This window comes from Glandiceps talaboti, chromosome 11, assembly GCF_964340395.1.
Source record: "Glandiceps talaboti chromosome 11, keGlaTala1.1, whole genome shotgun sequence".
Taxonomy (NCBI): domain Eukaryota; kingdom Metazoa; phylum Hemichordata; class Enteropneusta; family Spengelidae; genus Glandiceps; species Glandiceps talaboti.
In genome coordinates this window covers 11,043,281-11,101,258 of record NC_135559.1, presented here as the reverse complement: position 1 = coordinate 11,101,258, position 57,978 = coordinate 11,043,281, and the positions used below count along the sequence as shown (strand labels likewise).

Below are 57,978 nucleotides of genomic sequence, written 5' to 3'. Positions count from 1 at the left end.
GGCTTTCTCACACCATCTGCGAACATCTTCATCATCCTCTGCTTTGATTTCATGAATAAACGTGCGCAGTAAAAGATGGAGATTACTGCGCAAGTCTGTAGAATCGACCCCCTCATGCTCATCGTCAGACTCAATCAAATTCCTATTCTTCAAATTAGCTAGGTCATATTTGATGTCAATGAACTTATTACCCCTGTACCCAAGAACCTGTTTGGCTGCTTTCACGGTAAAAGTTCCTGGAATAACAGAAAGCATGGTAATGTTACGTTTATCGCCACGTGGAAGTTGATCAAAAGTATCCGTAAGACACATATCTATTCTCTCATCTCGAGCAAGGCCAAAATGACAAAGTGTTTTCATTGTTCTCCCGCGAGACCTTTTTGTCTTCTCGTTTAGTCCTTGGATCATTTCCTTGGGTGTGATATTTAGATGAGGGTCTTGTAATCGGCGTGCGACGACTTTCAGTGCAAGGGGACACTTGCCACAACTTAGGGCCAGTTCTCGTGCATCATCATCATTGACATCAATGTGTCCTGCATGGTGTCGAATGATTTGTATGGCCTCATCCAAGGTCATGTCATTTTCTTCAAGAAGAATCGTCTCGCAAGACTCTTGTGATGGAAATTCTTTATGCTTTAGGCTTGACCTTGAAGTTATCACGAACTTGATCTTTGGATTGTCAATTTTGATGAACGATTCCAACATGTCAAGGAAGGGTCTCAAAAAAACGTTTGGTTCACTCTCTGAATCCGGTGTCAGTGGTTTGTCTACACTGTCCAAGATAATGGCAGCATATCCTTTAAAACAAGACAGAGTTTTTTAAAAGAATGATCAGCATTTCTTTTTAGTGACAAAAGAAAAAGACTGTAAAATTATGTCATCACCATTAACATTGTTGTTGTTGTTGTTGCTGTTGTTATAAATGTTCTTGTTGTTGTTGTTGTTGTTGTTGTTGTTGTTGTTGTTGTTGTTGTTGTTACTTACCATACTGTATTCACTGCAGATACAGTTGTGTAATACAGTTATTATTACTATTAACACCTGACTTTTGTCAGTCCACTATAAGATTTGCATTCACAGAGACATATGCTTTCAAAGTCCAATCGAGTCAGTGTACTTTCAACTGAGATAGCATATTGTTTTGTTTTTTAAAACCCGAAATACTGAGCTTATGACCTTTCGATATTTAAACAAAACAAAAAATAACCGTCAAAAGTAATAACACAATTAATATTTAGATATAAATTAAAATCATACCTTTATCATATCGCTGTAAATAGTCATAAAGAATATTCGGTTCATAGCTTTTTGCAACCAGTCCATCCAACTTGTTCACTATTGCAAAGAATATGCTTTCAATGGATGTAAGCCCTCTGAGCTCCACAAAGTAAGTCTCGAATGGTTTCTGGGGTTGCAATCCTATTTCGAGACAGACTTCCTTAGCTAGTCGTGTCTTTCCCATTCCTGGAAACCCAGTAATGCACACAATTTTTGCACCAGTTTGCTCATTATTAATTGACCGTAGTATCTGTCTCTGTGCTCTGTCTCGTCCAACAAACGGACCCTCTCGGAGGGATGGTCTGGCTGACTTTCTCAGTTTGACGTCATCACGTTTAATGTATTCTTCAACGTCGTTCGCCAAGTCAACCCGATCGATGTCTACCATAAGAAGACGAAGGTATTCAACATCATCATCTCGTATCAGTTCTGCTTCTTCGAGTGTATGAAGCAATTCAAGGGGAGTTTTAATCTTCTGGTACTTATTGTCCCCTATTCGATGTTTGACAATGGTCTTAGCGTTTTGAAGGTCATCTACTATGTCTGACGTTATCAATGATTTAGATATATGCAGAAATAGGGCTCTGTATGGGTCAGCCATGGTGTATCTATGTCAAGCGAACTAAGAGTCGGTTCTATGCTAACACAACAGTCTTCATTCATACAGTCCGTGGTCATGTATTGTTGCAACATGTATACCTGGTTGTTCACATGTGTTTGTGAACGCCTCCATAGATATTTAACATAAGAAAGTTTGATACGTACAACCTCTGCAATTCAGCTTATCGAATCAACACTGCAACAAACAACGTCTTGAGTTGATTTGAGACCGTATTGCACGACGACTTTGTTAAATGTGGCCTATGAGACTGTTAATGTAGTTACTAGGTTGGCAATCGTATGGTATGAATGGGTTTGTAGATAACATAGTAACCTTTGACACTATGTTGGTTCTCTTCCGGGTCTCGAACAATTCCCGTGATTCATCGCTCACTCGAAACTGGTTGCAGAAATATGCATCTGTGTAATCTACCTGTACGTTTCGACAAATGCAAATGAAATTCAATGATCATGAATCACTTTGCCAGTTGCAAACTGTACAGCATTTCCGAATGACGACCATGGAAAGTTTTGATGATTTATAATGGTAAACAGACGTACCAACTCTTTGAATTTCAAAATAATGTATCCATTGGCAATTATATAATACACTCTCTTGATTGCTAGAAACTCTTTGCTGAAAGTTTCTTTCACGACAAGGGCTGGTAATTATTAGATTAAATGTTAACATTGCATTTCAAGTTGAAAGGCAGCACTACGATTGTGCTATTAAAAAGAATATTTGGCCATCAGAACAAAAATATTACGCGGCAGAATTTTCGATGAGAACGTATACATCATGCAATATTTGTTGTCCACGTGTTATCGTTAATATCAGAGGTTGTGCTCGGTTATATTTTGATAGGTGTGGCATCAAGGTTACAAACATATACTTACTTGTAATGATACCTTTTCAACTCTCGGCAGGCTCGATTTCTATGACTTTTAGAGCTCGCCTTTACCTTTAACTCGGGGACTGACCCTTTCTTAAAATATTGTGTGCTTCCAACTATTTGTGTTTCCCAGAATGCCTTGCACAATGCCATGCTACAGAAGACCTCTTCAATGCCACATTTGCCAATTTTAATAACGTTTTAGACAGCTCGCGCGATGTAGAAATCTTGAAAATAACTTTTCTGGTCCTAATTAGCTTTAAACATGCAGGTAAAATGGAATCAGCACCACCCATCACGTGTTAGACAACCTTCATAAATAACCGCTTTCATGATCTTCCAAACACAACATACTATTACTTACCACACTTTTGTTTTGTTGTCCGTTAACTTACCCACCTTTTACAATAGCCCTTCAGTGTTTGAACGATGATGGCTCGTTAGAAGGGGTATTATGATCAATAGTTGCTTATTTAAATGAAAATGTGCATGCAAATCCCAACTGACAAGTAAATTATGATTCGACAATTCGCCACAACAGGTAATTTAATATTTCAAAAGAAAAGTCGCAAGAACAGGACTTTACTTTATTTACACCTTTTTCAAACTGTCGTTTTGGAAAATGTTACCCCTATTTAATGTTTTGATGTATATAGTTTTCACGATTTGCTTCTGACATGTATCCGCCAGTAAATGTACACTTTGATTACACATAACAGGGGGTAATACTGTTTCTACAACTGTAGTTATCAATCGGAAATACACGAGCTGTAAATGTTTCATATCCCGGACCACCTATACGTACTAGGTAAACTTTCGGTGCCTCTTACAATTTGGGAAATGTTAATTAACAACCTTTTACTTTATTTACTCAGCCTTTATTTTTCACGTGCAGGCAGAGCCCGCTATCACGAAACTAGCTCAATACATTTGCGTCAACAAGGTGTCACAGATGTAATAAATCTGTCACAGCCTGCCATGAATTCTACCGGTAAACTAAACCAATTGTTATTTAAATACGTGTTCTTTCATAGATATACATCCTACAGGACACTGCATAATGTATTAGACTTTATCAGTTATAACCTGATCGTCTTTAACACACTATTTTACAATACTAAGGCGATATGAAAGTCCTAGAAATATTAAAGTTCAGTAAAGTCAGCAATATTTCCCATTAACAGTGGGGATGTCTCCCATTGTCTTGTGAACCTGTATCAAAACCAACCCCCATCGACAAATTGCTTCAACTTCAACTTGATATGAAATGTAAGACGAACAGAACTGCACTACATACATACATACACACATGCACGCACGCACGCGTGCACATACTAACAAACATGCATACATACATACATACATACATACATACATACATACATACATACATGCATGCATGCATGCATGCATACATACATACATACATACATACATACATACATACATACATAAAGAATCAACATATATATTACATATTTTATTTACAGCTTTCTAGACATCCAATAAACATTTTGTCATCCATACACGCTAAACAAGGTCAATGGAGTGGCTTCAATTGTGAACAATAATTCGTTACAGAATTAGCATGTGTTTTTTTAAATAATTAGTCCGGATACTATGAGTACTTACATCACACGATCAAGGACACTTTATTGAAAAGGGGAAAACGTTTCTAAACCTCTGATCAATCTATGATGTATGACTAAGTCTAATTCAATTGACTTATATAACATTTATACTCTATACTTTGCAATAGCATCAATTATAGGTACGTGTACATGTAGGTTCTTTTGAACAGACATTTGGGGAGAAAACAAAGCATGATGGGTAGACCTTTCAGTAAATTACTTCCGGTAAGATCCATCAATTTCAGGGATATCCTATAAGCATTTAATTTCGTTGACATTTTGTTTCGTTTGGGTTTCGCTTTGTTTGCATCAACATATCCGAGTATATATCTTCAGGCCTAAAGAAAAATGGTTTGGTTCCGGTTACCCGACCCACACCTAGTTTTTCACTGCCGAACCTAAACTTTGTTTTACGTATTCGAGAAAAAAAGTAAAATCGGGAAAATTGTTTGAAGTGTCGCAAGAAATAGTGGATGCGGAAACTGACATCAACTTAAAAAGACAATATAAATTGTTCTTCCAATCTGTAATTGCTGCACATCTGGAGAAGAAACCAATAGCACAGAGACCATATGGAAAACATAACTATCTGAACTAGACACTCACACATGAAAAAAAAATCAATAAAAAAAATCAATAGAAAATCTACCTAACCCACCTATCCTAAAATTGTCCGTAATCGGAACCACACAATTTTTTCAGGCCTAATTTCATTTTTGGGGGGCATGTGATTTCATTTTCATGGAGAAAATATTAACATTTCCCTACCCATTTGAATTTTTGCCTTAGCGTATCCTGCAAGGCTTTGTCATAAGGGGTGTAAAATTTACACAGCGCCTTTATAACTTTGGGATCGACCTCTGGGTGTGGTCTGCCCTTTGATGCATTCATACATGAAGGCTGGGGGTAGTTGGCACAGAAAAATCCTTTGCTTTCTTCAAAATAAAAATGATCCTTGCGGAAAAAATTCTTCATATTTAAGAAATTCTCAACCTTTCGTAGTTCTGCTGTAGGGTCAGCTTTGAAGTTGTCACCATCCAGAAAGAGCAGCTGTTTCATTGGAAAGTATTCATACCAGCGGTGTACATATTTAACGTACAAACCAACATCGACTATTTCGTTGTATACTTGGATTTCGTGCTTGTCGTTGAAAACGGATTGTTCAAACGTTGGCGCCAAATATTTTCTGGAATAAATGTTGTTGAGTTGTGTCTTTTTGTATTTGCCGACAAATTCTAGGTAGTCTGAGACTGCGCGATGGATTGGATCGCATAACATTACGATGATTTTGACTTCTTTCGATAATGTCTTCCGAATCAACTGAGGGGCATCATACGGACGGAAGAAATACGTTGGCGTTTTCTCAATGGGAATTTGCATACTAGAGGAATATTGCATCTGGTCTCGATACCAGTTAGGATCGTTGCGTTGGTCACGATAGTTATTATCAAAATAGTGAATCTCATAATTAGTGACGGCTGCATGCGGGTGTAAGTTCAAGAAACGCATCAGGGTGCCGGTGCCACATTTCCGAACCCCGGCGATGACGACTTGTGGGAGGCGTTTCAGGCATTCTTTCTTCTCCAACTGATCGCGCGAATCTATCTTTGAAAAGTAATAGACTGGATTCATGGGCAAATAACATGAAGTTTTCTTCCTTTCTTCATAGTACGCCGTTACATTGTAGCTTACGTCCCAGGATGGGTTCGCATCTGGTAGCGTTTCCTCTGTGGTCGACGGTGTTGAATACTCAACAGCACTTTCCATATTAGCAGTGGAAAAATCCCCCACGTCATCAGGCAAAATTTCCATTTCGGTAATATCTACCTCGCTTTCCTCAACATTCTCCGTGGCAGAAGGAGTCGAAGGTATATGCATCGGAAAAGGGGTTGCATCCATGGGAATGTCCACCGCTGCTGGTTGTACGCCACGCGGTGTAACATCTTCCTCAACTCCAGACCAGGTTGACATCAACAGAGCTCCTACCATGGCGCTTACTACAAAGAACACAACGAGGACTCGTCGCAAAGACAGAAAGTTGCGTAACTCAATAGGTAGACATCGCAACAAACCATCCACACTACCACCCGACATCGTCCTTTTTTGAAGGATGTCGTCAACCCAATGAAAACAATTTTTAAAAGTCACAAATTTCGTTTGTGTTTTTGCATGTACCCGTAATCTGCACACGTCACTACACAATATGTTACAAGTTGACAACTGCAGTAAAGCCGATCATTATACTTATTTATGACGTAACAAAATTTGAGAACTTGTCATCTGTCAGCGCCATATTATCAATACAATATACATATTAATTGTAACCGTTCAGATTAATAACTAAATCTGTGCACAATATGACTTGTGAGGCTATCTATTAAGCTTAGTGTTGCCATCTTGATGGTATTCGTGGCTCAGTTTGTAAAATACTATAATTTATTAGACGCATTTTACGAAGCTGGAAAATATTCTCAGATTAGTCTTAACATAAAATTATGTGGTTCCGATTACGCTCAATTTTAGAATGGTGGGTAGATTTTTTTATTTTATTTCATATGCGAGTCTCTAGTTCAGGTACATGTAGTTGTGTTTTTCGATGTTTTCCATATTGTCTTTGGGTTATTGATTTCTTTACATCAGATGTACAGCCATTACAGATTGGAAGAACAATTTTATAGTGTCTTTTTTACAACGAAATTCGATCGAATGTACCTCGAAGCCCATCTCAAGCTGTTCTAAAACCACCTACTAAGTAACAGTGAGTTTTCCTTATTAAACACGAATGTAATCTTTCACTCCCTGGTGTTTAATTGTAAACAAATTGTTGATAAGGACAAGGCTGGGTGGTGGACTACACAGATTACATGACACACTTGTAATTGTATTTAATGTATGCATCAGATGCTTCAAGTTTACTGCCTGGGTGTATGTGTGTGTGTCATATTTCATATGTGCAGTGGACATTGAAGCCAGCCTTGTCCCTGTCAACATTTCTTTACAATTAAACAGCAAGGAGTGAAAGATTACACTTGTGCTCAATAGAGAAACTGGCTGATAGTAGGTAGTTTTAGCACAGCGTGAGACAGGTTTAGAGCTACATTTCATAGAAGGACGTTGTAAGTTGATGTCAGTTTTCGCATTTACTATTTCTCGCGAGACATCACAATTTTCACGATTTTATGATTTTTGCTGGAATACGTACCAAATACTTAGGGTCGGCTGTGAAAAACCAGGTGGGGGTCGGGTAACCGGAACCAAACATTATTTTAAAGGCCTTACTGTGTTTGAAAAAAGGTGTAAATGTAGCGAGAGTCTTGTTATGGCTGGTCGATGTAAGCTCTATCGGTGCTACATCACATATTCAGTTAATTTATTTGTAGTGACATACCCACTCCGATGAATTGGACAAAATAAAAATTAGAAACCTAACACCACTCGTCATAATTGTACTATAACTTTTCAAAGACATTATGCAAATTTAGTAGAAAAAATGCCAATACTACGTTTAGTTTAAATAATGAAACTTATTCGTTTATTACTATACGCCGAAGCGAAAATACCAGGTACAAGTAAATGAAAAATTGAGCTGGCCCTTTTATTAATAACTAGTGTATACAATGTTAATGTCAACGTGTTTATGTTTGTCTTTTATGTATAATTATTGAACAATTTGGAAAGTAACACTACTCTGGTTACAGATGTACAGCAAATATTAAAAATTCAGGCAAAGTTAGTAGAAAAATGATGTGTAATTTGTTTATTTTTTTATTTATTTATTTATTTATTTACTTATTTATTTATTTATTTATTTATTTAATCTATTTCCTTCCAAGGATGACCCTCGGGACTAGAACCATTGACAAGGCTCCAACAATACAATTGTACAAAAAAACCAAAAAAACAATAACATGCGCAAAATAAAACTGTACTTGTATGGGAAAACGGGACAAAAATTAACACCTACAATAAAAACAACGGGGTATAACATTATAGTATTAACTCATGACTTGCCAAAAAGCCAAAACACATTCATCTAAACTCAGACCACTAGTGGTCTGAGATCTAAAACAACCTGGAGAAGTAAAATCTTAACAAAAAGACACACTGCTATAAATATCAATCAATGAATTACTCTGTACAGTTTCATTGAAACACCTCATGCTCCTAATTAAAGGCGAGTATTTACTAATATTTAAGCGACTTCGCCTCTCCCTAAAAACAGTTAGATTCCGTAAAATAGTTGGAGCACTGAAATTCAGCCTATTCATTTATACATACTGACCAATGCCTATATATCGAGGTGTGTTCTGTTTATTGACCATGCATACAAGATGAATGCAACACTGTCATTATCAAATTGAACCCAAGTTGTCAAATAATAGTGACGTCACGTTATTTCACAAGAGACCATCGATTCTTCGAAGATTCGTTGATACACTTAAGTATGGATGATTCACGACTTCATAACTCCGTGTCAGGGAGCGTTTTCAAATAGCCAAATAATTGTATGATTTCCTAAAATCTCGATTCAATTTTCCCAAAATTAGTATCTTACACTTCTCATAGCGATACAATTATATTTGTTGACACGTGTGTAATGGTCTATTTCATGAAGCATGCATTTTGACGAAACTCCAATGTAGATGGTGTAATTTCTCAGCGATAAACAACACAAAATGTCTCGAGGGTGTTTCGTCACGAAAAGGTAGGTAAATATGTTTCAAAGATGAACTCCGTTTAATAATTTATAAAACTTACCATTGGATAGGATCAGTGACATTGTAAAGCTGTCCTTGTTTAATGTGTCAATCCTTACGTAATATGGTGATATATACCGGCTGTTGTCTTAAATATGTCATTAATCGACCGCGCTGTGCATAATTTCACAACTTCACAAATATTTGATTTGTTGTGATACTACTGTATTCACGTGTAAGAAATGTTGAATAGATAAGGAGAGAGTTGATACAATTATTCAACGATACGTTATATACTGTATATTATACTGTATATACATGTATGTATGTATGTATGTATGTATGTATGTATGTGTGGTATGTATGTATGTATGTATGTATGTATGTAGGTATGTATGTATGTATGTATGTGTGTATGTGTGTATACGTATGCACGCATACATATGCTTGTATTAACTTCTACATCTATTTATCTACTAATAAATGTATTCGTCCATTTATTTTTGGATGCATGCATGCAAGCATGCATGTATGTATGTGTCTATCTATCTATCTATCTATCTATCTATCTATCTATCTATCTATCTATCTATCTATCTATCTATCTATCTATCTGGCCTCATGTCTGTCTGTCTGTCTGTCTGTCTGTCTGTATGTATGTATGTATGTATGTATGTATGTATGTATGTATGTATGTATGTATGTATCATCATCAGCAGCACAAATATTTGATCAACCATACGCATGATTTCTGTTCTTCTTTTCGTTTGTTTCTCTTAGTAATATTACACTTGAGCAGGAGCCACCGACAAAGCGACTTACACAGAAATAATGATTCTCTACAGTAATCAACGAACGATAAAATGTACAAATGACGTCACAACATCATTACCATGTCAAGGACATAATTTATTTGATGTAAATGTAACATACTCTTGGGAATTTCTCTTAATAACAGTACATGGTGCTTTGCCCAGGGGTGAACCCATTTGACATCAGGGTGTGGGACTTTAGAATGTTTAGCTACAGTCTTTACTTTGGGCAAATTAGATTGTAAATGAGATCATCAAGAAGTAGAGAGTGTGCTGCTAGTACTAGTAATACAATTAACTAGCCAAGAGAAGTGATCTATTTTATTGTAAATGACCTTATGGAATTTCAGTAAAGTTAAATTTACTAAATTATAAAATACTGGATCGTTCCTTTATGGAGTCTGTCAATTCAATGGGACTCGTCCCGTAGGTCATCCTTGCAAATAAATTTAAAAAAATATATTTCATTTTATATAACATTTTAATTAACAAGATAATACTTGACTTTATTTCGAGGCCTTGGTTATTTTTAAAGCTTGTAACCTGTAAATTTTCATCTTGAGAGGTGTCAGTGAGTGAGTGGCCGGAAATTTCCTGATATGATCATCCCATCAAAGTTACACAAACTGCAATTTCTAGAAACTGTTTTGTTAAACAAAATGACTTACTTGTAATTTCATGCACCCTGAACAGTACTGAATCACCTGTGGGTAAATGTGTTTGTGTAGCAGTATGTATACTTACCAAATAAAAATACCCCTAGAAGTAATGTTAAATTTTAAACGTAGAAACCCATCAATATGATTGCAAGGAAATATTTTCAGTTTGTGTTTAGGGTCAATCGAATATAAAATGAAATGATAAAATTGCTGCTTTTTTATGATCTCCTATAAATTAATTAGGTTAATAATCTATGTTTGACTGCGACCTTTACGAGTCCCATTATAGGTTCTTTTCTTATTATTAGTTAATGATAATAATACAAATGTGACTCATTGTTGGCATGGTTATGAGCATGATATATTGCCAAGAAAAAATACAAAATGAAAAGGCTGATAACATATATGAAATATAGATGAGCAGGTCATATTGCCAGGTTCTCTGATAAATACATAATAGACTTCACAGATAATAAACAGATATCAAAGACAGAGCAGAAACAACATGGCCCGGATGTTCAAAAGACATACGATAGTCGTAAACTTTGACGGTCTACACCAAGCATAGCATAACATAACATAACATAACATCACATCACATCACATCACATCACATCACATAACATAACATACCATACCATAATACAACATAAACACCACACAACACAACATAACATAACATAACATAACATAACATAACATATAACACAGCATAACAACACAACACAACATAACATGATGATAATTGAAACTGTCGTTCATAAGAATCTTAAAAACACGCACAGTTTACAGAATTTTCTAAAAGTTGGGATCTGTGTACCTCATAGACGGGTGTTACATTGGAGTAGTCATAGGTTTAGCCATACTGTAAACCGTAATATTTTCGCTAAAGATAAAATTTTGCGAATTTCGCGGAAGAGGGTAAACCGCGAAAAAAAGTCGTCGGCAATTATTGTTTCCCAAAGATCGACAAGACAAGTGGTACAGGCGCCTGTATAGTGAGTGACGTATCTGAAGTGAATGCTTGAGTGATAATTTGTCATAAATACGACAAATCCCCATCCACGGCGGCTAAATTACATGTAATTATCACACTTTCTATAGGCATCAAATAAGAATTGTTATCATTTCACTTTCGAACTTTTGAATGCTGCTGTTGTGTTGTCTTATTTTCCCCCTTCTCACCCATTCTTTGGTCTATTTGAAGCGTGCTCTTACCTTAAGACATTAAAAGTACGTCCCACTTGTAAACTGGCTTTGTCTGAGCCGACTTACCTGTACGTATGTAGTAACTAATGGTAGCTGTGGATGTCATCAGAGTTTGTTGAAATTACTGACTAGTTATAACTCAATTATGCGTTTGTCTGATAGACACGATTGGTGCAACTTGCATAATTAAATGATAATTTGTATCATAAACGATTTTTAACAATAGGGTATTATTATCCGGTTGCTGAAAATTTCATCTTTGAAATCAAACACTTAATACTTTTGGAATTGCATTGTGGTCACGCACATTAAGACATCACTCCACAGTTAGAACCATCCTTTACACAACAACGCTGGGGTTATACTGAAGTGAGTATTTAATCGTATGAAGGAAGGAAAAACGCTACTTGAAGTTACATCTCAACATATAAATATAAGGTGTGTACAAACTGTATGTGCAGTTACTAGGAGTTCAGTGTCTTTGTTTGCTGATACTGTTCAAATGTCCAAATATATATATATATATAATAGTCTATTCTGAGTTACAGTAATATATAACAAATATGAAATAATATAAAAGTGTCTAAATCAATCAATCGATCGCGATGAATTTGCTGTAATTTAGTAATTGAATATATAATCAGTTTGATTTGCATACTTTAGGAATTAACATAATTGGCTCATCGCGACATGCATATTGGACATGAATAGGTAACCGAAAATGTGATAGTTGTATATAAAGAAAGAAAGGTGAAGTGAAAGCAAAGTTTTTATATGTCACATGAAGTGACATATAAGTGACAAGAAACTGCCTCTTGTTTCCTCTCGAGCTCTGTGCTCTCTGTATGGTTCAACGATGAAAGTGCGTTCCAGAGGAAATGCATAAGAGTTTAATAACAGTAAATCCTAAATACTAGCGATCACTCACAGCATCTAATATAACATTTTCCTTAATTGATATATCATATTTGAATCAATATGTGAATATATAGAATTAGTAAGTTCCTTGCCAATACCGTATATGTTATCACCAATAACTGACTACAACGAATATCAAAGCTTGGGTTGAAAGTTTGATTTGGGATATCAGTCATCACTGCAATGCTAAGAAGACATTGATGTTGATAATAGATCTTCATTGGAACTTCAACATGACGCTACCGACAGGTTGATAGCAATTGCCATAGCAGATCGGATCTCTGGTCAATCAATAACCGGCAACTACACGGGGTAGAATGATCAACATTACCAGTGAGTAAGCCAAGACGTAGAAGACCAAACACATGCGGTCAAACACAGTAACAACCATCTGCCATTCATTCTGAGCCTGTTAAATTCATAAATAGAAGAAGAAAAAATTGTATTACAGTGCGCTCTGTCTGTGCGGTCGACCGTCCGTACACATCTATATCTCTGCCGTAACCATCCAATTTCATTCAACTCTGGAACAAAGGTGACATGTTCTATGGGGCGTGTGGACAAGTCAAAAGTTAATATTACAACATACAAATGACAATATGACCAAACGTGGCCAAGTTAGTGGTCCAATATCAATATTCACCACATAACTATATTACATAACACTTGAAGTGCGTGCCCACCTATTACTAAATGCAAGATTTTGCAAGACTTTGACCTTTGATCGATCTTCAGGGTCAATTATCAAAATTATGCATTTTTTTAAAAATATTACAGACACTTATTAACTCTAAAACCACAAAAAACTGAGACTCTATACGAGTACCTACTCCGATATTACCAAGTGCAGGCTTCATTTAATCCTTAAACTTAATTCATCAGGAATTTGTCCCTGGTCTGTATTATCAGATATGTTCTTACAACTACTATTGCTGTTGTTGTTGCTGCTATTTTCTTCGTTCTTATTTCTTTAAGTGAAAAGCATAAGTTGTGTTGTAACTTAATGAATTCTAGCTGCCACTTTGGGGCCGTGATGCAATTGTCTAACTTCAATTTAAAAAGCGTTAGTCACATGACAGTAAACATAGCACTAGTGTGTCCACTTGGATAGCGAATATTATTATTAAATTATACAAAAGTATGATATTATAGCGATGGATTATCAGACATGTATATTATATGGAAATCGTGGTTTAAAGTTATAACAGGTTAAATATTTTGGGGGTATAGCTGTTAACTTAAGTGAGTATCTCTTTCTCTTTAAAGAGAGGGACACAGTTGGTCGTTTGTAAATGGCAGCTTACCATTACTGGGTGTGCAGGCTGTGTATTGTTTTCCAAGAAGAGTTCTTGAGAGTGAATACCATTGATTTCAACCTGGTGCTCGCCATTTTTGACAGCTTGATCAGCAGGAGCGACCTTCACCGTATCAGGAATGTGTTGTTTTGGGTGAAATACTTTCAGACAATATGGATTTAGCATGATCTTCCGCACCACAAAAGGAACACGTTGTCCATCAGTACTCTTGGAATAAAGGTTGGACGCAATCGCAGACAGACATACGGCGAATCCTGACATCAGCATATTGAAGAAGAGGAATTGTAGAATCAGAGGAATTTCTTCTGAAGTCTTTGGCATGATGTCCGCCACAAGAAGATGGAATACATATGTAGCAAGGAGAAGGGAGACGCTGAGTGAACTTTTCTCTCCTGTGTTGGCCGGAAGTATGAAAACTACAGTTGTTAGGGTAGATATAACGATGCACGGTATGACAATATTGATGATGTAGTAAGTTGACTTTCTCTTCAGTTGAATATGAAATGTAAGAGTTGTGTATCTTCCCTTTACGTAATGATCTGTATTGGTCTCAGTCGGTGAACTCCTCACTTCCCATCCAGGATTGTGATAAGAGAGTGCAGTGTCAACGGAGAACAGTTTCAGAGTAACCTGATGTAACAAATTGATAAGAATTATGAGTATGGTATTTGATATAAACACTGTTGCAAAGTAAAGGACGCGAAGAACATTATGGTATAAGTACATGTACTGGGTGACAGTGCAACATTAGAAAAATGTGTGGTTCCGATTACGCTCAATTTTAGAATAGGTGGGGTAGGTAGATTTTTTATTTTGTTTTTATATAATTATCATATATATTTTTTTTCATTTAGTCTCTGTGTTATTGGTTTCTTCTCATCAGATGTACAGCCATTACAGATTGGAAGAACAGTTTTATACTGTCTTTTTACGTTGGTATCAGTTTCCGCACCCATTATTTCTTGCAAAACTTCACAGTTTTCGCGATTTTATTATGTTTTCCCGAATACGTAAAAACAAGATTAGGATCGGGTAAGCGGAACCAAACATTTTTTAGACCTTACCATAAGACTGTGGAACCCTAATTCATGACAATCCTACCTTTAGTCAATATGACATGTTTTAAGATCATTGGGTCATAATATGACATGAGAATATAAGTAGAAGTCAACCATTTCCATAAAAGGTATGGCAAATTTGAAAAAAATCTATTTGTATCTAATTTTCATATGGAATCGACTGTTTATGGTTATGTGTTTTATTAGAGATTGACCTACTCTCAATAACTTGGTAGTGTATTACATCATCTAGGTAATACATAACTGTAAGAAAACGTAATGAATTTGAAGTTTACGGTACAGACCCTAAAATCAGTCTCTCCAATGACAAGAATAGTTTGGATTATCAAATCATACATAGAAATTGGTATGACTGAAGTATATGAAGTGCATGGCCTCGATATTGAATATTAAATACGCGCGGTCATATAAAGGTAAGGAGACAAGTCAAACTAACATAATGATGGACTCATAACCAAACTTAAGCTTTCGCTTAAGATTTAAACCTGTCATTACACTACCTATGGCTAAAACTGACCACTAATAAACAAGTGGAATGTCATTTTACAAGTACTTGAATATTTCTAGCGAATACATCTTTGATTGCTAGATGAAACATAGGTTCGGTTGCAGTTAGTATAGGTTTAAAAGTAAACGTATGGACAGTCCTTCCCCCAAATTCTAAACAAGGTAACATTTACAGCCTTACCTGACTGTCGGGATATGACCTGGAAGTAAATTCTATTGGACAGTTTTGAATATCCATAGGAAAATAAGTGATATCCATTGTACAAACTGTCATCAGCACGTGATTGTATGCTACAGCTTGTACTCTTCCATCATGCATCAAGATATTTCTTTCGCCATTTTGATAAAGTCGTCCATTTGAATCTCGATCAGCACTGGAAAACAAAATGGTCCAGGAGTACATCAGTCGGTGAAGATCAATATTTATGTACTTCCATCAGATGGCCGCGGTTAAACCGAAACAAAAGGTGCTTGGATTATGTATAACAGTTCCTGAAATAATTTGTGTATTTTGAACAACAACAAAACTTGAGACAGTTTATAATATTCAAATGAGTGTCTGATATTAAAATTTGGAACAATGGGCTAGCGTTTGCTTTCTCTTCCCCTTATTGTATTGTTTTTTTCCATCATATACAAACAAATATATGCATGAATGTTACATATTTAACAAATCCTACTTGTTATCCAACACCGTATCAGGTCTCCAGACATCGTCCATCTCAATGACAAGAGAGGTCAAGTCGTCATACTCTTCCGGGTTCCACTGCAGGCGATTGTCATTCCAATCCTGAAAGTTTATTATTGTTTTATAAACATATGCCAAATAAAACCTTTTTGGGACTGAAGTTGTAATCTGCGCGGCATTATTACAATACACGCATCAATCCTCAGTAGGTCATCAGACCTATACGACCTGTATTATTCTGTACTATTCTGTACTATTTTCCGTGAATCAGAATATCTCGCCTTAGGTTGACAAGTACTAAACCTACTTCTAAATCAACTCTTGTCTATTTACTCCTTCAAATACATAGTAGTAATCTTTAAATGCTTTTCATAATTATGTAGTGAGCCTACTTTCGAATTCGTATCATGGCTTGGAGAAGATCCATAAAGTGTTTGTATCATGAACAGCCAATACGGCTGCCATCCTTCATAGGTTTATTATATGATCATGTTAGTCTCGGTTACCCATACTCCCACTGATTGGGGCTCTACTAAGAGACCTCTCAAACAAGAGTCTGGGGATTTCTAATTAAAGTCGTCTGCAGTCATGCAGAACTTTCTTCATGAAGAATGATGAATAATGAATGGGCTTACAAGGTCCGTTCTTCGCATAGTAATTATGATATTATGATATGAATTGTGGAGTCATGATGGGTGAATGGCTAGCATGGCCGGCTTGGAATCTACAGGTTGCAGGTTCGAGCCCCGTCGCTGCCTGCTGTTTGTTTCTGAGTGGCTAAAGTCCTTGGGCAAGATTTGAACCACAACTGGGGACCTGGTAGGATGTAGGTTGCAATGTGAAGGCTTTAATCCTATACGCTTAAATGGCTGCAATGGATTGTATGCTCCCCGGGGAGTTGAGGAAGACTAAAGGTCTGATCCGAGCCAGGGGTAATAATTGTAAAGCGCTTTGAGCACGGAGTGGGAAAGCGCTATATAAAAAACCAACATTATTATTATTATGATATATCGGTGGCTTTATACCTATCGCGACGGAATGAGGATCGTTCCTTGGGCAAGATTTGAACCACAACTGGGGACCTGGTAGGATGTAGGTTGCAATGTGAAGGCTTTAATCCTATACGCTTAAATGGCTGCAATGGATTGTATGCTCCCCGGGGAGTTGAGGAAGACTAAAGGTCTGATCCGAGCCAGGGGTAATAATTGTAAAGCGCTTTGAGCACGGAGTGGGAAAGCGCTATATAAAAAACCAACATTATTATTATTATGATATATCGGTGGCTTTATACCTATCGCGACGGAATGAGGATCGTTCAGCGTGTAATGTTGTACGTGAACAATTCCATTCCCAGAATGCACCGCTCTAGACAATTTTGAATCATTACGATTCCCCAGACTCTCGTCTAAAGGATCTCGTAGTAGAACCCCAAGCGATGAGAGTCTGGGTATTAACCGAAACTAATGATTGTGTACATTGTGTCGATGTAAAAACAGAAAATGGCCTAAGTATCAGACATCTACATAATCAGACGTTAATGCGTTGATTACCTGAAATACAGATGCTTGAACCTCAATCTTTTGTTCTCTAACGTCCTAAAAGGTAACAAAAAGACAATAACACTTATAAGAAACACTATTACGCTTAGCAAAATTGATAACAGTTGAACAATAAGGTCTATACACTGTACTGTCTACACTATGAAGCCTGGACAGATTTTGGAAAGCAGAACCTTTTAAAAACATATTTAAAAACGCATCAATGAATAGGTTAGTTAACAACTAGCAAACAACTATTACAACTGTTCTAATCAACAAGATCAAATATGGGCCAAGCATGCGCATTTCAGCTTCACTGATGCTATTTATTGTAAACAATAGTTCCTTTCACATTCTTGACATAAAGGAGCTATTAATTGCTTAGGACATGATCAAACTCAAGAGATATTTTATCACGATCAATGATTGCAACCAGTTATTTAAAACAATATCAAATATATATATCTCTTTGCAAAACATTTGTAATACATGTTTTATATCAATCAATCAATCAATAAATCAATCAATAAATCAATCAATAAATCAATCAATCAATCAATCAATCAATCAATCAATCAATCAATCAGTCAGTCAATCAATCAATCAACCGATCGATCGATCGATCAATCAATCAATCAATCAAAAATCAATCAAAAAATCAATGAACAAGCAAGCAGGCAATCAATCATGCAAAGGAGCAAGCAAGCAAGCAAGCAAGGAAACAAGCAAACAAATAAATAAATAAATAAATAAATAAAATAAATCATCAAAGGTACAAAAGAAAATGAAACAAACACAAAAACAAGCATTAAGTGATTATTTATTTAACTAATACACATACCACGTCTATTATTCGACGGATGAACAGCCAAAAGTCTATTTCTACTGGTTCTGATGCATTGATTCCTGGTCGAATATTCTTTGAATAGTTTGTAAAAAGAGCCTTGTACAGACGTTCTTCTGTTTCGCTGGTGAGAACATCTGAAAGAGTACACATACACAGTTCACAACGTTATAAATTCACATCAAACGTAACAAGACTTCTTCTTTCGAAGACATAGCTCCCACCACTAATGTACTACTTATCAATTTTTAACATAATGGTTATATCAACAAGCACAGCACGGGTGTCTTCATTTTAATAGTGTCTATATGCAAAACTCCAGGTGTACATTAGATGGACCTTATACATGTAGGTTGTGAGGCAGCTTATCTCGGATAATATTGATGTTGACACCTAAATGGTGACTCTATAAAAACACATCCAAAGTTATTGTGCAAACTGATCATTGACATTGAATATGAATGGTGTAGCACGTAAAGAACAATATATGTGAAGCAGAGTTTCAATTTAGAGTTGCTTGGCAACAATTTATATGATATAAATCATGAGATAAAACTCCAGGACCCAACGTTTTTGAAAATATCCTTCTTTTCTGGAGTCTTTGTCTAATTCATACACGACAATATTACCAGTAGTGAAATATGAATGAGACCATCATTTATCCATATTATACTTTATGTTTGGGAAAACGCAAAACTACAAATGGCGTGTGTGATAAAAGCTTTCAATGCTGCAATAATGAGATGCGATGATGCTTGTGAATTACATTGGGGAGACAACGTTGACGACATCAACGAAATCGATCATAACGAGAAGTCACATAGTCATCCTCAACTGCTAAGAACAGGAACCTTCAGTTCATTCTCCGTCTATCTCCTACAGCTGGCAACAAATGCACATTTAAGCCTTTTCAATTTCATGATACCTGCGCGTTCTGTTATCGTATGAGAAAAAAAGCAAATAACTACACTGAAAAGAACCGTAATCGAAAGCCTTTGGATCTACGTAGAGATAGCCCTCCTACTATTCACACAGACAATCATATCGAAAAGTAACATACAAATGAACGTAACAGATATCGATTCCCAGCACAAAGACTTGTACAAGAATAGATTATATAATGAATATGATTGTATTTTTAGTTGTGATAATATAGAGTTTGGATTGTGATTGGTTGAAGAGAGATGTTTGTTTACGTTCAATCATCTTATTGAACTGCCTTAATTGCGTCATGCTGTGTTCAGCAGTAAAAGTGTTGTTATCTATCAATGAAACTTTCCTCAATAACAATCATGCTGTGTTCAGCAGTAAAAGTGTTGTTATCTATCAAGTAAAATAACAACCTAAACTTGCAAATAGTGTACTGTATTACATGGAATTCGAAGCGTGCATTCGTAAGATATTCATATTGTCTAATCATTGAAAATGGATACTAATACCTAATCGCTTCTTGCCATTAGCATAAAAAGTGCAAAATCACACATTGTCATGTGCAGCAAATGTTATTAGAGTTTATACAGTAGATGTTGAGGTATCGTATACAGAAGGGAACATAGATATATTAAGTGCTTGATCCTTTGTGAACTTCACATTCTTTAAATGTTTTATTTGAAATTTCAATATACAGGTACAATAATTTCATCCAATCCCCGGAGATAGTGTTGCCTTTGGTTTGACCAGTTCATGATCAACGGTTAACTGTGTTAGTTTGTTAAATGATGTCATTGGACGAGCTGCACAGAGTATGCAAAGTACCTATGGCCGCAGAAATCACAACAGAGTAAATAAAGCATGGTGGGATATGGAGTGTGAAAATGTTCGAAAAGAAAAATTCAACAAGCTTAAAAAGCTTCGTTCTTCAAATAATGGCAATGCTCTAATGGAGTATAAATTGTCTAGGAATAACTTTACCCGACTTTGTCGTGATAAAGTTAAATGTTATAAGGATAAACAAAAGAATATTTTAATGCAAAGCTGCAACAACTCCTCCCACTTCTGGAATATAATTAAAAGTATCAGGGGGAATATAACGTAAACCAAAAATGCAATATACAGCCATCCGAGTGGTTTAATTATTTCAAAACATTATTGAATCCCACTGATGCTAATTCTCATGTTGACATGGTCACGATATTTCATGTGACGAATGTCGTAACAACATACCCACAGGTGTCAATGCAAATATAACTCTTGATGAAATTTATGAAGTCATTAACAGTTTTCCAAACAATAAAGCTCCAGGGCCTGATGGTTTTATCTGTGAACTCTTCAAAAAGGGTTTGCACACACTTTCTACTCGATTGCAGCTCTTATTTTATTATATTTTAAGTAATTATAAATTTCCGAGCGACTTGGGTAAGGGTATTATTTGTCCTTTGTTTAAAAAAAGGATGTAGAACAGATGTAAACAATTACTGAGGGATTTCTCTCCTATCAATCACTAGCAAAATCTTCACAAAGATTATAAATGGTCGTCTTGTTAATTGGGCAAAAGAACAGTCTATTATAGTTGAATCCCAGGCAAGTTTTAGGAAAGGGTATTCAACCATAGACAATTTATTTACTTTGCAATCTTTGACTTGTAAATATCTTTCACAGAGAGGAGGTCGCATGTATTGCATATTCATTGACTTCTCCAAAGCATTTGATCGAGTGAATCATGTTTACCTTTGGCATAGACTCATAACTTATGGATTACATAGTAGGGTTCGAGCTGTTTTACGTTCAATGTATAGTAATCTTCAGTCTTGTGTTCGTTGTAATGATGGAATTACAGAGTACTTTCATTGTAAGATTGGAAAGAGACAGGGATGCATGTTAAGTCCTCTTTTATTTTCTTTGTTTATTAATGAGTTGGGGAATTATATGAATGACAATGCAGCAGGTGATATTTTCGTAAGCGAAGATTCTCCTTCTGTCGGTGTCTTAATGTATGCTGATGACGTTGCAGACGCGGCAGATTTGCCAATCTGGTTACAACGTAAAGTGAATAAACTAGATAACTTTTGTAAACATTGGGCAATGGAAATATATTTGGACACGACAAAGATAATTGTCTTTCGTAATGGTGGTCCATTAAGACGGTCTGAGAAATGGTTTTATAGAGGACATGAGATAAATGCCGTGTCATATTACAACTATCTAGGCTTATTAATTTCTTCACGATTGTCTTGGTCACCGGCAAAAAGAACTTACTTGTGAGAAGGAACAAAGCACTATTTCAAATTCAAACTGTTATCAGGAAGTTAGGTATATCACTCAAACATTCTTTTAAACTATTCGATGCAATTGTTGTACCAATAGTTTGCTATGGTAGTGAAATTTGGGGATTTGAATATGCTGAACAGGTCGAAAGAATACAGTACAGGTTTTGCCGTTTTCTGCTTGGTGTAAACAGTAATGTTAATTCAGAGGCTCTACTTGGAGAATGTGGCAGATTTCCTCTTTGTTTTGTATATTTTAAACGCTGTATCAACTATTGGGTAAAGCTGATTGGTATGGAAAGTGATAGGTATCCCAAAGCGGGTTATTTAATTAATGCTGAAAAGACTTGATCAAGCAGGTAGAAAAACTTGGGCTACACATATTAAGCGTTTGTTGATGAGATATGGATTTGGCATTGTTTGGTTTGAGCAGCAGGTTGGTGACCAAGAAGTTTAAAAAAAAAATATTTTCTCAAAGATTAAGAGACTGCTGTTTACAGGAATGGTCTACCGCAATCAATGATTCAGCCAGACTTCGTGCATACAGTGAATTCAAATCAGAACTTGAACCTGAAAAGTATCTGACGTGTATTTCAGTTTTTGCCATTAAACAGGCTCTGGCTCGATTTCGATGCTCAAGTCACAAACTTAGAATTGAAACTGGAAGACATGAAAATGTGTTTCTAGACGATCGTAACTGTCCTTTCTGTACTCATCAAAATGTAACTATTGTAGAAGATGAATATCACTTTCTTTTGATATGTCCATTATATGCTCTTGATAGATGCGCATGCGTATATGTTGTCAACCTTGGGGTATACAATCCCCAGGGGTGGCATGGTCTATTGCTTAAATGTTTAACGTTTTAGAATGACAGTGAGTCTTTCTATAGGGAAATAATATCGGCATTTTATTACAACTTCAATAACAAATATGTGAGAAAGAATAAACGTCAAAGGGGCACAGCAATTAAAGGTATTTCACAATATTCAAGTTTTACATAATAATTTAGTATATGGCCGAGAGCATAAGGAGGTCTGAAATGTTCTAACATGAGAAAAAGCTTGTTACCAATAACCTTTCTATCTGATTTATGATAGTGAAAATAAAATAATATAACCTGTAGAATTACGCCATTAACTGTATAGTAGCAAAATCACCAAATAGTACGTTCAACAAAATAGGCATATGTTTTTTTGTATTATAGTGTGCAATTACGTTATGAGATAAGACTCCGTAAATATGTAGCCGTCAGTTTATAATTTCATATAATAGAATCTACGGTATATTTAATGAGTATTTTTCCTACCTCATTATATTCAGCTTTGATCTTTCAATTCTCGCATTTATTCAAACAGAGACCCTGCTTCTGTTATGACAAGTTGTTTTGATTGTATTGTCCGACATGTTAAAGTATGTGTGAGGAATTCAATTTATGTCCATTCAGGACAGGATAGAGCTGCCATAATTTGGTCATCGCTATTATGGAAAACTCTCAAAAAACTTCAATATAGAGGACATACGTATACTACTTTTTGTTATTGTTTAACTATGCTTGTGTTTGATATTAAAAGCGTGCTCACGTGCACGCACAACCCCCCCCCCCCCCCACACACACACACAAATTCGTGCACAATCATACACAATAATGCTATACACATCTTCACCCATTGAAAGTAGTCAACCTGATTATATTGCAAGACTGGAGTGAGTGTCTATTTCTTGCATGTATAATATAAATCATTCAGTTATATTACGTGATTTTTCACATTCAAAATATCCAGAATCATAAATTAGGATATTGCTATTATATTTTCACGATTCCTGATCTCTATTCTACCTTCTACGATAATATATTTTGAAGCTATACCATAGTTACTAGACATATATGCTACAGTCATTTTCAATTTACGTGATATTATAACGTGTTAAGTTCAAATATCACACAATCATTCATATTAGTCTTGCTCTAGAAAATGCCATACGAATTTCAAGAAGGTTGTCCACCTTGATCTTATTCCATATGATCCTTACATAAAAAATATGGATAAACTTTTAGCATAATGTAGTACTTGGGAAGATGAACAAACAGCTGGTGTTAACAGAACCGCAGGAAGTCTCACGACAGGAAAGAAACGGCAGTAACGTGCTGTAGCATTACTGACTGTCTGGAGAGCATCGTCATCCTTGACGATGTGAAGCTACATTCCCGCCAAAATGTATTACCAGAATTGCCGTTTACCCCGCTAATCCCACTGCTAGATTTTGACAATATTACAAATTCTAACAAAATGTTTAACTTCATGTACTTACCTCTTGTGCAGAACAACATTATCACCACTAAAAAAACTTGATTTGCCATAATGTCTATTCTCTTACCGTTGCCAATATTCCACGGAATTACTAACCAAAGAGGATGTACACAAATTATGCAGGCTCTGTACTGAAGGTACTGAAGGTAACGTTTTGTGCATCAGCGCAATGACGTCATTATTAATTACCATATCTGAGACATTTTATATTGAACATTATAAGGGATTAACATGTATTTCACTATTGACATACATGGTGATTTGTTATTATCGCTTTTTAGCATAATTCGACTGAGGTTCGGTATTACTATAGGCATGGCAAAGTCTCTCTCTCTCTCTCTCTCTCTCTCTCTCTCTCTCTCTCTCTCTCTCTCTCTTTCTCTCTCTCTCTTTGTCTGTGTGGATGCGTGTGTGAACGATTTAAAGTAAGAAAACACCAGACCGATTGACTTGGTATTTAGAGGGGATATCATTTAGGTCTCTAATTGGTAAATTGTTGAAATGGAAATGAATGCAGCACAGGTGAGTGCTTTGCCTCTGGGGCAAAATATCATTTTGGGTTTAAAAAAACCCAGACCAAAACAAAGACAAACAATAATAACTTTCACTCTTAAAATAACTGGGGAGGGTGACCTTAAATTCAGCAGGAAGTTCTAAGGGATCAGTAAATGAAGAATTGTCCATGACATGATGATTTCATCAGTGATATGGAAATTGGGTCTAAAATGTGTCCTTTTGGTCAAACATCTGTAATTCCAAGAATACTAAACATAATGGTTGGGAGGTTTCTATGGGAATGTAGATGAAACATTGTTTAGCACATGATGATCTAGTCAGTGATATGTAAATTAGGTCTAACAATTTTGGTTGAAACCTTAATTTTCGAAAACTACTAGGTGCATGGTACTGAAATTTGATAGGCAATGCTTGTTGTTGTTGTTGTTGTTGTTGTTGTTGTTGTTGTTGTTGTTGTTAATGTTGTTGTTGTTGTTGTTGTTGTTGTTGGCAAATCTTGTTCAAGACAAGCCATACATTTTGCGAAGATAACAAATAATTTGGTAGGCAAGTGAATAAACGTCAAAACAATTATGCAAATATGACTGACAACAAGATCATTCCCATAGCAACAGTCAAATGATGGTGTATATAGCAAAGATAGGTAGGCAAGTCGCTAAACATCCAACAACTCATAACATGATTGTCCAGCAACCACGGACATAGTAACTGCCAAATGATGGTGTACATTGCAAACATGACAACACAGATTGATAGACAAGCTGATAAACATGCAAAACGTGAATGCACATATGCCGAGTAACAACACCATGCCTATTAGAACACCCCAACAACAGTTTATGACAATGATAACAACAGGAATTGATAGGCACATGAATAAACATTAATAAAATAAACATATATATGCCTGACTGCAATTGACTATGCAAATAGCAACAGTGCAATGATTATTTATATTAGAAAGATAACAACAGGAATGGTTAGGTAAGGTGACAAACATTTTGAAGATAAAAACCGACACATAAACTATATAATCGTGCTACAACGCCATTGGCGCTATTCATATATATATATATATATATATATATATATATATATATATATATATATATATATATATATATATATATATATATATATATATGTGTGTGTGTGTGTGTGTTGAGGGTAGAAGAAAATCAAGTCGGGTTTTTCGTCTCTACAAGCCTGTTTCGTGAAACAGGCTTGTAGAGACGAAAAACCCGACTTGATTTTCTTCTACCCTCAACATATACTCCGCTCTGCGTGCAGACGTATCGAGCACTGTACTACGGACAAATCTTACCACTGACTTCCTATATATATATATATATATATATATATATATATATATATATATATATATATATATATATATATATATATATATATATATATATATAATATCATCATGATATTACAAAATGTGAGACTAAAGAGTTTAATTACTCTGAAAACGCTACCGATCGTTCTTGGACAGCATTTCCAATCTTCAAAAGATGTCCAAATTGTTCGATCGACGTTTATTATCTCCATTATTATTCCTGACATGAAATTAGATTACTTTATTTCAGTACATCAACACAGAATCTAGTACGAAATTTGTTCCCGTCGTTCATAGAAAAAAACATGCAGAAATTGCAGAAATGGTTAAGAATTAGGTAGAGATCAATGTAGGTAATTAGCGTCCATGACACTTCTGTAACGGGTACTATAATGATCTGACAACAGCAATGTTATCACCACTCTGTAAGGAATAGATGCAAATGTGATTTTAATGAATAATCAGTTGATAAGAACCCATTATGAAAACAACTGCACTGTTTGGCAAGTCGGCTCCATATGTGCTATCTCGTTACAAGAGGTCGTAATAGTCGAGATGTTCAATTATTTCTTAGGGTAGACTTTGTGCTTTTGTAGTTGATTACGCTGTTTTTGTAGGCAATACACGTCAACTTAATCTATGAATTAATGATAGAGATATGTAGGTCTAAAACTTAAACAACTCACTATAGCCATACAAACATTTAGTGTTACAGGTGAATTACAAAATATAGCACTAGTTTTTCTAGTGAGTTATCTACCTACCTACCTACCTACCTACCTACCTACCTATCTAATATTATTGTTTGTTAATTTGTTTTAATTATTTATTTACTTTTTTTTATTTACTGATTTATCTGTCTATTTAATGCCTAATATCCTCATTACAAAGCAAATTTCTTTTCTTTTTTTAAATTATTGCATAATAATAACAACATTAACAGTACTACAGTGTACTATAATAATGATACGAAAAATAATAATAGTATACCCACCTTCAGATCAGATAAACCCAAGCTTGTTAATTGAACCTAAATTAAATACGCCCTATGCATATAGTTATATTTGGTTTTCATCATTTTGTCCGTAGAGGGGGATCTCCATTAATGTTTTGATTCATCTTAATTTTCTCAAATTTTATGTTAAAAAGTTTAGCGTTAGAAGGGAAACATTGGTCCTATCAGTCTTAACTCATCACCTTTATTCCGTCCTAGCAGTTCTATTTATTCAAAGCTGTTATAAGGACAGCATAATTGATCTATTTATCCAAGCCAGATTGTCATACTGTACAGAGGGTGACCCAGATATTATTATAAGATAAATTGGCAATCTCTAAGAACGTCAATATTTGCAAATGTCATGGGTACAAAACTCTCGTATTGTGTGTCGTGAAACAAAAATCTAAACACATGACTGGTTTATCTGCATATAAATTACGGTATAGATATTCAAATTTAGTTAGTGATAACCGTCAATTTGGATGAAACTAAACACTGCCCTGTCATGACAAGATAGTCTTGTGTCAAATTTATTACCAGTCGTTTAAATAACATATAAAGACACAGGGACAGTGTCGTATCTAATATGTCATAAATATACAAATTGGTTAATACACATGCGTACATGTTTAAATTACTGCTCACGTCGTCTGTTTAAAATAATTCTGTTTTGCACATTAGTTACCAAATTAATAACTAACATAAAAATGCATTTTGAATTGATATTGATGTCAAAACATGACAATGATGATTACCCAACTGACATCTATCAATGAACATGTCGTGAGTCATGACCTGACGACATCAATTTCAACACAGTGTGATTTCTATATTATGGGTCATGGACATAAAAGCAGATATGTGCTATAGTTGTATCGAAGATAAAACATCTGTAGCTTAGTACAGCAAATTCACAATACCGTTCAGCTTTTCTGTTTGATACAACCATGCAGAACCCAATACGAATCTGGAGATGCTACACTTTAAGATAGCAATATTGAACGAGTACAGTTTCTTGCTACATTTTGTCTAAAATTATATTCCTATTGCCTCGGTTTAACCACCTAATTGAAATTTATCTTTACTAATTAATATACTGTGTTTTCCTCTTCAGTGCTGATCGAGATTCAACAGGACGACTTTATCAAAATGGTGAAAGAAATATCTTGATGCATGATGGTACAATACAATATCTAGCTTTGAAGATAATGATGACAGTTTGTGAAATGTGCATAATTAATTTCCCGATGGATATTCAAAACTGTCCAATAGCATTTATTTCCTGGTCATATCCCGACAGTCAGGTAAGGTGGTCAATATTATACCTTTAGGTTGAAAGAGTTCTTGTATATCAACACGTTTTGAAAAATACGAGCTATCATAATGGTGATAGCATTGTTGACAATTAGCTACTACGCAAGTACAAAACAGCCATTTATTAACAAATTTAAATCTACCGTAAATAAGGTTATTTTCGGAGAAGCTTGGCCATGCTGTTAAACGAATTGTCAAGATCAGTGAGCGTGATCACAAGGTTTCACGTTAAGATAGACACAAGACAGTTAACAGAAAAACATCACATATACAGTGTGGACTCTTTATTTAGTTACTGATATAAACAATAACTGAATTTAAAAAAAACAGTTCAGTTGGCTGCTGACCATGGATTTTGTTTGAACTTCAAGAAAGTATACCTCGTGCCTATTGTAATTGCAGTAGTATGCATGTCGTTACTGTTTATATCATTTAACTAAATAAAGAGTTTGTAAGTGATGTTTGTGTGTTCTCATTTTGGTCTCTATCTCAACATGAAACCTTGTGATCAGGCTCACTGATCTTGATAGTCCGTCTAATAGCTTGGGCAAGCTTCTTCGAAAAGAGCCGTGACATCACAATTCAAAGATTTCTTACAGCATGTTACAAACGGCTGATGGCGGTTTTGTCATGACAAGTTGGACTATTTTACAGTAATACCACGCAATCGATTAGTACATACATGATATTGCATCATATTTTGTCAGCGTCATTTACCTGTTCAAAAGAGGACATATAAATTAGAGAGCATGAGTTATAAAATCTAGTATGTCATTTATATAATATAGGTCGCTTTAAAACTACCAAGGGATTATGGTGACTCTGTGATCGATCCACAAGATTTCTCGGAAAATTCTGGATGGGATGTCCTGAGTGCACCAGCTGAGACCATTACAACCTACTACTTAGCCGGAAGTTACGTAAAACTTATATTTTATATTCAATTGAAGAGAAAGCCAACTTACTACATCATCAACATCGTCCTACCCTGCATTGTTCTGTCTATCCTGACAACTATAGTGTTCATACTTCCAGCAAGCACAGGAGAAAAAAGTGGACTCAGCGTCTCTCTCCTTTTAGCTACATATGTATTCAATCTTCTTGTGGCGGATATCATGCCAGTCACTTCAGAAGAAATTCCTCTGATTTCACAATTCCTCATCTTCAATATGCTGATGTCAGGTCTTGCTGTATTTCTGTCTGCTATTGCATCCAACTTTTATTCCAAGAGTATTGACGGACAACGTTGTCTTCTGTTTATGGATTTAACAGACACAGAATGAATGGCAGATGCTCGTTACAGTGTTTGACCGTTTGTGTTTGGTTTTCTACATACTGACGTATTAATAATATAATAATAATAACGACTTTTATTTCAAAAAAGAAAAAGGGTGACCCTGTTAGGTCCAGCCTAATCTTCCCAGGGGCCCTAAAGCAAATGTACACAATACAAACAACAAAAACAAAACAAGGTAACACACATAAAAATTGAAAAACATTCACTGGTAATGGCTGTGATTCTATTACATATAGCTGTCGGCTATTGATCGATCAATTCAGAGATGGCAGTCGCTATCAACCCTTAATCAGATTCATATTGAAGTTCCAATGAAGATGAAATATTAACATCAATATCCTGTTATTACTTGAATGAAATGTTTCATTCCTTGGAGTACCTATTTGGTAATTACATAAAATGTAGATAGTGGAGACTGGGCTTGTATAATTATAATATTAAACAGTGGTGTATAAACACAAATGAAATATTACATAGTTCCACATTATTCACACTTGACAAATTAACTAGTTATTTACAATAAAACCTATTAATCATTTTACTCAAGATATTACAAAGATTTGTTTGCCACGTGCATTGTCAACAAGTGTTCACTAACCCTTGTACCATTTCACTTCGAACTATCAAAATCTGTCGTCGGACTTAAAGATGATGAATGTATATGGAGTGATAAAACTAGATGTTTTTAACATATATATAATCATATATACATTTGTGTGTATAAACACACACACACAGACACACACACAGACACAGATATATATATATATATATATATATATATATATATATATATATATATATATATATATATATATATATATATATATATATATATATGTGTGTGTGTGTGTGTGTGTGGGGTGTGAACAATTTTAACTATATTTCGTCATATTATTTAGTTGTCTATTGCCATTGATTAATGGTTTTTGAAGGTATACAAAATACTAATTTACCTAATAATAGTAATGGACATTGTTGGCGTGTATTTCTTAGCAAAGTATAATAGTAAGCTTAAGACTATTAATATTATCATTAAGTTATGGGTTATGTAGGTATACTATATAGTTTATTATCATTACGTTAAGGGTTATATAGGTATACCAGATAGTTTATTATCATTAAGTTAAGCTAAGGGATGTAAATGTATTATACTGTTATGTGAAAACGATTAACTGACATTCTTACAATAGGTAATTGTCTATTGCTATAGACCAATCCATTCTCAGTATTAAGGTATACACAAAAGGTTGATAGACGTAATATAGAGCACGCCCTCTCGTCAATGAAATGGCAAATTGTTATCTTTGTATATTCAGTTTGAACCATTTCAATGAACAGACACACATGTTCACGGATACTCTGTTCTCTCTCTGTTTCTCTCTCTCTGTTTCTCTCTCTCTCTCTCTCTCTCTCTCTCAGTGACATAACGTCACAATAGTGCATGTTTGTGAACTATAGCTACAGATGAATTACATGCAGTAAGGTACACGTAGTATATACCGTCCATAGAGTCATACTGGCCGAGTGGTAGCGAGGCCTTATGACGTCTGAGGACGGTATCTATTTTGTACCCGAGGGATAGTCTGTGTATCGTTTCACATCATACACCTTTTCCATAGACTATAAACCGCAAAAATGTCATCTTTCAGTAAGAGTTTCCGCCCAAAGACGAAGCATTGACTGTCTCATATATTCTCCGCTTAACGTACAAGTGCCGTTGTCTAAATCTCGTAACCTCTGTGTTGTATAGCTCTATCAGTGTCGCCGTCAATTGAATTTGCTCGAAATCGAACGTGTATCACCTAAATGAAGTGTTCCATTAAAGTTGTTTGTTTTTCAACAATTTTCCCCGTTCCAAAGATCAGATTTCTCTTTTGAGAATTTGCAATATCGACACCATACTCTGTAAATACTGCCATCTATTAGGTACTTACGGCGGCCCAGAGATGACAAAGGAACAATATATTTGTGGAAGAAATAATTAAATTTTTGAGAGCAAAATATTCAGTACAAGGATAAAAAATTTATTTCATAGGATAAAACATTATTTTTTTGGTTCAAAATAGAAATATCAAAGCAAAAAGTTCAAATTTGTAAGACAAAACTTTTTTTTTCAAGAGCAGAAAATTTATTTGCATAACAGGATTTTTACCTTTTGGGGCTCAAACCTTTTTCCCCAAGAATAAACTTCAATACTTTGTACAAAAATGTTACACCCCAAGAACAGAATTACAAGTCAAAACTAAATTTGATGGTATGAGTTACATTTAATTTCAATATGGGCAACTCTATGCCTCTAAGGGCGCAATTTGGTTTGAACTGCCCAATATATTCTTTGGGGGTGTATAATATTAACTATTTTGCATACAAACTCTCTCTGGACATGACAAAATTCTTTTTCACACGGCAAACTTAACTTTTTTTATTGGCGGCGGATGTGAAGTTATCCCACAATTCCTTGGACATACCCACAGGCGCTCGTGAAGTTGCTAGACTAGATCACAGCGAACTACGGCAATGCAGAACTTACGACAGTGTCAGGCTGAACAGTGAGCAACGAAGTTGATTGATGGACCTTGCCTGTCACACCACCATTCGTGGACTGAGATAATATTAGTATGGCCGAGTTTGCTGACAGTACACTATAGGAAATGCAGCGAGGGGCGTCAGCGCCAAGCTGTATCCCTACATATCTACAGTCAGTATCGTAATGTAATAGACACCGGCTGGAAAGATAAACACGTCGCATGCACGATAAGAATGTCTCCTCAGTCAAACACAGTCAGTAACCAGTGATCTAGGAAACCCTGCATGGTACAATAATACCATAAGTCTACCATGGTGGAAAGTTATGTGTCCCTGATCAGGACCGGAGACTGTAGTGATGTTATTACAACCTGATTTCACCTGTCATCAAAATGTTGTCAAATTGATGAATGACAGCGATATAACCTGCTAGTGTCAGTAGTATGCATGTCTGTAAACTTCGGAAATATAATGAATTTGAGAACTTGTCATGTTGATTTTATCGTAGCAAGGGGTAGTCATAAAGCGTTCCTACTTATATCGCCTTCCCGTTTTAAGATGACTACACGGCTGCAGCAGGGTAACGATCACAAGTTCTTAAATTCATAATCTTTCCAAAAATTACACTGGCACAACGGGTGACGTCGACGCGTCGCTGTATCGTTCATCAATTTGATAGAGTTGTGATAACAGGTAATATCAGACAGGCCTCTAAGGACATCGGCAGAAGTTTAATACATTACTTACAGACAGCAATATACTAGTATATTCAGGGCACATTCTATGTGTTTATAAGTTGAATTAAAAAGGACAAAAGAACTATTACGGCAATAACATGAAAATACAAAGTTATTTTAATTTCAGAGGACAGATCAGACGGGATGACATACAGATTTCCTGGGCCAGTTTTTAAAGCACAGTTTCGACTTTGAGCCCAAAATGTTGTGGTTTTTTGGGGCTGGGGTCAGACTTTACGGCCAAGGGTGCCTGGGGAGACATGGGGGGGGGGGCATAAAACCCTGAGGGTTCCAAAGGGGCCATGAAAAAAATATGATGGTCTGAAAGGGAGGGGGCAAATATTTTGTGCATAATTTGAACCAAATTAAACTTCCTGAGTGGTATATCGAGTAAATTAAATAACATCTCTCTATCCCTCCCTCCCCTCTCTCTCCATCCTTCCATCTGTCTGTCTGTCTGTCTGTCTGTCTGTCTGTCTGTCTGTCTATCTGTCGACCCACCCTTCTCTCCATCCAGCCGTCCACCCATCCGTTCGTCCATCAATCAATCAATAAATCAATCAATCATATTGATGATGAAACAAACAAACTAATCAAATACTGAACTACTTAAGAACTGTCGCACTGGGGAATAAAATAAGTGATCAATCACAGAGACCAACATATATTTATGTACATAAGTTCGCATACACACACACACACACACATGCACAGGGGTGTGCAAGGTTCCCTGTTTAGACAAACCACCCGCAAACATTTTAATATACAAGATTAACTAACCGGATGAAAACATTTGTCACTCAAGGAGCATGTATGGGCATATACTTAGCTTGTCGAGTCACGGATAAAAAACTTTTGCTGCAAGATCAGTCAGATCATTGGTGGTTCATATAATATTGAAAGAAGTTACTGTGGCTAATAGATCTAGAGTATAGGCGCAGCTTGTGTAACGAATGTTTCGTTTCTAGAAATAGTAACACTATTTACACACAGAAACAACACCTATGCATTCATATTTTATTTTCATGATAGTTGAAGAAACAGTCATTTAGTTCAAATTTCCAATAGACTGATATAACGAGAGAAAAAATGAAAATAGATACCATTTCCCAATAAAGTACAGCTCAATCAAATATACCTTGTTGATCATTAAATGAGAGACAACCATTTATCGTTGCAAATCTGTAATGGAAGAAGACAAATATATTTTAGATGAGTTTTATGTACAAAAACACTACATGGGGACTGGCATTTACAACCCATCAACCACTTGTTGCTACTGTATTAAATTGCCATCTAAAAGAATATGATAAAATGTTGGACAAAAGTTCTGTCACTAATTTTTAGGTTTGTAGATATTCAGTACTTAATGCATGTTTCACATTTTCGGATTCTCATAATATATTTAAAAATTACATGAAAGAGTGTGTAGTTGGAAATAAACAAGACAAGAAGTGGAGATAAGAGAAGAGAGGAGAGGAGAGAATAGAAGAGAAGAGAGTAGAGGAGGGGAAGGAAGGGAACTGAAGGGAAGGGAAGAGAAGGGAATTGTGGAATGGGGAGAAGAAGGGAGGGAAGAAACGAGTCGACAAGACAATAGGGAGGAATGTAAGGAGAATAGAGTAGAGGAGAGACAAGACAATGTCAAACAAAAGAAAATAAATATTAAATACAAGAGGAGAGTGAAGCAGAGAAGGTGAGATAATGTGAGATGAATAGAGACGGGGAAAATAAAGAAGAATATTAGGGGAAAGGAAAATCGAGAGAGAGAGAGAGAGAGAGAGAGAGAGAGAGAGAGAGAGAGAGAGAGAGAGAGAGAGAGAGAGAGAGAGAGAGAGAGAGAGAGCGAGAGACACACACACACGCGCGCGCACACACACACACACACACACACAGAAAAGGATGGGAAAGAAAAATATTCATGCTCACCCATTATTATTAATATAACAATTAATGTATTAATGTAGTGTATTATACTTTACTTACTAGATTAATTTATAAACCTCGTTTCCCAATCCACCACCTTGACCGTCAGTTCTACAGGTGTCGTGGTGACCATACTTGGCATAGGTGTCTTCAGCATCAGCACTTGATGCACACCAGCCGCCATTTTGAAGAGCGAAATAGTCAAAGCCGAGGTCATTGGCCACTTGTGCACATTTCTCAATGGAGTTACCCCGTGTCTTGAATGGGCCATTTAATCTTGGGTCTGTACGTTCCAATGTCGCTATGGCTCTGTCTGATGTGTCTTTGAAGCAGCCGATGGACTTGTATTGACTGTGGGTGGACAATAATTAGTATGATCAATTAAGTAGTTTAATATCATTTGAAAATGTCAACAATTGAAGATGGGTGATGTAAAATATAAGTTACATCTCCTAATCAATATAATGAATACATTGTACAAATACAGTCATTCTTACCGTTTGCAATCTATTCTGTAAACATTATTCGCCCATGGACCACCCTCCCCATCATCTCTACATTCACTCGAAGGCCCATACTTGTCATAGGTTCTACATGCGATGGGACTAGATGCACACCATCCGTTACTTTGGACAGCAAAGCAATCGAATCCCATGTCAGCTGCTACGGCAGCACACTTCTCTAGAGCATTTTGACGGGTCTTGAAGGTTGATCCGTCGAGTCTTTTATCAGAACCTTCCAATGACGGGATAGCACGATTGGAAGTATCTTTAAAACAACCAATTGAGCTGTATTCTGAATAAGCAAATAGGTATAATTAGAGGCTAACAAAATTGAATGTAATAATGTGTAATCAAAAAGTTGTTTGGTTCTGGTTACCCGATCCCACTTAGTTTTTCACGCTGACCCTAAACTTTGTTTTACATATTCGAGAAAAAATAAAATAAAATCTCGAAATCTCGCAAGAAATAGTGGACGCGGAAACTGACATCAACTTAAAAAGACAATATAAAACTGTTTCTTCCAATCTGTAATGGTTGTACATCGTATGAGAAGAAACCAATAACATAGAGATCATATGGAAAAGAGCGGAAAACATAACTACCTGAACTAAACACTCACAAATCATGTGAAATGAAATAAAAAAATCAACCTACCCCACCTATTATAAAATTGAGTGAAATTGGAACGACACAATTTTTGTTATGCCTAAATAGTATGTATGCAGTGAAGGTATATAAGTATGATAGATACAATGTTGTTAAATATTTCCAAATAATTTGGGCAATTTCACCCCTTTTCCTACATTGTGATGTGGTCAAATTACAGATTGCTCGAAGGCTACATAATACATGAATAGTATGTCATCCATGTTATACATGAGTGTAAGATTTAATGACCATGTAACTAACATTTCTTTCCATTGTTTTCAGTAACACCTAATATTCACTTGGAATGAAACTATGAAAGTTACGAACAGACTTACTGACAACAGCTGATTGGACAAGACTTAGGGATACACCAAATACGACGAACAAGACAGCAATCTTCATTGTTTCTATTCAGGTGATTATTGGTTGAAATTATCTGGCTCTATCGAATAGAGAAAACAAATTATTTTAGTGACGAAAACCTACACATATGTTTAAATTAATCCATATTCTAACAGTATACATTGTGCCATTTGAGTCTACTTCTGTTTTAGACGAAAGAGAACAACCGCCATCCTCTGGCAATTTTTTTCACATTAGTTCTTCTGTGTAGACACACTGTTTGTATACCAAATTTTGCAAACAACTTTAGTAAGCGAGGTCTCATATACTCGATTGCCTTTGGTGAAATTGTATTCTTCTTGTATAAGGAGTTATCCGTAAATCGCTAGTGTTTTGTACGATTGAAGCAAAGACTATTAGGGGAATGGACGGGACAGTTCCAGTGTAACTTCGTATGAATGATGTGTTGAAAACACAGACTTACATTGAATATACACTTTTTTCAAGGTAAACCAAACTAATGTAACAATTCGAACGACTACAGGCAGTGCGACGAAATTTAAATGAAGTTAATATTATTCCAAAAAGTATTTACAGAAACTACAGTAACAACGCCTAATGCACACACTGGTCTTCTCCATCGTTTTATACAAAGCTGAAGCTTGGACACTGAAAGCGAAGTCACGAAAGCGCATTGAATCGTTCAAATTATGGGCCTGGCGACAGATGCTCAATATCCACTGGTCAGCTAGACGAATGAACGAAAGCGTCCTCGAGGATATAGATCAACCACCCAGCCTTTTAAATATGGTACATAAAGCGCAGCTGACATATTTCGGGCATATCGCCAGAAGAGATGTGGAGAATTTGGAAAAGATAGTGTTGTTTGGAAAGACGGAAGGTGCTCGCGGAAGAGAAAAGCCACCAACCAAACGGGTCGACAACATCAAAGGCCTGACCAATATGAGCCTTGACGATGTACCAAGCGGCGCAAATTCGTGCAACATGGAAGGAGGTACGAGAGTCACAAGCAGCCGAATCGGTTTAGTAAACGATGACAACGACATTTTTCTTTTTATGATTTGTGATTTGTCAAAACTATAATTCCAATATTTTACAGTAGTAACTTCATACATTAGACAGAGTGCATTTCCCTATCAATTCTAAATATAGCTTATTTCCTTTTTCCGGTACATTGGACATAAGTAACATATATGATAAACACAAATAAATTTCAACATTTCCGATGAAGTATTATGTTCACGTTATTTTAATTATATTTGTCACAGCAACGTTCGGAGAAATAACAATTCGGAATAAGTATTCACATATGTTATTGAAAATGATATCAAAACTATAAATGTTATCATCTTATCATACACTCAAGTCATGTAGACAGACAGACAGACAGACAGACAGACAGACAGACAGACAGACAGACAGACAGACAGACATTACGACCCTACACAGACAAGTCCCTATAGCTATTTAATGAATGACAACACAACACTGCTGTAGAGAAAGTTGCAGAATATACAAACATATGCTGCAAACTATGAACACATATCTATATATATATATATATATATATATATATATATATATATATATATATATATATATATATATATATATATATATATATATATATACAAAATAATCACCACTGCCGCCAGACAAACAAACTATTAGTTCATAATTAATCTAGTAATCTTGTCCTCCTTCTCTTTCCGTTTATACTTTAATTCATTGCATCTGTACATTTGTCACTGTTCTCTATAAAGATCCTGATATACAATAGCAAAAGTAAAATGAACATATGTAGAATATATACCAAAAGAGGGGAACATTTGAAATAAGATTTCAGACACACCGTAGGTGTTGGAGCCACAAAATTAAATTCTGATCGACAAAATAAATATGGTTGCTGAATTCTTTCAGGACATGCAGATCTTTCAATATTTCTTTCACTGATATGGATGTCATTGCACTGTTTATGGCATGTATAGTTTTTAGTCATGTACTTTTTGGTGTTTTTTTTAGATTCTGAATGTTATTTTTGATGCCATATGTTGTACAAATGATACAGGGTAAAGAAACCCCACGTCAAAACTAAAATATCCAAATAATTACTGTTGTTACTTTGACGGGTGTACTCCCTAGTATCCATATGTATGTATGTATGTATGTATGTATGTATGTATGTATGTATGTATAATCTGGAATGATATGTCTACCATCTTGAGATGTATATTGGTACATGCAAGTGTTTGCATTAAGTGGAAAGTACCAACCGTAAACAGATTTGGAACAAACACATAGCAGTTTGATATTATGAAGACAAAACGAAACAATGTTTTCACCCTAGTGTGACAAACTCTTAATGACCGTGAATGTCATCATGTAGGAAATGTATTTTTGCGAAATGAAAGGCAAATATTGTAACAGCTTCCAGTTAAGGTAAATCAGTAAAATGACGCATTGTCTGTTATGGCTGTCAATGTGTAAAAAAAGGTATAAATAAACAATACAGTATTTTAACTAGAATTCCATACTATAACCCAGGAGCAGTAAATTACCATGTCTTACATATTAACGCTGAAGTAAATAGTAAAGTCAAGTCACTAATCTTATTAGGTCAACTTGGATATAAAGGGAAGTGTGAACGACTTAGTCAATATTTTCATGTTTATTCTGGTATTTTTCTTTTTATGATTTGTGATTTGTCAAAACTATAATTCCAATATTTTACAGTAGTAACTTCATACATTAGACAGAGTGCATTTCCCTATCAATTCTAAATAGCTTATTTCCTATTTCCGGTACATTGGACATGAGTAACATATATGATAAACACAAATAAATTTCAACATTTCCGATGAAGTATTATGTTCACGTTATTTTAATTATATTTGTCACAGCAACGTTCGGAGAAATAACAATTCGGAATAAGTATTCACATACGTTATTGAAAATGATATCAAAACTATAAATGTTATCATCTTATTATACACTCAAGTCATGTAGACAGACAGACAGACAGACAGACAGACAGACAGACAGACATTACAACCCTACACAGACAAGTCCATATAGCTATTTAATGAATGACAACGCAACACAACACTGCTGTAGAGAAAGTTGCAGAATATACAAACATATGCTGCAAACTATGAACACTATATATATATATATATATACAAAATAATCACCCCTGCCGCCAGACAAACAAACTATTAGTTCATAATTAATCTAGTAATCTTGTCCTCCTTCTCTTTCCGTTTATACTTTAATTCATTGCATCTGTACATTTGTCACTGTTCTCTATAAAGATCCTGATATACAATAGCAAAAGTAAAATGAACATATGTAGAATATATACCAAAAGAGGGGAACATTTGAAATAAGATTTCAGACACACCGTAGGTGTTGGAGCCACAAAATTAAATTCTGATCGACAAAATAAATATGGTTGCTGAATTCTTTCAGGACATGCAGATCTTTCAATATTTCTTTCACTGATATGGATGTCATTGCACTGTTTATGGCATGTATAGTTTTTAGTCATGTACTTTTTGGTGTTTTTTTTAGATTCTGAATGTTATTTTTGATGCCATATGTTGTACAAATGATACAGGGTAAAGAAACCCCACGTCAAAACTAAAATATCCAAATAATTACTGTTGTTACTTTGACGGGTGTACTCCCTAGTATCCATATGTATGTATGTATGTATGTATGTATGTATGTATGTATGTATGTATAATCTGGAATGATATGTCTACCATCTTGAGATGTATATTGGTACATGCAAGTGTTTGCATTAAGTGGAAAGTACCAACCGTAAACAGATTTGGAACAAACACATAGCAGTTTGATATTATGAAGACAAAACGAAACAATGTTTTCACCCTAGTGTGACAAACTCTTAATGACCGTGAATGTCATCATGTAGGAAATGTATTTTTGCGAAATGAAAGGCAAATATTGTAACAGCTTCCAGTTAAGGTAAATCAGTAAAATGACGCATTGTCTGTTATGGCTGTCAATGTGTAAAAAAAAGGTATAAATAAACAATACAGTATTTTAACTAGAATTCCATACTATAACCCAGGAGCAGTAAATTACCATGTCTTACATATTAACGCTGAAGTAAATAGTAAAGTCAAGTCACTAATCTTATTAGGTCAACTTGGATATAAAGGGAAGTGTGAACGACTTAGTCAATATTTTCATGTTTATTCTGGTATTTTTCTTTTTATGATTTGTGATTTGTCAAAACTATAATTCCAATATTTTACAGTAGTAACTTCATACATTAGACAGAGTGCATTTCCCTATCAATTCTAAATAGCTTATTTCCTATTTCCGGTACATTGGACATGAGTAACATATATGATAAACACAAATAAATTTCAACATTTCCGATGAAGTATTATGTTCACGTTATTTTAATTATATTTGTCACAGCAACGTTCGGAGAAATAACAATTCGGAATAAGTATTCACATACGTTATTGAAAATGATATCAAAACTATAAATGTTATCATCTTATTATACACTCAAGTCATGTAGACAGACAGACAGACAGACAGACATTACAACCCTACACAGACAAGTCCATATAGCTATTTAATGAATGACAACGCAACACAACACTGCTGTAGAGAAAGTTGCAGAATATACAAACATATGCTGCAAACTATGAACACTATATATATATATATATACAAAATAATCACCCCTGCCGCCAGACAAACAAACTATTAGTTCATAATTAATCTAGTAATCTTGTCCTCCTTCTCTTTCCGTTTATACTTTAATTCATTGCATCTGTACATTTGTCACTGTTCTCTATAAAGATCCTGATATACAATAGCAAAAGTAAAATGAACATATGTAGAATATATACCAAAAGAGGTGAACATTTGAAATAAGATTTCAGACACACCGTAGGTGTTGGAGCCACTAAATTAAATTCTGATCGACAAAATAAATATGGTTGCTGAATTCTTTCAGGACATGCAGATCTTTCAATATTTCTTTCACTGATATGGATGTCATTGCACTGTTTATGGCATGTATAGTTTTTAGTCATGTACTTTTTGGTGTTTTTTTTAGATTCTGAATGTTATTTTTGATGCCATATGTTTTACAAATGATACAGGGTAAAATTCTATTTTGATATTTGTCAGGAAACAGACAGGGTAAGCATACCATGTTGTATCACGTCAAAGGAGAAAATCGTTCAATGTAAGGTCGCCTGCATGCAGTGACTCCGACGATGCGCTCGATCTAATTTACATCTTGTTCGTTTTATATTAAAATCGGCAGATCTCTTTTTGGAATATTTGGTGGCTTTGAAAATCTGTTAAACTATGTACGCGGTTTAAAATCCACTCATTCAAGATCCACTTTCAATTGTGTTAGACGTTGTCTTTGGTTAAAATGTTGTTTGATATAATTGCCTAATTGCACTGACACTAGCGTTATTCCGCAATTCATTTTGAAGCGACAATTTGCTATGGAAAGAATGGCCCTGAATTTGTAAACAGAGCTGTATCTTCGACATCAAAATCCAACCTTCAATTTTCATTATAACGATAGTAACAAGAAGAATCCACCGAATTCACCTTGGATTCCGTCTTAAAGTAGGGCCATACAAGTTTTGGGAATGACAGAAAAAAAATCTGTTCAAAATGTTAGTTCTGCTTCCCATTGTACCTGTACAGACTGTAGGGAAAATAGTTGGGTAAAGAAGGGGGGTATTTTGTTGTGTTCCTTATTTGAGAAAGTACCATCCAATTTTTTTAATTTTTAAAAAAACTTTGAATGTGACATTAAATTCACTGTTTTGATACTGAGTGGCATGCTATACGAAATTATACTATGTAATACATTCAAATGTTACAATAAAACACACTGATACCACCTGCCACAGCTCTGGAGACTAAACAACTACTGAAAATATTATGCAAATATACAGCTGACTCAGACAGGCTGCATAAATCATGATAACACCAGTAGGCTGCCTTCATACATTAGATGGGCCCAGGCTCAGACATCATCGGCTCTATTCGATCTAACACCCCCCCCCCCCAAAAAAAAAAAAAAACCCCAAAAAACCCCACAAAACCTCCCACAAAAACAAACACACATACACAAACAAACACACACACACACACACACAACAACAACTTACAATAGACAAACATCTAAACGAAAACAATACAAAAGCAGCAGCAGTAGCAGCAGCAACAACAACAACAACAACAACAACAACAACAACAACAACAACAACAACAACAACGTGGCAATCACACGCACTAAATGTATTAATGATGCATATTTTGGTCTGTGTAAGACGTTATATCGTCGTGTAGTAGTATATATACTCGCTGGTGCGGTGAGGTTGTTGACAAATCTGAGAGGTGCAATAGTACAGAAGAGGTTTAACTACATAGTAATGAAATACCAACATTTCATAAGTGGAATGGCGTTGATTTTCTTTGACAGTAGCTTTCACCACTCTCCATGTATATTCAATTTATAGTTGTTTAGTGATGCAGTTATGGATTGATTTTAGGATGAGGAGTATTGCAGTATTACTTTCTGACTCACAGAAATAATGCCATAGATATAACCGTGGTCATAGTTTGACAAGTAAAGTATGTATGTATGTATGTATGTATGTATGTATGTATGTATGTATGTATGTATGTGTGTGTGTGTGTATGTGTGGATGGGTGTATGTATATATATATGTGTGTGTGTATGTATGTATGTATGTATGTATGTATGTATATGTATGTATGTATATGTATGTCTGTATGTCTGTCTGTACGTCTGTATATCTGTCTGTATGTATGTATGTATGTATATCTGTCTGTATGTATGTATGTATGTATGTATGTATGTATGTATGTATGTATGTATGTATGTATGTATGTATTGTACTGGGAGTGGATGATGTACGCCTTATGTCACTACGATTTTGCCAACATGTATTCTGACATGTTTTTTTCCCAATAACATCTGAGTCCTGATATATGCTGGTTGCAGTTGATGTATGTGAATGCTTACAATTAGAAACCAGCTTTTAGAAACCATTCATAGCAATTTATAAATATCCCCCCCCCCCCCGTTTGCAAATGTACAACGAGAACGGAGAGCTGAATCCCAAAAATATCCATATTACTGCGTGTTCAAACTAGGGAGTCCATGCAGTTAGAGAGAGAGGGTTATGGTTAGTATTAGTGACAGGATTATACTACCCAGCATAAACCTGATTTAGATCAAAGTTACCTTTAATAAATACAATGTGCATTCGTGTTTGCCCTCACTAAGGGTAATGTAACCTTCACTTCTCTGCTAGCATCGGCATCATTTGCGACACGACCTTCAATCTTATTCATAAGACGTCAACTTTTCTATGTAAGGTCATACATATTGTACCAACGATAATTGTCTACTATAGGACAAATTAAAAAATAAAAATATCACAATCCACGATATATTTTGGAGAATAGCAGTTAGCTTATACGAAAATGTCACGCTTGACCCCGTGGCAATCAGACACACTAAATGTATTAATGATGCATATTTTTTTCTGTGTAAGACGTTATATCGTCGTGTAGCAGTATATATACTCGCTGGTGCGGTGAGGTTGTTGACAAATCTGAGAGGTGCAATAGTACTGAAGAGGTTTAACTACCCAGTAATGAAATACCAACATTTCATAAGTGGAATGACGTTGATTTTCTTTGACAGTAGCTTTCACCACTCCCATGTATATTCAAGTTATAGTTGTTTAGTGATGAAGTTATATATTGATTTTAGGATAAGGAGTGTTGTAGTATTGCTTTCTGACTCACAGAAATAATCCTTAGATACAACCGTGGTCATAGTTTGACAAGTAAAGTATATTTGTAGAGTAAAATCAGGCCGTATGTAGCAGATCAGTTTGGAGGTGTAAATTTTCCAAGGCCATAGACTATTAGAATTTATTTCAAAAGAAATATATTACCATGGAATGAAATAATGTATGAACGTCCGTCCGTCCGTGCGTGCGTGTGTGTGTGTGTGTGTTTGTGTGTGTGTGTATGCGTGTTCGTGTGTGTGTGTGTGTGTGTGTGTGTGTGTTTTGAAGGGTCATTACATTTGTATGTAGACATTGGAGGATTCTGTTGTGATCAGGAAACAAACAAACAACCCAAAACGACTGCCCAGCACAGTACTATTACCAGAAATGTTATGTGTATTTCCCTCAATGTGACACCGTATATTTGTACACTATAGAAAACATAAAATCAGAAACTTTAGAAATTTCGAAAGGTACTACAGCTTGGATATATCAGACTGTTATGTTGTTTAGCAAGCTACATGGTCTGTAAATTGAGCGTACTTTCGTCTTCTTCGTTTTGCGTTATTTATGTTTTTCCACTAACGAAAAACTGTCTAAGTATCAGTATTCATTCTCATATGTCTTCCTTTGCGCGCGCGCACGCACACACACACACACACACACACACACACACACACACACACAGAGTCCAGTTTCAAATAATTAGAGTAACAACAAAAATCACAGACTCATACATATCAGCATTATTTCTCAATTACCAACTACAAACAACAACAAAAAGACAGGGTTGGCGGCAAAGGCAAAGGCCTCCGTTTTATTGAGCGCTAGGACCTTTCTGACAGAATAAGGCCATACTAAATGGCTACCAAGCCTGTGCCCCTGCTGCCTTGAAAGGAAAGAATGGCCTGAAGTGGGCCAGCAAATTACGCACACAGTAAAACCCTCAAAATGTTAACAGTGCTGTTTTTTTTTAAACTTGACATTAATTGTTTACCTGATGTATAAACATACTGCACCTCATGATCTATCTAAGGTTGTCTATGAAATTGAACAATTCAGGCATTCCAAAACACAAACAGTTACGTGATTAAAGGTGATGAGTTGGACTAAATGTACATTCCTGGTTGAAAATACACATTATGGCGAATATAATGAGGAAGGCTTCAGAACGAAAATGTTCAGACGTTTTGAAACTTAGATACGCTGTTGGAATGGGATTTGCGAATGCAAAAGTTATCACAAGTCTCAATATCGATGTTCAGTTCGGAGTTTGATGCCATTGTGCATGAGGAAAATTTTGAAAATACAATCAGTGCAGTGGAAGTCAAAGTGACATAAAGTTACGAATGATTGACCAAATTACTTATAGTTTTGTTATTTTGTATAATTCAATCTTCAAATACTCTCTACTTTCTGTCTATGGACTGTGTTGTTTGATATTGATATTCCTAAAAGTACAGTTGATGACATTTGATGACCGGGTGAGTCGTGTATATTTTCAGAACATTCTGAACTGAATACTATTTTCAGGGCAACATTCAAAATGTAAGGGTGCTTCAGAGTGATATAAAGCACCTGGTATTCACAGCTAAGTTATCATTACCTCTCCAGTCCTGCACATCACTTCTGAGAACATTATCAGGTAAGTTAAATTATGAACATTTTTCTAATACAAAGCCACCGTTGATCGTTCTTCATGGGTGATTTAATTGAGTGGAACCCCAGCCTATTTCGCTATTTCAAATGAACTGTCGTCGTCGTTGTCATCGTTTACTAAACCGATTCGGCTGCTTGTGACTCTCGTACCTCCTTCCATGTTGCACGAATTTGCGCCGCTTGGTACATCGTCAAGGCTCATATTGGTCAGGCCTTTGATGTTGTCGACCCGTTTGGTTGGTGGCTTTTCTCTTCCGCGAGCACCTTCCGTCTTTCCAAACAACACTATCTTTTCCAAATTCTCCACATCTCTTCTGGCGATATGCCCGAAATATGTCAGCTGCGCTTTATGTACCATATTTAAAAGGCTGGGTGGTTGATCTATATCCTCGAGGACGCTTTCGTTCATTCGTCTCGCTGACCAGTGAATATTGAGCATCTGTCGCCAGGCCCATAATTTGAACGATTCAATGTGCTTTCGTGACTTCGCTTTCAGTGTCCAAGCTTCAGCTTTGTATAAAACGATGGAGAAGACCAGTGTGTGCATTAGGCGTTGTTACTGTAGTTTCTGTAAATACTTTTTGGAATAATATTAACTTCATTTAAATTTCGTCGCACTACTTGTAGTCGTTCGAATTGTTACATTAGTTTGGTTTACCTTGAAAAAAGTGTATATGCAATGTAAGTCTGTGGTTTCAACACACCATTCATACGAAGTTACACTGGCACTGTCCCGTCCATTCCCCTAATAGTCTTTGCTTCAATCGTACAAAACACTAGCGATTTACGGATAACTCCTTATACAAGAAGAATACAATTTCACCAAAGGCAATCGAGTATATGAGACCTCGCTTACTAAAGTTGTTTGCAAAATTTGGTATACAAACAGTGTGTCTACACAGAAGAACTAATGTGAAAAAAATTGCCGGAGGATGGCGGTTGTTCTCTTTCGTCTAAAACAGAAGTAGACTCAAATGGCACTATGTATACTGTTAGAATATGGATTAATTTAAACATATGTGCTGTTGGTTTTCGTCACTAAAATAATTTGTTTTCTCTATTCGATAGAGCCAGATAATTTCAGCCAATAATCACCTGAATAGAAACAATGAAGATTGCTGTCTTGTTCGTCGTATTTGGTGTATCCCTAAGTCTTGTCCAATCAGCTGTTGTCAGTAAGTCTGTTCATAACTTTCATAGTTTCATTCCAAGTGAATATTAGGTGTTACTGAAAACAATGGAAAGAAATGTTAGTTACATGGTCATTAAATCTTACACTCATGTATAACATGGATGACATACTATTCATGTATTATGTAGCCTTCGAGCAATCTGTAATTTGACCACATCACAATGTAGGAAAAGGGGTGAAATTGCCCAAATTATTTGGAAATATTTGACAATATTGTATCTATCATACTTATATACCTTCACTGCATACATACTATTTAGGCATAACACAAATTGTGTCGTTCCAATTACACTCAATTTTAGAATAGGTGGGGTAGGTAAATTTTTTATTTCATTTGACATGATTTGTGAGTGTCTAGTTCAGGTAGTTATGTTTTCCGCTCTTTTCCATATGATCTCTATGTTATTGGTTTCTTCTCATACGATGTACAACCATTACAGATTGGAAGAAACAGTTTTATATTGTCTTTTTAAGTTGATGTCAGTTTCCGCGTCCACTATTTCTTGCGAGATTTCGCGATTTTATTTTATTTTTTCTCGGATATGTAAAACAAAGTTTAGGGTCAGCGTGAAAAACTAAGTGGGATCGGGTAACCAGAACCAAACAACTTTTTGATTACACATTATTACATTCAATTTTGTTAGCCTCTAATTATACCTATTTGTTTATTCAGAATACAGCTCAATTGGTTGTTTTAAAGATACTTCCAATCGTGCTATCCCGTCATTGGAAGGTTCTGATAAAAGACTCGACGGATCAACCTTCAAGACCCGTCAAAATGCTCTAGAGAAGTGTGCTGCCGTAGCAGCTGACAGGGGATTCGATTGCTTTGCTGTCCAAAGTAGCGGATGGTGTGCATCTAGTCCCATCGCATGTAGAACCTATGACAAGTATGGGCCTTCGAGTGCATGTAGAGATGATGGGGAGGGTGGTCCATGGGCGAATAATGTTTACAGAATAGATTGCAAACGGTAAGAATGACTGTATTTGTACAATGTATTCATTATATTGATTAGGAGATGTAACTTATATTTTACATCACCCATCTTCAATTATTGATATTTTCAAATGATATTAAACTACTTAATTGATCATACTAATTATTGTCCACCCACAGTCAATACAAGTCCATCGGCTGCTTCAAAGACACATCAGACAGAGCCATAGCGACATTGGAACGTACAGACCCAAGATTAAATGGTCCATTCAAGACACGGGGTAACTCCATTGAGAAATGTGCACAAGTGGCCAATGACCTCGGCTTTGACTATTTCGCTCTTCAAAATGGCGGCTGGTGTGTATCAAGTGCTGATGCTGAAGACACCTATGCCAAGTATGGTCACCACGACACCTGTAGAACTGACGGTCAAGGTGGTGGATGGGGAAACGAGGTTTATAAATTAATCTAGTAAGTAAAGTATAATACACTATATTAATACATTAATTGTTATATTAATAATAATGGGTGAGCATAAATATTTTTCTTTCCCATCCTTTTCTGTGTGTGTGTGTGTGTGTCTCTCTCTCTCTCCCTCTCTCTCTCTCTCTCTCTCTCTCTCTCTCTCTCTCTCTCTCTCTCTCTCTCTCTCTCTCTCTCTCTCTCTCTCTCTCTCTCTCTCTCTCTCTCTCTCTCTCTCTCTCTCTCTCTCTCTAGATTTTCCTTTCCCCTAATATTCTTCTTTATTTTCCCCGTCTCTATTCATCTCACATTATCTCACCTTCTCTGCTTCACTCTCCTCTTGTATTTAATATTTATTTTCTTTTGTTTGACATTGTCTTGTCTCTCCTCTACTCTATTCTCCTTACATTCCTCCCTATTGTCTTGTCGACTCGTTTCTTCCCTCCCTTCTTCTCCCCATCCCACAATTTCCTTCTCTTCCCTTCCCTTCAGTTCCCTTCCTTCCCCTCCTCTACTCTCTTCTCTTCTATTCTCTCCTCTCCTCTCTACTCTTATCTCCACTTCTTGTCTTGTTTATTTCCAACTACACACTCTTTCATGTAATTTTTAAATATATTAAGAGAATCCGAAAATGTGAAACATGCATTAAGTACTGAATATCTACAAACCTAAAAATTAGTGACAGAACTTTTGTCCAACATTTTATCATATTCTTTTAGATGGCAATTTTATACAGTAGCAACAAGTGGTTGATGGGTTGTAAATGCCAGTCCCCATGTAGTGTTTTTGTACATAAAACTCATCTAAAATATATTTGTCTTCTTCCATTACAGATTTGCAACGATAAATGGTTGTCTCTCATTTAATGATCAACAAGGTATATTTGATTGAGCTGTACTTTATTGGGAAATGGTATCTATTTTCATTTTTTCTCTCGTTATATCAGTCTATTGGAAATTTGAACTAAATGACTGTTTCTTCAACTATCATGAAAATAAAATATGAATGCATAGGTGTTGTTTCTGTGTAAATAGTGTTACTATTTCTATAAACGAAACATTCGTTACACAAGCTGCGCCTATACTCTATTAGCCACAGTAACTTCTTTCAATATTATATGAACCACCAATGATCTGACTGATCTTGCAGCAAAAGTTTTTTATCCGTGACTCAACAAGCTAAGTATATGCCCATACATGCTCCTTGAGTGACAAATGTTTTCATCCGGTTAGTTAATCTTGTATATTAAAATGTTTGCGGGTGGTTTGTCTAAACACGGAACCTTGCACACCCCTGTAACATTCACATACGTGTGTGTGTGTGTGTGTGTGTGTGTGTGTGTGTGTGTGTGTGTGTGTGTGTGTGTGTGTGTGTGTGTGTGTGTTGCGAACTTATGTACATAAATATATGTTGGTCTCTGTGATTGATCACTTATTTCATTCCCCAGTGCGACAGTTCTTAAGTAGTTCAGTATTTGATTAGTTTGTTTGTTTCATCATCAGTATGATTGATTGATTGATTGATGGACGAACGGATGGGTGGACGGCTGGATGGAGAGAAGGGTGGGTCGACAGATAGACAGACAGACAGACAGACAGACAGACAGATGGATGGATGGAGAGAGAGAGGGGGAGGGAGGGATAGAGAGATGTTATTTAATTTACTCGATATACCACTCAGGAAGTTTAATTTGGTTCAAATACTGCACAAAATATTTGCCCCCTCCCTTTCAGACCATCATATTTTTTTCATGGCCCCTTTGGAACCCTCAGGGTTTTATGCCCCCCCCCCCATGTCTCCCCAGGCACCCTTGGCCGTAAAGTCTGACCCCAGCCCCAAAAAACCACAACATTTTGGGCTCAAAGTCGAAACTGTGCTTTAAAAACTGGCCCAGGAAATCTGTATGTCATCCCGTCTGATCTGTCCTCTGAAATTAAAATAACTTTGTATTTTCATGTTATTGCCGTAATAGTTCTTTTGTCCTTTTTAATTCAACTTATAAACACATAGAATGTGCCCTGAATATACTAGTATATTGCTGTCTGTAAGTAATGTATTAAACTTCTGCCGATGTCCTTAGAGGCCTGTCTGATTTTACCTGTTATCACAACTCTATCAAATTGATGAACGATACAGCGACGCGTCGACGTCACCCGTTGTGCCAGTGTAATTTTTGGAAAGATAATGAATTTGAGAACTTGTGATCGTTACCCTGCTGCAGCCGTGTAGTCATCTTAAAACGGGAAGGCGATATAAGTAGGAACGCTTTATGACTACCCCTTGCTACGATAAAATTAACATGACAAGTTCTCAAATTCATTATATTTCCGAAGTTTACAGACATGCATACTACTGACACTAGCAGGTTATATCGCTGTCATTCATCAATTTGACAACATTTTGATGACAGGTCAAATCAGGTTGTAATAACATCACTACAGTCTCCGGTCCTGATCAGGGACACATAACTTTCCACCATGGTAGACTTATGGTATTATTGTACCATGCAGGGTTTCCTAGATCACTGGTTACTGACTGTGTTTGACTGAGGAGACATTCTTATCGTGCATGCGACGTGTTTATCTTTCCAGCCGGTGTCTATTATATGGGCCGTCGCAGGCAGAAAGGGCCCTTATGTCGATTTTTTTCGATTTTGACTTTTTTGCATTTTTAGATAGTTTATATGCCTAAATTTCAGTGTTTGAAAGGATTCCGCTGAAAACGCCCTAAAACTACCATTTTGGCCCATCCAAAGATGTGACCTCTGACCTTTGTATTTTGACAAAAGCTTTTGCTATTGCCTTGTGTAAGCACACTGTAGTGAATGTATAGGAGTGTCAACTGTTGATAATGCTACAAGTTGGAATCAATCTTATGGATTATTTTATTTACAATGAGAAGTATGTGGGCTGATAATTATTGTTTTTGTTTTTGGATCATTCCATTATTTTATGGGGGGGGAAAGATTCACTAGCACACATAGGAATACCAAACAATTAGTTTATTGAATAATTACTAAAGAAAACTGCAAAATGTATACACTTGAAAAAATATATTAAATCACAACACTCCTATATGTCTCCATGGCAATTAAATTGTTGCCATGGCAACCATATACATCGCACCTGAGTTCAAACATGTAAAGGAAACCTTATCAATACATTCTAAACATTACTTTCATGTGTATATGTACATTCATAAGTTTAAAAAAAATTCATATGTACAAGGAATCTTAAATTTCATGAACTGTCTCAAACAAAATAAATCTACAATTGAAATGTGAAATTTATCTTATGGCTATATATTTGTGTATTGCAGTCAACATATGAGAATAGGTGGAGGGGCAAAGGTTAAATGATGATGACAATAAAAGTAACCCTGTCGTATAAATATTGAACATGAACATTAGATATCCTACTAATATTGTTCCTTACTTTTCAATTGTAAATGAACTAAATGGCTATATGGATTGAAAGTGACAATATATATTGAATGTTTATAAATGCTATGATTGTAATACAGAGTATACTTCATTTTCGAACGGAAGAACCACATGTACCTTATACTATGATGACCTGATATCACAATATATTTGAATATGTCTTGCATTGGACCATCTGTCTACAAATTATATCAAATGTGATCTTTGGATTGAAACTAGTTTTTTTAATGAAATGTGACACTTTGAGAACATACCTTATGCAAATTGTAATGTAAGAAAGACATACTGACATAATTTTCTTGTCCCTTGCTTCCAATACTGTACTGATAAATCATATGGTACTCAAGTTATACTTCCTTTTTGACACTGTTTTTGACTATAACATTTTACTCCTCGGGGCAGAATACTTGTCTGTATGGCTCTCTTACATATGGAACTATTTGCTTCAGCAACTCTCTCAGTCTAGCTAGACTCAACCCACCTGCTGCCATCACTTCAGGTTTACAATCTGGAGATGGTGGCCATGTAATGCCTCTCCTGACAAGACAGATCCTCTCCTCACTGTCTGTCACTGTCTTCCTGACATACACATAACCAGGATCTTCCTTTGTAAACCTGAAGTGATGGTACTGTCTAATCCCCTTCAGTGGTGTCATATATCTATTTAGAAACCTATCCCATTCATACCACTGAAAAGTTGGTACTGTGCCCTGACACATATAACACTTAACACTATTAATCTTAGCACTTTTACTGACTACATTACTCAACTGACTGACTGTATCTACATCACTTCTACGATAAAGTTGGCGTATCTTTCCAAAACATGCATCACATATACACTTAGTATGGCCTGGCTCTAGAAAATGGTAATTAATTTCATCATGCAAACCTATACTAGTGCGATAACAGAAATAATGAACAACAGTTTTATTCTTATTCTGACCCCCACAGTTATCAGCATGACAGTGACAAACCCTCTCTCCTAAACCATGCTGATCAAAATAGTCATCTAACATACTTACTACATTATTGGCTCCATGACATTTTCTATTATCTATTCCTATTATTTGGGACTCATCAAATAAATAATTCATCTGTGATTTCAAACCATCATTACATATTCCAAAGCAATTAACACGTAGTGGATTCAAAAAATAAAGCTGACTGACCTGTCTAGACTGATGAGGTAACATAAAACTCTGTGCAAAATCAAAAGTGTAGTGGACAGAAAATAAATCCTGTGAACATGGACTTACAGGTGACAAAACCTCTCTATCACTTAATTCATCTTGTGCATTTCTTATACAAATATTCAAAAATTCTCTCTCTTTCTGGGCCTTCAAAATATGTTCAGAAAATGCTAAACTTGCTCCTAATTTATCATCTTCAGTAACAGCAAACCTAATACTATTTCTATATTGTTCACACTTCGCGCATACATCAGTACATGGTTCCATCTTCTGTATATGGGGGACACATGATTGCCAAATGTTCCTGAATAAAGTCTCACCAACACATTCTCTAATAGGTTCACAGTCTCTACACGCTTCAACATACTTGTTGTACACATCCATCTTAGACTCGCTTGAAGGTAAGTATACAGGGGCCCTCCCATCCCTTCCACGTGGTGCTGCCGGCATTGGTAAACCATTTTCTTCGCCATATCGGATTAAAAACTGAACTACATCTTGTATTACCTGGAATACTCAGAAGAATAAATACAATATATTAGTATTTCAGAGTGAGAATTAAAGAACAGGATAAAAAAAACAATGACACACTCACCAATGGTACGGTGCACATAGTACATGGTCACCTTTTGAAGTTAATGCTTTCAAATATATTGTTTCGACACTTAGATTTTACCTACAACTTTACCAAACCAATATGTTGAAACTAAATACTGTATTTTTCAAATAACAGCTTGCACACACCCCCTTGTGTTCTTTCCATAAAGGTATGGGAAAGTCAAAACATTGTTATATTTTGCCTGTGAGGAAAACAACAACAATCTAAAATAATATTAGCAATGGCATGGCTTTACCTAGCAACAAGTGTTTTATATAGAAAAACTCAGCAATACTAACTAATGACTTACCTCAAATGAATATGCATTAGCTGGTCTCTTGCCTTTCAGACCATGATTTCTTGGGACAACACCATACATCTTGTAATGACTCTTTATATTCTTAAATCTTTTTTCTCCTAATAGCAATGAAGAAAAGAGTAACTTATGTCACAATATATCTTAAAATACTTATACTTATTACTATTATTAGTAATAAGTTTAATACAGAGGTTTAACAAATATCAAAGACTAGTTGTAATGACCTTAACAAAAAACAATTTTGACAAAATCGACAATATCATGGCAATTGTATACAAGTGATAGGACTAGGTGAATGACTCAAACTACATATAAGTAATTATACAATTGTATAAATTCGATTTGTAGTGAATTACCAATACAAAAACAATAGCTTGAATGGCACTGTATAAGTTACATCATATTGTTTCAACACAATCGAATCAAACTTCCAGTAGGCAAACTGTAGATACAAATTGTTTCATGTACGTGTTGACGCTGTATGGGTAGTAGTACTATAGTATTTACACAATTTGACCTATGGCATATTTTGTACTCATCGATTACATTAGATTACCAAGAACAGTTTTACAAATGTATTCTCTGAAAAACGTAACCATCCCATTTCTGCCATCAATAATGATTTTCCCTCCCCTGTCCATAAACCGTTTAGTTTACAACATCCAGCATGAAAGTACCACCATGATCCCAGTTTAATACCAGTACCGCTAAAAATAAAGGCGAGGTCACCTCGCCGACCGGGCGTTCATTACAACTGACATTTCATTTCCCACTCTTCTATGCTTCAGGCTTATTTGACATCGATGTTTAAGGTATGAACATCTATTATTACTACGTCAGGCCATAGACCCTCCACCAGGCTTTCAGACTTTCATTTAAAACTGCAATTAGTGAATTTTAAAAGCAGCGACGACATGTCGACATAGGGAAAATCAACAATTAATAAAAGTACGAAAACAAAAATACTCACCTATACTATGAATGTAACGCCACGCTTTTTCACAGACAGATTGTCCAGCAAAGGTGTAGTTGAAGTATTGTCGCTCCCTCTTGCCTCCACGAATAGTATCACCTAAGACTTCACTCTGTTCTAACTTTGATAATATAAGTACATCTAACTGGTCCCTTGGAAACTCTGCTACGTTTAAACGGTATTCCCATACTCGGTCGACACTCAAACTGGTAAAACACTCATTCTTACATCCACATCCGTCTTTCATCGCTAACTCTACTGCACTCTTGGCTAAATCATCCCGGGGCCCTTCGTCTGCTGATAAGTCGTCTGATATTGAAAATAATCTTGCTATTTCTTCTGGGTCGAGTTGGTGGTCTTCGTCTTCGGAATTACCTTCTGCTTCGGCTGAATCGCGTTGGACAATAATATTACTAGTAGTCGTATTTTCATCTTGGGAAATCTGCGAATTGGATGTCGATTGCGGTGGGCTAAAGGTTTCGGCGATGTCATCCTGACGATTTTCAAGTAACGTGCGTAGTTCCGGGTCTATTTCACGATCAATTGGGATTTCTAAGGACATTGTAGTAGGTTATAATATAAGCTGTGAAGAGGCTTGTTTACGCTTTGAAATGTTGAGTTGATTTCGGAAGTTAGTGGTCACGTGTGAGATCTGGCGGGAATGTGCAGCACGGATCTTCGTTTGGAGTAGGAGAAATATCGTAGAAATGCCAAAACCGTTATCAATTTAATTATTTTTATTCATTTTCATCGTAAAATGAGCAACATTTTTTCGAAAAGAAAGAAATATTAACCCAAAACGATCAAACATCAAGCCTAGAGTACCCAAGGTCATTCGTACTTTCGCACTTTATGGGTAACGAAAAGTGATACAATGTTCGAACGCGTCTAACTTTTAACTTAAAATGTAGCAAAAATCGACATAAGGGCCCTTTCTGCCTGCGACGGCCCATATTACGATACTGACTGTAGATATGTAGGGATACAGCTTGGCGCTGACGCCCCTCGCTGCATTTCCTATAGTGTACTGTCAGCAAACTCGGCCATACTAATATTATCTCAGTCCACGAATGGTGGTGTGACAGGCAAGGTCCATCAATCAGCTTCGTTGCTCACTGTTCAGCCTGACACTGTCGTAGTTCTGCATTGCCGTAGTTCGCTGTGATCTAGTCTAGCAACTTCACGAGCGCCTGTGGGTATGTCCAAGGAATTGTGGGATAACTTCACATCCGCCGCCAATAAAAAAAAGTTAAGTTTGCCGTGTGAAAAAGAATTTTGTCATGTCCAGAGAGAGTTTGTATGCAAAATAGTTAATATTATACACCCCCAAAGAATATATTGGGCAGTTCAAACCAAATTGCGCCCTCAGAAGCAGAAAGTTGAGTTGCACATATTGAAATTAAATGTAACTCATACCATCAAATTTAGTTTTGACTTGGAATTCTGTTCTTGGGGTGTAACATTTTTGTACAAAGTATTGAAGTTTATTCTTGGGGAAAAAAGTTTGAGCCCCAAAAGGTAAAAATCCTGTTATGCAAATAAATTTTCTGCTCTTGAAAAAAAAAGTTTTGTCTTACAAATTTGAACTTTTTGCTTTGATATTTCTATTTTGAACCAAAAAAATAATGTTTTAACCTATGAAATAAATTTTTTATCCTTGTACTGAATATTTTGCTCTCAAAAATTTAATTATTTCTTCCACAAATATATTGTTCCTTTGTCATCTCTGGGCCGCCGTAAGTACCTAATAGATGGCAGTATTTACAGAGTATGGTGTCGATATTGCAAATTCTCGAAAGAGAAATCTGATCTTTGGAACGGGGAAAATTGTTGAAAAACAAACAACTTTAATGGAACACTTCATGTAGGTGATACACGTTCGATTTCGAGCAAATTCAATTGACGGCGACACTGATAGAGCTATACAGGAGTATGAAATGGTGTATATGCGACGAGTAGACAAACCTACTTGTAAACTTAAGGCGAATTTAGAGGTACAGAAGGAAGTTCACTGAACACGCACATGCCTATGGTGGTGTTAGAGCGACAAAAACTGTATGTGACAAAGGTGGTGGAAAATTGTTCAAATACCAATAATTAGACATTTTACAGTGGTTGATATTATCCCCAACAGTACAAAATAGGTTGAAATCGTGATCGCCATTGAGGGCGCAGATTTTTGGTTGAGGACCAAAAGATTCATTTGATTTGATTGATCCTGTATACAACTACAAAATAATACGTTTAACCGAAGGTGATGCAATACTGTTCACTGGGAACGATATTACGAGTAAGTTATTATAACAACACAAAAGATGTTCAAAAACAAACAAACAGACAACCAACCAACCAACCAACCAACCAACCGAACAAACAATCAAAAACTTCTCGTTTGCAGCTAGTGTAACGTTATATTTATTTACATTTGACTTGGATCCATGGATCTCTGTATTTCAAGGGGGGGTCAACCAGCCTTTATTATAACATAAATTGTCAATTATTTATATTGTTCACACACACACACACACACACTCACACACACACACACACACACACACACACATATATATATATATATATATATATATATATATATATATATATATATATATATATATATATATATATATATATATATATATATATATAATGGATTCAGGGTCAAAAACTCTTGAACATTTTCTATATAATTTTACACACTTTCACCAGCCATACCGATAAATAGAGAGAAGAGAAAATCGAACAGACATAGTGTTTTATCATAACATGTCGGCGTTTTGAATTTTGCATTCAGGAGATAGGCAAGTATCTTTGAGTTTTAGAGTAAAGCTACCTTGAGTAAATGGTTCATTAAAGTAATAACACTTACGTTTCATACCTATCATTTTGTTTATATTTTGAATTAATGTGATTGTGACATGAAAATGACAATTTGCTATTTCTTTATATACCTGCTTGTTCCTTTTCAGCACGTGCTATGGACATGTATTTCACGTCCAAGGCCAC

The 57,978-nt window shown here is 35.8% G+C and overlaps 2 protein-coding genes across 2 annotated transcripts; one reads left to right on the top strand and one right to left on the bottom strand.

The window, feature by feature from the left end:
• Positions 1 to 12,986: 12,986 nt before the first annotated feature.
• On the bottom strand, positions 12,987 to 19,902 carry LOC144442019 (neuronal acetylcholine receptor subunit alpha-7-like). Its single transcript, XM_078131290.1, has 7 exons — positions 19,866 to 19,902; positions 18,667 to 18,806; positions 17,838 to 17,882; positions 16,280 to 16,389; positions 15,781 to 15,973; positions 14,002 to 14,643; positions 12,987 to 13,106 (listed from the first exon to the last, which is right to left on the bottom strand). The coding sequence occupies exons 1-7, from the start codon at positions 19,900 to 19,902 to the stop codon at positions 12,987 to 12,989; spliced, it is 1,287 nt and encodes a 428-aa protein (XP_077987416.1).
• Positions 19,903 to 27,817: 7,915 nt separating this feature from the next.
• LOC144442018 (acetylcholine receptor subunit delta-like) lies at positions 27,818 to 29,636 on the top strand. Its single transcript, XM_078131289.1, has 3 exons — positions 27,818 to 27,822; positions 28,154 to 28,343; positions 29,142 to 29,636. The coding sequence occupies exons 1-3, from the start codon at positions 27,818 to 27,820 to the stop codon at positions 29,634 to 29,636; spliced, it is 690 nt and encodes a 229-aa protein (XP_077987415.1).
• The last annotated feature ends 28,342 nt before the right edge of the window (positions 29,637 to 57,978 follow it).

Bases quoted from the DNA above. Each gene is read 5' to 3' on its own strand.
- LOC144442019 (XM_078131290.1), bottom strand. From the start codon at position 19,902: ATGACGCAATTAAGGCAGTTCAATAAGATGATTGAAC. The intron at 18,807-19,865 runs GTAAACAAACAT...GTACTCTTTCAG, and splicing joins GTTCAATAAGATGATTGAAC to ATGTTCTCACCAGCGAAACA. The intron at 15,974-16,279 runs GTAGGATTTGTT...TTTGTTTTCCAG, and splicing joins GATACGGTGTTGGATAACAA to TGCTGATCGAGATTCAAATG.
- LOC144442018 (XM_078131289.1), top strand. The intron at 28,344-29,141 runs GTAAGGTGGTCA...TATATAATATAG, and splicing joins GGTCATATCCCGACAGTCAG to GTCGCTTTAAAACTACCAAG.